At 38.2% G+C, this 72,089-nt stretch overlaps 1 protein-coding gene, 1 long non-coding RNA gene and 1 pseudogene across 4 annotated transcripts; 2 read left to right on the top strand and 1 right to left on the bottom strand.

Moving 5' to 3' along the window:
• Positions 1–24,048: 24,048 nt before the first annotated feature.
• LOC145161559 (protein EXORDIUM-like 3 pseudogene) lies at positions 24,049–25,338 on the top strand (annotated as a pseudogene).
• Positions 25,339–40,398: 15,060 nt separating this feature from the next.
• LOC145161558 (uncharacterized) lies at positions 40,399–41,883 on the bottom strand. The gene is made up of 2 exons (XR_013738531.1): positions 41,790–41,883; positions 40,399–41,097 (listed from the first exon to the last, which is right to left on the bottom strand). It is a non-coding gene; the product is annotated as an uncharacterized LOC145161558 (long non-coding RNA).
• Positions 40,683–46,004, top strand: LOC145161556 (putative serine/threonine protein kinase IRE). 3 transcript variants are annotated; one of them, XM_079081103.1, is made up of 17 exons: positions 40,683–41,115; positions 41,262–41,329; positions 41,468–41,644; positions 41,730–42,962; positions 43,070–43,242; positions 43,365–43,611; positions 43,730–43,822; positions 43,912–44,052; positions 44,127–44,219; positions 44,365–44,620; positions 44,708–44,793; positions 44,891–44,979; positions 45,101–45,152; positions 45,230–45,286; positions 45,406–45,573; positions 45,652–45,732; positions 45,821–46,004. In XM_079081103.1, exons 1-17 carry the CDS (start codon positions 40,683–40,685, stop codon positions 45,908–45,910), a joined length of 3,537 nt encoding a protein of 1,178 aa, XP_078937229.1. In that variant the 3' UTR covers positions 45,911–46,004. The 3 variants fall into 3 exon arrangements, with proteins under 3 accessions (XP_078937229.1, XP_078937228.1, XP_078937230.1); XM_079081102.1 differs by having other exon boundaries at positions 45,649–45,732; XM_079081104.1 differs by lacking the exons at positions 45,652–45,732; positions 45,821–46,004 and having other exon boundaries at positions 45,133–45,152; positions 45,406–45,548.
• Positions 46,005–72,089: the final 26,085 nt, after the last annotated feature.

Here is a 72,089-nt window from a genome sequence, read left to right as displayed (position 1 = left end):
TGCATTAATTCTCATACTTAGGGTTGAAAATGGAAATACCTCTACATCAAGATGTTACAATTCTCCCCCACTTGAACTAGACTTCGTCCCCAAAGTGCGCAGCTGTGAACAACTCAGGGTAATGCTCCCACATCTTTGACTCAGGTTCCCATGTCTTGTAACACCATAAATTTTCAAACAAAATTTTCATTTTTAAAACACATAATTCTCATTATCACATTACAAAAACCACAAGTATCAAATTGTCAAAACACAAATGTCAATAATCGTTTGATAAAATCCAGGATCCAGAAAATATAAACTCCATCTCAAGTGTGTGTGTGTACAATCAAGACGGCGCCTTCCCGTGATCCTGAGAAGTACCTGAAACATATATCACATAACACGGTAAGCACGAAGCTTAGTGAGTTCCCCAAAATACCACACATATCTCATTAGCCTCTCATGGCTATAACTCAAATAAGACCCTCCGATCAATGTGTCTCAGTGGGACCCTCTGGTCCCACAACTCGGGTGGACCCTCCGGTCCTGACTCGGTAAGCTTAGAATAATACACAACATAAATCACAAAGACATAATGCAGGATATCACAATACTCAATATAAACACATAAGACCCTCCGGTCACACTAACTACCACTCAAGGTAGGTATAGTGAGTAGACTCACCTCGTAAGCAAGCAAATGATTCTCGTACACGAAACACCGATCTAGCCTCCGCCTAACACATACGATAATTATCTCTAATTAACACTTCAATCACAACTCTAACTAAACTAAAGTCTATTCTCTCTCTCTAACTCTTGGAATGGGTAAAAGACCATTCTACCCCTCCATGGCCTCAAAATCCATGTCTTGACTAAACCCTAAAGTCAACAGAAGTCAACATTTGAGTCAATAGTCCATATTGACCCGACTCGTCGAGTGCACCTATGTGACTCGCTGAGTCCCCTTGTTCCTTCAAAAAGTCGTGAAAACCAACCCTAGCCGATTCGTCGGGTCAGCCGAGTTACTCATGTGCAGACTCATCGGGGAAAACCCTAGCCGATTCGTCGAGTCAGCCCATTGACTCGGCGAGTCCATTCAGTCTACATTCTCATTCAGAAGTTTTAACGCAGATCTACAACTCCAAACTCTAGATCTATCATCCCAAGGCTCGAATGTCACGTAAAGCTGCAAGCTTTACGTTCATGCATGGCATATTAGGCTCATAATGCCAATACAAGCTCCAACAAGGGTTAGATGCACAAGAGCTTGCCTCTAGCTCAATAAAGCTCGGGTCTTTGGACTCACAGGACCTCCTACAGTCCACATCTGAGGTTCCAACCTCAAACCATGCTCAAATAACTAAATGACACAAGATGGATAAGAGAAAACCCTAAAAACTCCCTAAACCAATATCTCATAAGGAAATGATCAAGTTAGCATCTTTTTACCTCCAACTGAAGCAAATCTCTAAAGAATCTCTGGATCCAAAAGCCTCCTCTTGATCCAAGCTTTGATGTTCCTCACTTCTCCTCCAAAAGTGCACTAAAACCACAAGATTAGCCTCTCTCTTTCTCTCTTAGCTCACTAACGCGATTAGGGTTTCACACAGGGGGATTGGGTGGCTGGTGAGGTGGAAATGAGGGCTTAAGGCCCTTTAAATAGGACACAAATCCGGAGATTTAGGGTTTCCTCACAACGCCAACTCGGTGAGTCGGCTCTCTGACTTGTCGAGTTGGTCATTAAACCCACGTGGCCAACCCGTCTCTACTCGACGAGTCGGGCATACAACTCGTCGAGTCACTCATTAAATCCCATATATATATATATATATATATATATATATATATATATAAATATTATACCTAAGATTCAGGATGTTACAGTCTATTCGGAACCCTTTTGATGTTGCTACTGAACCTTAACCAAAGACACCACCTTGTTGCGTAAGGCCTTCGTCTTCTGATCCAAAATCACCACTGGTCTCTCCACATAATTTAGGCGATCATCAACTTTAATATCCTCCAACAGAACAACCACTGAATCATCATCCACACACTTCCGGAGCTACGAAACATGGAAGGTGGTGTGGATCTGACTGAGCTCCTCAGGAAAATCCAGTGTATACGTTACCTTGCCAACCCTGACAATTAATTAAAATGGCCCAACATACAGCGGCCCCAACTTGCCCCTCTTCCTGAAGCGTATTACACCCTTCCAAGGTGATACCTTCAGCAAAACCATGTCGTCGACCTGGAACTCCAACTCATATCGATGCTTGTCGGCATAACTCTTCTGCTGACTCTGAGCTGTCTGTAGTCTCTGCCTAATATGTTGAATAATCTTTTTCGTCTAAAGGACTACCTAAGTCCTTCCCATGACCCTATGAACAACCTACCCCTAACAAACTGGGGTACGACACTTCCTTCCATATAGGTGCTCAAATGACGGCACACCAATACTGGAGTTGCTCCCTGGTCTTGGAATACACCAAGATATCATCAACAAAAAAATTACTAATCGATCAAGCCTCGGCTTGCATACCCCATTCATTAAATCCATAAATGCCACAGACGCGTTGGTGAGCCCAAATAGCATCACCACGAACTCATAATGACCATAACGAGTCCAAAACACGGTCTTCTCCACGTCTTCCTCTCTAACCCTCATCTGATGATACCCCAAACTTAAATCGATCTTGGAGAACCATGATGCACCATGCAAATGATTGAAGAGATCATCAATATGAAAAAGTGGGTCACGGTTCTTCACCGTTAACTTGTTCGACTCCCAGCAATCAATGCACATCTGGTGTGAACCATCCTTCTTCTTGACAAACAAAATTGGTGCTCCCCACGGAAAACTGCTCGGTCTAATGGACTGCTTGCCCAACAGCCCCTGAAGCTATGAGGAAAACTCCTGCATCTCGTGTGGTGCCAATCGGTACAACGCTTTAGCAATTGAGGCCACTCCTGGAACCAAATCGATCCTAAACTCTGGTTGCGTAAGGTTTAGTTCTTCGGATACCTCTTCAACCATAATGGGGTATTGGTCGATCCGGACAAGATTAAGGCAATAATGTAGTGGGAGGTTCCGACGATTCCCTCAGAGATCATGAGTTTTCTGGGTTTGGTCGGGTATTATCGAAGATTCATCCAGGATTTCTCCAAGATCGTTGTTCCTCTCATATGTCTGATTAAGAAGGGTGCGGATTTTGTTTGGGGGCCAGAGAAATAGACGACCTTTGAGACGTTACGACAAAAATTGTGTGAGGATCCAGTGTTGACCCTTACAGAGGGCGTAGAGGATATGGTGGTGTATTGTGATGCTTTCATCACTGGGATGGGCGCGGTACTTATGCAGCGGGGTAGAGTGATTACTTATGCATCACGCCAGTTGAAGCCTCATGAGGCTAACTACCCTACTCACGATTTGGAGTTGGGGTCAGTGGTTTCTTCCCTCAAGATTTAGAGACATTATCTGTATGGGGTCCATTGCACCATCTACACTTACCACAAGAGTTTGAGATACCTTATGGACCAACCGAACCTGAATATGAGACAGAGGAGGTGGCTTGATGTTGTCAAGGATTATGAATGTGAGATCCTGTACCACCCGGGTAAGTCCAATGTGGTGGCCAACGCACTGAGTCACAGGATGATGGGTGCACCCAGTGGAGGATTGTGTATGAGGATGCCGATTACCTCCCCAATCTTGGAGATGGTTAAGAGGCACAAATAGAGGGGATCAAGGAGGAGAACCGGAAGAAGGAGAAGACCAAGGGTCAGTTTGCTACCTTTGTCATGGATAGAAGAGGATTGTTGAAACAGTATGGTAGGGTTTGGATCCCGGATACCGGAGGCGTGAGATAGATTTTGATGGATGAGGCACACAACTCTTGACTTTCTATACATCCAGGTGCGACCAAGATATACCGAGACTTGAGACTTAGCTATTGGTGGCTATGCATGAAAAGAGAGATTGCAAGATATGTAGAGAGGTTCTTGACTTGCAGGAAAGTCAAGTCTGAGCATCAGATGCCTCACGACAAGCTACAACCTTTGGAGATTCCCGTTTGGAAATGGAAGCATATTTCTATGGACTTCATCATGAAATTACCCCAGACTCCTCGTGACTTTGATGCTATTTAAGTGATCGTTGATAGGTTGACCAAGAGTGCCCACTTCCTTGCTATTCAAGAGAGTTCTTCAGCTGAGAAATTAGCAGATATCTATGTTCGATAGGTGATCTCTCGTCATGGGGTGTCGGTTTCCATCATATCAGACAGGGATGTTCGCTTTACTTCCAGATTTTGGAAGAGGTTTAATGAGGAATTGGATACGAGATTGCACTTAAGCAGTGCTTATCACCTACATATTGACTGTCAGAGTGAGCATATGATTCAGACTCTGGAGGATATGTTGAGGGCTTGCGTCAATGATTTTGGTAGGAGTTGGGATGACTACCTTCCTTTGGCTGAGTTTTCGTACACAAAAATTACCACTCCAATATTGGTGCACCTCCCTTCGAGCTTCTCTACGAGAGGAAGTGTCACACCCCGATATGTGAGGGTGAGGTTCGACAGAGGATTATGGGGAGCACTGAGGTAGTGCTCTAAACTATAGAGATGATTTAGCAGGTCTGACAGAGACTGCAAATGGCTTAGAGCCGATAGAAGAGCTATGCAGACCGTCGATGTTCGAGCTCGAGTTCCAGGTTGCGGACAAGGTTTTGCTGAAGGTGTCACCCTGAAAAGGTGTGATACGCTTCAGGAAACAGGGAAAGTTGGGACCCCTATTCATTAGACCATTTCGTGTGATAGCCAGGGTGGGAAAGGTGGCTTACTGGTTGGATCTACCGGAGGAGCTCAGTCAGATTCATATCACTTTCCATGTTTCTCAGTTGTGGAAGTGGTTGGTTGATGATGCGACGGGGGTATCAGTAGATGACATTCAGGTCGACGAGCGCCTGAACTACATAGAGAAACCGATAACGACTCTTGATTAGAAGATGAAAGGTTTGCATAGCAAGGTGGTACCACTGGTCAAGGTTCAGTGACAACATCGGAAGGGCTCCGAGTGGACTTGGGAACTGGAGTCGAGATGAGGGAGCATTATCTGGAGTTGTTCACTTCGGCGAACTTCGAGGACAAAGTCTGATCTAATTGGGGGAGAATTGTTACACTCGATTCCTAGTAGATTTCCCTTTCTAGTCCTTTAATATACGAATTTGGCAACTTTGGCCCTTACACGGGGCGTACCTAGAGGGTACGCTGAGCGTAAGGGGATGTAAGTGGAACGACGCCATTTTGCGGAGTATGTTGGGTGTACTCTAAGTATGAAGGGCGTACTCCACCTGGACATAAACCCTAATCTTTAGGGTTTGGACCCTATATATTGAACTTGAAGTCCCATTTCCTCGTCCCATTTCCAGCCTCCATCACTTGAAACGTTGTCCCTTGCAAACCCTAGCCCTATTGTTGCATTTTGAAGCTTGAGAGTGTGTTTTTGTGTGTTTCAAAGGAACAAGAAGGTGGTGGTGAAGCTTAGAAGCTAGAAGCAAGTTTGGATCTGGAAGTCGTGCATCATCCTCAATCTTCATAAGGTATAAAGTTCATACCTTGGTGATTATCTTGTTAGATCTTGTGTATATGATGATATTATGAACTTTTGTCCCCAAATATGGCCTTCTTGTGCATGGCATTCTATATAGAAAATGGGTTGTCCTTTTGGATGTTTTTCTAGGCTTAGAGTGATAAAAATGTGTTCTTGACCCTTAGTTCTTTCCCATGCATGAGTTTGGTTGTATTAATGACTTAATATGTTGGGGTTTTTTAGTGTTAAGCACATTAGGGCCATGCACGACCATAAAGTTGGAAACTTTACGGTCAAGGACAACATTTGGGACTTGGATCTGTATTTTGGACGAAAAAGCATAAGTATTAAGAATTTAATGGGTTGAGAAGCATGCATCTACATATGATGGGCATACAAAATGGTACACCAGGCATACGCAGTTAGGTTCACGTCTGTTTGGTCGTTATCGAGCACGCCCCGCGTACAGGGCTGGGTCGACTCGGTTGGGTTGACTCGGATGGTTTGTTGAGTTTGACCAATTTGGACCTAAGGATCTTTTTGGGTAATTTGGTATAAATTAAGGTTGGGCAATGATTTTCATAATAGGCGACGGGTAGAGCCGGTATTCAGAGTCGAGACTTATTTTAGATTGTGTTCGGATCGAGAGGTGAATTCTCTCACTATGCCAATTGGTCTAAGGCACGAAGGTCGGCCCATTTATTGTGTTTATGTATTCTAAGATGTAGGATTGCGTTGATAGTTCTATGTGTGATTTGTTGTGTATATGTCGACATATGGATTGTTGGGTTGAGACCACGTGCCAACAAACCCGATATGGTTGGGTTGAGAGTGGAGGTCAACAAAACTAGTATGGTAAGGTTGAAGCCACATGTCAACAAACCTGGATTGTTGGGTTGAGGCCACGTGCCAAAAAACCCTGGATAGTTAGGTTGAGGTCTTACTGCTCCGTGCTGTAAACCAACAAACCCGGTATGGTTGGGTTGAGGTCAAGGAACAACAAGCCCTGTATGCATGCTTGTAATATATCTGTAATTGTTTGTATTATGGGGTATTTTGGGAAGCTCACTAAACTCTGGCTTATAGTTTGGATTTCAATGTTTTAGGTACTTCTGATGAGTGGGTAAAGGCGAAGGGTTGATTTTACATATCATCCCGCAGTTTATGTTGATTGATACTTTGATTAGATGTTTTGACTTAATATGATTTGTAAACAATGTTTTGGTAACTTTTGGGCTTATCTATTGAGGTTTTTTTTATGAAATATTTTACTCTGATTTTTGGGATGTCATAATCTCTCTTTAGTGTTATGATCTTCAAAGAACCAATACCATAATTGTTATCCACATTAAGAATGATGTGAACGACAATTTTAAGTTTTTCTCTGTCGCTTTGGGATATGTAATAAGATAGTTATAATATACCACTTGTTTGCTTGTGGTTACAATTTCATTAATATTGTTAATTGATGGTCCGATAATTTGTAGATTCATGCATTTCTAAGTTGCATGTTACCAATGATCATCATAGATAGCGCCCCATCCGAAAGGGAATGACGTACACCTAATGTTCATAGAAATTAACATGGAAAAAATCATCGTACCCTACCCTAGCGTTTATTTTGGGCTTAACGACAAGAATCCTAATATTTTTTGCAGGGGTCTTGATGGTGAATTCACTCCTTACACATATATAGGGATTCGAAGGAGGATGCAGGTGTGTGTAAATTGGTGGGTACAATACAACTCCAACTTCAACTTTGAAATAAAAGATGGTATGAACAATGGTTTTCTAACTCTAGATAATATGTATTTAGGAAATAGTGAAGTTGTGATATACCATGCGATCACGTAGTAGCGACAATGCAATCATTATAATTTCTAAATTATGACCATTTGGGTTATATTTATTTCACATCTGCAGTGTATTGAGTTGTATACCCTATGGAAATTATTCAACCTCTACTGCCTCCATATGAATGTGAAACACCCAAATAAAGCGATGATCATGTTATCCCTTTTGATACGCCAACGTTCATTCACCCGTTTAGTTTATGTATTTGTAATCAAATATTTTAATTTGGATTTGGCTTTCTTAAGAACAACTATTACATTTTACGCAATATAGTTTAATCTTTTGATATCAATTTTTATGTTCATATTATCATACTTCAAACATCATGCCAATCATTTTCAAGATACTAAAAACAATATAAATACATATGTAATAACATACTATCCGGACTACATACTATACATTCCAACATAAAGTGACTAGACATAAAGTGATTCGTAATGTGGACATAACATTATCCAGATTTTGATCATGACATTTTGAATTCAACAACAATATTTACTTTCCACCTACCAACTTATTCGAGTACTATATAAATTGTTTTTATCATATTAATTTCTTATTCACTTTGAAAATGAGCTTATATGAAGTTCGTAGTTTCAACTCGACACAAACATGACATGCCACTACACGTTTTCCACCCTAACTTACACCTTCAATCCATTTTTATGTTGCTTTAACTTGTTTCTCAGTAGATGTAACTCATTAGAGTTTCTCTTTCATCTTTGCTAAGATAGCGATAATACGTTCATTAAGTATCTAACTATTTTTAGTCCCTTTGGTTGTCATCTTTAGTTCCCTTCATTGATTTAAAAATATAATCGAACATATTAGCTGGATGTGGTTATTAAAAATAAATTCTGGACGATTTGGGCCGCCATCGAGAAATGGGTTTAGAGCAAAATAAATATAACAATCTTCCACTTCATAATGCTCACTTTTCAAATTTCAAGATCACATTTTCACAGCTTTTATATCTAGATTAACGATTTTAGATTTTTGCAATCTCACTATAGCAGTTCATAACTTATGATTTCAGAAATAGTATTTTCAATTTTAGAAAACATTATCATACAATCTAAAATCAAAAAGTGGAACGAGAGATCAGGGTCGAGAGCTAGGAAATGGGGATTTCGAGGGAGATGGTGGGGGAGGCTAACCCAATCTCGTTAGGTTATGTTGAGATATATAGATGCATAGATTTACGATCTTCTAGCAGAACGAGACCTTCTTGATGTAACATACCAAAAATTATAAGGTAAAAATTTCATTTTTAATTCAACAAGAAACACCAATTATCATTTTTCCAATCATTCTATAACGCCAGGTTCCTGGTATATATTTAAACTTATAATTTAATCAATTTTATAGAGCAACTCGACGAGTTGGTGGCCCCAAACTCGTCGTGTTGAAATATTATGGACCGTGTATTTTAAGTGACGAACTCGACGAGTTTAGAGGTCTCCACTCGGCGAATTGGCTGGAAGAAATGAAACCCTAATTCCGGTGTTTTGCACCCTATTTAAACTACTTAAACCCCACAAGCTGACCTCATTTCCAGCCTCCATTGTCCTAAACCCTAACCTCGAAACCCTAAGGCACTTTTGAGTGTTTGTGAGCTATTTTGAGTGTTTTTGTGTGTGTTTGAAGCCGTTGGAAGAAAGGTAAGCTTGGTGATTCAAGAAAGAGCTGCTAGATCTCGAATCCTTGCTTCATTTTCGTCACATTTCTGGTATAAAGTCTCAAACTTGCTTAGTTTATGCTTAGATCTCCTTCTTTGGATTATTTTGCATGTTTAACCGAGATTGAGTGTTTGATGGGAGTTGGTCGTCCCATTGAGATAACCGTTTCAGATCTATGGTTCTATGGAGCTCTTGTGCCATAAAGGTGCCAACTTTATGGTCTTAAGGGCTCCATGCATCCATTAAGCCCATATTATGGTCTCTTTTAAGCTTTTAAGTTCCCTCTAGCCTTGCATATGAGTAAAGTTGAAGACTTTACGTGACCATTTAGTCTTTAAGGTCCAGATCTGTGTTCATGAGCTTTATCTTGAAGATATGGTGGTTTTTGGATTAAGACATAATGTAACGCTTGGTTCCTGGTATGTATTTAATTTATTAATTATTCAATTAATAAGAGCAACTCCACGAGTTGGAAGCCTCAAACTCGTCGAGTAGAGATCATATGGGTCGCGCAATTTAGTAACCTACTCGACGAGTTGGGAGGCCTCAACTCGATGAGTAGGCTGGCAGATATGAAACCTTAATTTCCGGGTTTTGCACCCTATTTAAACGTCTTACACATTCCATGTTGGCCTCATTTCCAGTCTCCAAGTCCCAAACCCTAAATCTTGAAACCCTAATGCTATTGTGAGTGTTTGTGAGCTATTTCAACTGTTTTAGTGTGTATTTTGAATCCATTGGAAGTAGGAGAAGCTTGAGGACACAAGAAGGAGTTTGTAGATCCAAAACCCTTGCTTCATCCACAACATTTTGCTGGTATAAAGCTTGAACCTTGATTTGTAGTTGATTAGATCTCCTTTTTGGGGTTATTTTGCTTATTTTGGTTCAAATGGTATGATCCTTGGGACTTAGACGTCCCAAGTGAAGAACATATGAGATCTAGGGCCTTGAAGGGTTTTCATGGCATAAAGGTGCCAACTTTATGGCCATGGAAGCCCGATGCAACCTCTAGACCATCATTTTGGTCTTTTGAAGCTTTTATGGCCATGCATGTGGATAAAGTTTAAGACTTTACGTGATTATTTGGTCCCTAGTGTCCAGATCTATGACCTTATGGTCTATCTTGAAGTTTTGTTGGCTTTTGATTTCGGATCTATATCATTTTGAGTTAGGGTTTGAATTTTTTCCATGGGGAGAGGTTCTTAACGGGTAAAGTAGGAAACTTTACCCTTCTAGACGTATTTCCAGCTTAGATCCAGAAGATAGGGCCCTGGTTTGAGGAATGGTGACTTAATGCATTAAGAAGGGCTAACTGACTGAAGAACTCGACGAGTTCATAGAGGAACTCGACGAGTTGGGTCGAAATGTCCCGATTCTGTTAAAGGAAACAACTCGACGAGTTGGATTGCGATTTCACGTTTCTGTGATTCATGGGAACTCGACGATTTGAGTCAACTCGGAGCGTTGACTTTGACTTGACCTTGACTCTGACTTTGACCACAGTTGACCCATAAAAAGGTATGAGTAAAAATGGTATCTAAGGGGTTGTTTTGATTCAGGTAGTGTGTAGAGCTGATTCCGGGACAGAGACGTTTCAACTATCATTCGGCATTGGAGGTGAGTTTCCGCCTGTATGAACGGGTCGAAGGCACCAATGTCGGCCCGTATATATATGCTAGTATGTTTCGGACCAAGGTCCGATGCCGGTCAGTGCCCTATGTAGGTTTATATGTTTCCGGATTCCGATCTGATGTCGGGCAGTACCCGAGCAATGTTTGTATGCTTGATGTCTTCGTAATTCTTGCATGTGTCTGTTTTGTATGTTTCCGGACTTCGGTCCGATGCCGGGCAAATCCCGAGGAATGTTTGTATGCTTCCAGATTTCGGTCTGATGTCGGGTAGGGCCTGAGGAATGTTTATATGTTTATGTTATGTGATTATTTATGTGTATTTATTGATATGTTTATATGTATACCGAGCTTTGCTCGATGCCGGGCGGGGCCCTATGTCGGATTTCGGTCCGATGTCGGGCGGTGCCCGATGAAGCGGGCTAGGCCCATGTTATGTTATCATGTGATTATGTCATCATGTGTATGGTATGTGGTAGTTTGGGGAGACTCGCTTAGCTTCGTGCTTACAGTTTTCAGTTTTGGTTTCAGGTACTTCCGGTAGCAAGGGGAAGAGCTCGCGATGACTACATTGCACACACCATGATGTTTTAGCCTGGGATGTTTACTCACATATTTTGACATATGTTTTTGGATATGATGTTTTGAGATACTATGATTTACACTTTGGATGAGATGATTTGATAACGATGGTTTATTTAATAAATTAAAACGAAACTTTTTGGTCATGATTTTTTGGATGTTTCAAGTTGGTATCAGAACTTTGGTTTGAGGGATTCGGACATACTCTCGGATATGTATGAACTCAAATTGAGGACTTGGTATTAAATTTTTTTAAAGGAAAAACCATTTTTATAGAAAAAGGATTTTGAAAAGAGAAAAGGGTGTGCTGCATGAAATCAGCCGAGCTCAAGTAAGTTCTCCCAAATTACCCATACATGTTTGTTATGCTATGATATGATTATGAGAACTGCATGCTAGATTAGGGCTAAGGATCTAGGAAGGGTGCCTTGTATGCATGCTATATGTGTATGAGAACTGCATGCTACATTAGGGCTAAGGATCTAGGAAGGATGCCTTGTATGCCTACTGTATGAGCTTATGAACTGCATGCTAGTACTGATTAGTCAGTGATATGATGGCCGGGTTAGGATATGCTTGGTTTTGTTTACTCAATGCTCGAATGCTGATTGCTTTGTGCTTTTAGGAGTTCTAGTTATCTTTAACTAACTAGTAAACGAATATGTTAAGTTACATATTACGAGGACTAAATAATTTCAGAAGGTTAGGTTTAGCTCTATTTTGCAGCTCTCATTTAAGTCTAACCGTTGTAGGGTAGGACCTCTCATTTGAAGAATTATATGGTCTTAGTGATATGTAATGGTATTCGCGAGCTAGTTAGGGGAGATAACAGGGACTTCTTATGCAACTGATGGCGGAGAGTGGGTCAGAGGTTACCCTAGGGAAAGCCTAGGATGAGATTAGCATGAAGAGCAATAGTAGTAGAAGGGACTTGGGGGAGTTAAGGCAATTCTTGAGGAAAGTACGGATAAATGTGGAAGGAAGTATGGGCCCGTACTACTGAAAGCAGAGGATCCGTACTCGAGTCAAGGAGAGCTGAGATGAATCCAAGGAACTTGTAGTGTGTGTGATCCATCGAGTTATGATGAGTATTATGATGTTTGGTATGGTGTATTTTCAGTATGGTGACGCTACACACTAGACCAGTTGGCAGCTCTGGCGCTGGTGAGGGATCAGGCTCGGGCTCTGGAGCCGGGTAGCTCGATGATCAGATGAGGGAGTTCATTTCATCTAAGATCACGCGTAGTATATTGGACCATACTCCTGTGATCTTTAGTACGGTCAAGGAGGGCATCCTGGAGATTCTTGACGAGAGGTTGAGTGCTTTCCGCACCAAGATGGCGGCCATGTTAGGGGCATGCACGAATAAATTTAGGGAGTTCCGAGCTTGTGGAGCTCCAGACTATCATGGGGCTCGGGACCCCATAGCTAGCAACAGGTGGTTCGCTGATGTTGCCAATGCGTTTCGTACCAGCCGTTGTCCCGAGGCGGACAAGGTCTAACTTTCTTCATGCCTTCTGAAGGACAGGGCGCGTGATTGGTGGGAGGAGGTTAGACATGCTATTGGGGATGATGCTGCTCTTGATGCGATGACCTGGAGTAACTTTTCGGCCAGGTTCATGGCCGATTTTTCACCTGTGATTGAGGTGCAATAGCTTGCTAGGGAGTTCCAGGATCTTCAACAGACTACTGAGACGGTGACTGAGATCACCGCCATGTTCAAGGAGAGGGCCCTTCTTGTTCCGCAGTATGTGGCGGACGAGGAGATGAAAAAGGCCTGATACCATGAGATGCTGTGGAGTGATATCCACCAGCTTGTGAGTCGATCCAGCTGCAAGACGCTGGAGGACATGATTGCGAGGGCTCGGGAAAGGGAGCTGGATTTGGAGATGGAGAAGAAGAGGAAACTAGAGGGGGTTTAGTCAGGGAGTGCGGGCAAGAAGCCTAAGGTATCAGATCACCGATCGAGGAGCCAGCAGGGCCGCAGCCGCTGTGGCAAGTGTGGCAAGATGTACGAGGGGACGTGCAGGGCGGGTAGTTCAGGCAGCTTTAAGTGCGGTCGAACAGGTCATGTCAGCAGGGATTGTACTGCTACCACCACAGTATCAGATCTGATTTGCTTCAGTGCAATCAGAAGGGACACAAGCGGTCCCAGTGCCTGAGTTTAGCAGCAACAGGACAGGTGGCAGCACCCGCTCCTGGTACATTAAGGATTACGGATGGCCGACAGGGCCGGTTAGAGGTACCTGTGGCAAAGAGTAGAGCCTTTCAGCTGACGGCAGAGGAGGCACGTGCAGCTCCCGATGTGGTGACGGGTATGTATCTTCTCCTTATCTCTTTATTTATATTGATTATTGCTTATGTTTATGTGTTTCATTATAGGATCGTTCCTTGTGAACGGTATATCTGCTCTGCTATTATTTGATTCGGGGGCTACCTGATCTTTTGTGTCACCCGCGCTCAACAAGCGATTTGTGGGAGCTCCAAGAGAGCTAGACTGTCCACTTGATGTAGAGATAACAGATGATAGGACCGTTCGGGCTGCGAGGGTTCATCGGGGATGTACATTACAGTTGTTTGATGAGCAGTTTTTCGTCTATTTAGTCCCCATTCCCCTGTGAGGGAATAAGGTTATCGTGGGTATGGACTGGTTGAGCCGCAATGGGGCAGTGATCGACTGCGAACAACAGCTAGTGCGAGTTCGGACCCCAAGTGGGGGAGGGTTGGTGATTCAGGGCGAGAGGCCGCAGCATGGGCCGACTTTGTGTTCAGCAACGAGAGCTAGGCACTACCATCAGCAGGGTTGCGTAGGTTTAGTCGCCTATGTTATGGATACCCGGGATAAGGGTAAGGCGACCGTGAATGATGTACCGATCGTACGGGAGTGCCCGAACGTGTTTCCAGAGGATTTGCCTGGGGTACCTCCAGAGAGGCTGGTAGATTTCAGGATTGACCTAGTTCCTGGCGCGGCTCCGATAGCCAAGGCACCATATCGGCTGGTCCTCTCGAGATACAGGAGTTGTCTACACAGCTGCAGGAGCTGTTAGACAAGGGATTTATCAGTACGAGCAGTTCGCCATGAGGAGCCCCGATCTTGTTTGTGAAGAAGAAGGACGTGTCACATCGGATGTGTATAGATTACCGGGAGCTGAATAAGGTAACGGTGAAGAACCGTTATCCCCTCCCGAGGATTGATGATTTATTTGACCAGCTTCAGGGTGCATCTTGGTTCTCCAATATTGATCTGTAATCGGGTTATCACCAGATGCGAGTCAGGGACGGCAACGTGACGAAGACAGCCTTTCAGACTCGCTATGTTCACTATGAGTTCGTGGTAATGCCATTTTGTCTTACCAATGCTCCTGCCGCGTTCATGGATCTCATGAACCGCGTGTGCAGACCGATGTTGGACCGGTCTGTGATAGTCTTCATCGACGATATCTTGGTTTACTCCAAGACTCAGGAGCAGCATGAGGAGCACCTGAGGGAGGTCCTGGAGACACTAAGGAGGGAGAGACTTTTCGCAAAGTTCTCCAAGTGTGAGTTCTGGTTGCGCCAGGTGCAGTTTCTGGGGCACCTTGTCAACCAGAAGGGTATTCTGGTCGATCCGGCCAAGATAGAGGTTGTGATGCAGTGGGACGTTCCGAGGTCTCCATATGAGATTCGAAGTTTTCTTGGTATGGTGGGTTATTATCGGAGATTCATCCAGGATTTCTCCAAGATTGTTGTTCCCTTGACCCGACTGACCAAGAAGTCAGTGACATTCCGCTGGGGGCCTGAGCAACAAGCAACCTTCGAGACTCTCAGACAATGGTTGTGCGAGGCACCGATTCTGACCTTGCCGGAGGGCGTCGACGATTTAGTGGTTTACTGTGACGCTGCGATCACGGGTATGGGTGCAGTGCTGATGTAGCGGGGTCACGTGATAGCTTACACTTTGAGGCAGTTAAGGCCTCATGAGGCGAATTACCCGACGCATGATTTGGAGCTGGGGGATGTGGTTTTCGCCCTCAAGATTTGGCGACACTACCTCTATGGGGTTCTTTGTACCATTTACATGGACCACAAGAGCTTGAGGTACCTGATGGATCAGCCGAATCTGAACATGAGGCAACGTCGGTGGTTAGATGTGGTGAACGATTATGACTGTGAGATCCTTTATCACCCGGGGAAGGCCTATGTGGTGACCGATGCACTTAGCCGCAAGGCAGTGGCGGCTCCGATTCGAGACATATGTCTAAGGATGACAATGATTACTCCGTTTTTGGAACGGATTCGGAAGGCACATGTCAAAGGTATAAAGGAAGAGCGCCGGAAGTATGAGCAGATCGTAGGCCAGGTGGCCTCATTTGATTATGACAGTCGTGGGTTGTTGAACCTGCATCAGAGGGTCTAGGTTCCTTACTGTGGTGGTGTACGCCAGGTTCTGATCGATGAGGCTCACAAGTCAATATTCTCCATCCATCCCGGGGCGACGTAGATGTATCAGGATCTTCGCCCTAATTATTGGTGGCCCTGCATGAAACGGGACATAGCTTGGTATATGGAGCGGTGCTTGACTTGCAGGAAAGTCAAGGCCGACCACCAGCGACCTCACGACAAGATGCGATCAGATTTAGAGTTCCAGGTGGGAGATATGGTTCTCCTGAAGGTGTCACCTTGGAAAGGTGTCATCCAATTCAGGAAGCGGGGCAAGCTAGGTCCCAGGTACATCGACCCGTTCAGGGGTTTGGCTCGAGTGGGCCGTGTTGGTTATTGTTTGGATCTTCCAGCAGAGCTTAGTCAGATCCACAATACATTCCATGTCTCCCAGCTGCGGAAGTGCTTAGTGGATGATTCTGCAGTTGTGCCTTTAGAGGATATTCAAGTGGATGACCGCCTGAACTACATTGAGAGACCAGTGACGATCTTAGACTGAAAGACAAAGACCTTGAGGAACAAGGTTGTGCAGTTGGTGAAGGTGCAATGGATGCACCGCAAGGGGTCAAAGTGGACTTGGGAGCCTGTGGAGGAGATGAGAGATCATTACCCAGAGTTATTTGAGGCAGCAGACTTCAAGGACGAAGTCTAAGACAAGTGGGGGAGAATTGTAGATGTTGGTTCCTGGTATGTATTTAATTTATTAACTATTCAATTTATAAGAGCAACTCGACGAGTTGGAATCCCCAAACTCGTCGAGTAGAGATCATATGGGCCGCGTAATTTAAGTAACCTACTCGACGAGTTAGGAGGCCTCAACTCGACGAGTAGGCTAGCAGAGGTGAAACCCTAATTTCTGGGTTTTGCACCCTATTTAAACGTCTTAAACCTTCGATGTTGGCCTCATTTCCATCCTCTAAGTCCCAAACCCTAAATCTCGAAACCCTAATGCTATTGTGAGTGTTTGTGAGCTATTTCAAGTGTTTTAGTGTGTGTTTTGAAGACATTGGAAGAAGGAGAATCTTGAGGACATAAGAAGGAGTTTGTAGATCTAGAACCCTTGCTTCATCCACGACATTTTGCTGGTATAAAGCTTGAACCTTGATTTGTAGTTGATTATAGCTCCTTTTGGGGGTTAATTTGCTTGTTTTGGTTCAAATGGTATGATCCTTGGAACTTGGACGTACCAAGTGAAGAACATTTCAGATCTAGGGCCTTGAAGGGTTTTCATGGCATAAAGGTGCCAACTTTATGGCCATGGAAGCCCGATGCAACCTCTAGACCATCATTTTGGTCTTTTGAAGCTTTTATGGCCATGTATGTGGATAAAATTTAAGACTTTACGTGATTATTTGGTCCATAAAGTCCAGATCTATGACCTTATGGTCTATCTTGAAGTTTTTTTGGCTTTTGATTTCGGATCTATATCATTTTGAGTTAGGGTTTGAGTTTTTGCCTTGGGGAGAGGTTCTTAACGGGTAAAGTAGGAAACTTTACCCTTCTAGACGTATTTCCAGCTTAGATCCAGAAGATATGGCCCTGGTTTGAGGAATGGTAACTTAATGCATTAAGAAGAGTTAACTGACTGAAGAACTCGATGAGTTCATAGAGGAACTCGACGATTTGGGTCGAACTGTCCCGATTCTGTTAAAGGGAAGAACTTGGCGAGTTGAAGGAAAACTCGACGAGTTGGATCGCGATTTCACGTTTTTGTGATTCATGGGAACTCAATGAGTTGAAGAGAAAACTCGACGAGTTGAGTCAACTCGGAGCGTTGACTTTGACTTGACCTTGAATTTGACTTTGACCACAGTTGACCCATAAAGAGGTATGAGTAAAAATGGTATCTAAGGGGTTGTTTTGATTCAGGTAGTGTGTAGAGCTGATTCCGGGACAGAGACGTTTCGGCTATTATTCGGCATTGGAGGTGAGTTTCCTCTTGTATGAACGGGTTGAAGGCACCAATGTCGGCCCGTATATGTTTGCTAGTATGTTCCGGACCAAGGTCCGATGTCGGGCAGTGCCCGATGTAGGTTTATATGTTTTCGGATTCCGATTCGATGTCGGGCAGTGCCCAAGGAATGTTTGTATGCTTGATGTCTTTGTGATTCTTGCATGTGTCTGTTTTGTATGTTTCCAGACTTCGGTCCGATATCGGACAAAGCCTGAGGAATATTTGTATGCTTCCGGATTTCGGTCCGACGCCGGGCGGGGCCCGAGGAATGTTTATATGTTTATGTTATGTGATTATTTATGTGTATTTTTTGATATGTTTATATGTATACCGAGCTTTGCTCGATGCCGAGTGGGGTCCGATGCCGGATTTCGACCCGATGCCGGGCGGGGCCCGATGTCAGACATTGTTCGATGCCGGGCGGGGCCCGATGAAGCGGTCTAGGCCCATGTTATGTTATTATGTGATTATGTGATCATGTGTATTGTATGTGGTAGTTTGGGGAGACTCGCTAAGCTTCATGCTTACAGTTTTCAATTTTGGTTTTAGGTACTTTCGGTAGCAAGGGGAAGAGCTCGGGATGACTGCATTGCACACACCACAATGTTGTAGCCTGGGATGTTTACTCTGATATTTTAACATATGTTTTTGGATATGATGTTTTGAGATTCTATGATTTACACTTTGGATGAGATGATTTCATAACGATGGTTTATTTAATAATTTAAAATGAAACTTTTTGGTCATGATTTTTAGGATGTTTCACATAAGCCTTTTCAGATTAGGGTTTGAGCTTAATGCCTTTGGGGTGGTTCTTAATGGGTAAAGTTGGAAACTTTACCCTTCTAGACGTATTATCAGTCTAGATCTGGAAGATAAGGCTTCGGTTTGAAGAATAGTGGCTTAATGCATTAAGTGGGTTTGTTTATCGAAGAACTCAGCGAGTTCTTAAGGGAACTCGACGAGTTGGGTTGGGTTTGTCCCGATTCTATTGAAAAAGGAGGAACTCGACGAGTTAAAGGGAAACTCGACGAGTTGGATCGAAATATCGCGATTTTGTGCTTAATGGAAACTTGGCGAGTTGTGGGATAACTCAATGAGTTGAGTCAACTCGGAGCGTTGACTTTGACCTTGGCCAAGTTTGACCTTTAAGGGGTTTTGTAATATTGATTAGTATCTAAGGGATTGTTTATGTTTAGGGGTTGAGTAGAGCTGCTTCCGGGGCCGGGGATTTATCTAGTTATCTTTCAGCATTCGAGGTGAGTTTCCTTACTGGGTTTTGCGGGTCGAAGGCACCAAGGCCGGCCCATGTTTATGTTATGCTGATATAATGCTAGTTGTCTTCGTGACTCTTGCATGAACCTATGTTTTTATGCTAGTGGACTAAGGTCCGATGTCGGGCGGAGCCCGATGACTATCTGTATGCTATGTATATTATCTGTGTATGTGTTTATATGCTTTCCGAGCTCAACACGATGATCGGACGGGGCTCGATGACCGGACGGGGTCCGATGACAGGGCGGGGCCCGATGACTGGGCAGGGCCCACTATATGTTTGTTGTATATTTGGTATGTTGTATTTTGGGGGAACTCACTAAGCTTTGTGCTTATGGTTTTCAGTTTATGTTTCAGGTACCTCTGGTTCCAAGGGGAAGAGCTCGGGATGACTGCATCGCACACACCATTGGGATTTTGTTATGATGTTTTACTCTGATTTATGACAATTGATACACTGGTTTATTTCAAATGTTTGGATGATACGGAAAATTACTATTTTATCTAATATTTAATCGAATTTTTTTAGGACCATATTTTTGGATGTTTCACATTCAAAAGTATTTCAGAATAAAAAAAGTTATCAAAGTACAATCCAAAATCATATAGTTGCGGAAACATGGGTGGATGTGCTGCGATCAAGCTGGGCCCTTCCCTTTCGAACCAGAAGTACCTCAAACCATAACCATAAACTGTAAGCATAAAGCTTAGTGAGTTCCCCAAAATACCACATACCATACATACCACTGGGCTTAGCCCTCACATTGGGCGTAACCCACCATAATGGGCCTAACCTTCATACAATGGGCCCAACCCGACATACCAGACAAGAGTCACAAAGACAGCTAGTATCCTACATAACATACATTGGGCCTAGCCCTTCCTGATCCATGGGCCCAACCCAACATACGAATGTGCCTAGCCCGTTATACAATGGGCCTAGCCCAACATACCATGCAAGAGTCACAAATTCAACTATCATAACAGATCCTAGTGGGCCGACATTGGTGCCTTCGACCCACGGGTACAGCGAGGAGACTCACCTAAATCCAAGATAACTGAAACAGACGCGCTGCTGCAACCGAGATCCTCACACTGAACACTACCAAATTACCCCGATCAATAATTAAGACAATTCCAAAAATCTAAGGTCCAAATCCATATCCTATCCTTCCAATGGGTAAAAGACCATTTTACCCTTCCCATATCTGACCCAACATCTCATGGCGCAACTCCCAAAAAGAGGGTTTCATGAGTACGCCCCGCGTACTACACGCTGATGCTTAACGTAGAATCCGCCATGGCATGATATCAGGGAAAACATTCATTACGCTAAGCCTACGCATACGTATGCCCAACGTACTCCCTAGGCAACCAAATCCCACTTTAAGCACTTAGTGGTTAAGACCAAAGAGTCCAAACTTAGGTCTAATATCTAAAGGATGTCTTAAGTCATAAAGTTCCTAACTTTATGACTTTGCATGGCTTAATGGGGTCCAAACCAAAATCCAAGCTTCATAACTTCATCAAAAGACCACCAACTAATGCATGGAAGGAAAATAAGGACCAAGATCACATTTTTACGGTTCCAAGTAACTCCATGATGGATAAAGTTTCCAACTTTATCCATTAGAATGGTCCAAACTATCAAGATCTAGTTTTTATGTCTTAAAAGGTACCAAAAGTGCATATTTTCCAACTTAATCCATTAAGACCAAGTCTCAAGCCTTTAGATCTGAATCAATATGATGTTTAGATGGATAAAATTTCCAAATTTATCCATAACAAGGTCACAAAATTTCAAGATCTAAACTTTATGCACTAAAGTGACCAAAAGCTCATAACACCCACGACTAGCTAGATCTATCAAATACATCATCAAGATTCAAACTTTATACATTTAGAAGAATGATCAAGGTGAAAAAGTTTGGATCTACAAGCTCCAATGCAACCAACACTTCTCCAAAGAGCTCATTCTTCACCAAGATGCACCAAGAACACTCCAAAGCAATCAAGCACACGTTCTTTTGCTCAAAAGGCTCAAACTAGGGTTATAGTTTTCAAGGGAGGGTGTTGGGGAGGTGGAGGCTGAGAATGGAATGGGTTTGGGAGCTTAAATAAGGCTCAAACCATAAAAATAAGGTTTAGGCACTGATCGTGTACGCCCATCGTACTCCTGGTATGCCCAACGTACTCAGGGATGCCCTAGTACGCCCATCGTACTTCCTGTACTCCCAACGTACTAGACTAAGTCCAAAATCTTCCTAATTTCTAACGGTCATAACTTCTTCGCTCCAATTCCGTTTTTGATGATCTTTATATCCACGAAAAGGTATCGAGGACCTCTATAACCCTATTTAATTAATTTTGACTTAAAACACATCGAACTAAAATCCTTAATTCATAAAGAAGTCTAAAACACCGTTTTTCCCATTTTACCCTTGGGCTCCAAAGCACAAACTGAACTCTTGGATCACATAATCTACATTACCCTTATCCAAATGGGTCTAAAACCTCTCTTTCCCTAAAGGCCGAAGCCTTATGATACTTGATCTTCGGGTCACGGTCCCGAATTATGAAACGAATCGAAATAGGGTGTTACAACTCTCCCCCACTTAAATTAGATTTCGACCTCGAAATCACTCCTTGCTACTCTCCAGGCAATCAGGCAATCTGACCAACTTTTCCAGATCCCTGATGAAAGTCGACCCCAACATACGATGACCTTCCAATAATCGAACCCATCATTAGCAGAACTCGCATACTGACGGCGAACGTATGCCTGCTCCCACTAACCTTAATAAATGAAGGACATCATCACTACTCAGCTCAAATCTAGGAATACAATACCTTATCCGACTTCCTGACATGCAAAACCATTCCAAAATACTATCAATCGGACCTATCTCTGCAATTCGAACCAAAATAAATCCTTCCGGTCCTAAATCATCAAGCCGACACTTTTGGCTGACAGAATCCTAACCATACCTTGTTGTTGAAAAGATCTTTCATATAAACAAAGGCGACTCCTAACGCTAGTCTCAACCCCTTGTGTCAACTGGGAACATAACTCACATCCCGAAATCCAAAGATTTAAACTTGCATTCTTTCCGAAATCTTCCGATTCCACGACGACCTTCCACTAAACCGAGATATAAAATCCCCAATCCACCACGGAGACTGACAGTCTCATACCTGGTCCCACCATAAGGCTCCGACTAAGATTCTAACTAATAAGGGCTACCCTAGCCTAACCACCACGCGATTACCAACCACTGACCACAGATTCATCCCACCCTAAACGTGCTCCAATACCTTGCTCAAGCCAATTTCCACCGGGTCTCACCCACTCTATCACAACCAAACAGGCCTCGCCCACGGGTCTCACCCAATCTGCATAATCGAACAAGCCTCGCCTATGGGTCTCACCCAATCGAGTGCTATACATGTCCCACATTGCCTCAGATCCGACGATCCTCATACTAATCAAGGAGTGGTTCCCCCTCAATATTGTCTGCCTCAACCTAGGCATGTGTTGATCCTCCTTCAGCCTAATGACCACTCCTACAATGGCCTACCTCATTCTGGTGAATGCTACGACTACATCGCAGACTTACAACACTTCCCCGACAGCCTATTATCCTTGTGAATGCTACAACTACCCCGTAGTCTTACACCACTTCCACAACTGCCTATCAACCTTGTGAATGCTACGACTGCCCCGTAGTCTTACAATATTCCCATACTGCCATGAACCCACATCCGAATATACCCTAATCAGGTGTTTGGGTCATGCTTCGAACCCCAAAGCCTTCATCAGACAAGAACAGGAAGAGAGGCTCTAACACAACCCTCAACCTGGATCCAATCACACATTTGCTATGCGTTACTACGAATGCTCCAACTTATCGTTGAAAGTTCCTGAACTCCCAACCTCGTGCAACCACTATCCTGACTGCCACTTGAGCTGGCTTCCCTCCCGACTAGGGTGTAAAACTCTCCCTGGTTCCGCACCTGATTCTATCCCCGGACATCCAAACGGTTCTCCCCCACTTGGATACGACTACACCTTGCCAACCTTACTAAAATAACGAACAACAGATCCCCTTGCCGGAACTGACGGATCACCAATCCAACATCCCACTTACCGAAGGATCCATGCATTCTAACCCTCATCCAAATGAGTCTAAAACCTCTCTTTCCCCAAAACCCGAAGCCTTATGATATTTGATTTTCGGGTCATGGTCCCGAATTATGAAACGACTCAAAACAGAGTGTTATACTTGAAGATGTTAGAATTAGATGATATTTTTTTTACCACTAATCGACAAGGTATTCGTTATAATGTCCCTCTTTGTGGCATGAATATTAAGTTTGTTATGACCATGTAATAGATTTGTAATGTTCTTCTATCATTTTGTATCACTTTAATTTAAATAATGGAAATCAAAAGTACAATCATTAATGAAAATCATAATAAGTTACATATTAGTGTTCAAAATCACATTATATATTTTCTTCTATGTAACACATATATACTTGTGACTCTAGTAAGGTGAAACCAAACAGTCTCGATGTGAACTTAAAAATATTCAAAGTAATTTTCAATTAACTCTGTGACAATACCAATTATTGCAACTCTCTCTGGAACTGTTGCACCCGTCCTAAGTGTTTCTTAGATTCATTCTATTAAGTTGATGAAGTTTTGTATATCTTTAGACATTAAAATCATGAGCATCTACACATTACAAAGCGCTAGCTAAATCCGTATAACATAGCTAGCTATTTTGCGACATAGTGAATAGTGATGCTATTTTTGAAAAATAACAGAAAATCCATGATTTAATAAAATAAAATTATACAAGCTCGGTAGATAAGGCCTTTTCTAAAAGAGAAATTTGGAAATTTATTTTTATAGTATTAGTGATTACTTTGTAAAATTAATGATTATTTTATGATAGTGCTTAACCCGTGAAAGAACTATTTAACAAATAAGAAGGACGATATTTTAGAATATTTAAGGTTAAGGGCGGTCATTTGTAATTTACCCATTTTTAGTACGCACATTGCCACATTCAAATAAACTGTCCTCCATGTATATATGCAAACACCGCCTCACCATCCATGTATCCGTGCCACTTTTCATCAACCACTCTACTAAAATGCGCTGCCGCTCAGACGGCAGTCGCCGGTCAATGGCGCCACCGCTTCACACCCTATACCTACTCTTCTTCTTCTTCCTTCGTCTTTCTACGGCATGGCGCCCCTTGCCCCATATGAAAAACAACCTCACGGAGCTCGAATTCGGAGGCTATAAAAAGTACGAAGGGTCGTCGGAGTTCGTCAAATTAAAATATCACATGGGACCAGTTCTTACATCTAACATCACCGTACACATTATCTGGTACGGAACCTGGCCAAGCGCCCAGAAACGAATCATCCGCGAGTTCATCAACTCAATATCATCCGCCGACGACCACCGCTCGCCGTCTGTTTCTGGTTGGTGGAAAACCGTCCAGCTCTACACAGACCAAACCGGTTCCAACATCACCCGGTCGGTCCGGCTTGGGCAAGAGAAAAACGACCGGTTGTTATCTCATGGTAAAACCCTAACCCGTTTATCCATACAATCGGTGATAAAATCCGCCGTCACGGCGAAAACAAAACCCTTACCGATACATCCGAAAGGCGGTGTGTACCTTTTACTCACCGCCGATGACGTATACGTCGAGGATTTCTGCCAAAACGTCTGTGGGTTCCACTACTTTACATTCCCTTCGATTGTTGGGTACACGCTGCCGTACGCGTGGGTCGGAAATTCTGCAAAATTATGCCCAGGTATGTGTGCATACCCTTTCTCTGTACCTGATTATATTCCTGGTTTGAAACCTCTGAAATCTCCCAATGGTGAGGCGGCGATCGACGGGATGATTAGTGTGATAGCTCACGAGATTGCGGAGGTAGCTTCGAACCCGTTGGCGAACGCCTGGTACGCCGGTGAAGACCCGTCGTTTCCGGTGGAGATCGCCGATCTATGTGAGGGTATTTACGGGACCGGCGGTGGTGGGTCCTACACTGGGCAGATGTTGAACGATGAAGATGGTGCCACGTATAATATGCATGGGATCCGACGGAGGTTCTTGGTTCAGTGGGTGTGGAATCATGTGGTAAATTACTGTACTGGCCCGAATGCGCTTGATTGATTAAAGGAAAGAGGACGAAACCATGTTTCGCTGTTTATGGTGTACGGGGGCTTTTTAGACTTTTTGTACTTTTCTTCTTTGTTTTTTTATTTTATTTAAGTGCTTGTTAATCATTATTATTATCATTAATATATTATTAATGAAGTTAATTATAGTTTATGCTCTTTCTTGTCGCATTTGGTTTTCCCGCCATAACGTCAGAGGTAACGGTTTAAAGATACTAGTAGTTTATATTGTGTTTGGGGCTAGCTAAAAAAATTAGCTTTAAACTTTATAAACTAGTTTATTATAAAGCTAATTTATAAATTATTTTTGTTATCTTATCTAATATTAAATTACAATAAACTTAAAAAATAAATCAGTTTATATGTCCTATTATCTAAAAGTAATATTTGAAAGACATCAACATCGTAGCCTTTTTTATTTTTATAGAAAATGTGATATCGTTCTTTTCATAATTTAAATTATGTTTAATTTACTTATTTGTCTTGTTGTGCTAACACACCTTTCTTCACAAACCCTAGCCCTTGACTTGAGGCCTCGAATCCAATGTTGCCATCGTTCCCCTTGTTTAATGTGTTTCTTTAAGTTTAAAGTTTTATATTTTAACAGAAAAAAGTTTATGTTATTATTTTTTCATCACCACTCAAAGTTTATATTTTTATGTTTTCATCAAATTGAATGCTGAGTGACATATATACTTCAGAGTTCTTACAAAATTATGAGGTATCCCTAAATATTATCCATTGGGATAATGTCACATTATGGCAACCACCTATCATAATTTTAGATTTTAAATCCATAATTTAAATATAAGAATATATCATTTTTTTTTTCAGTTACACCATTTTAGACTTGGCCAATTAAATAGTTTTTCTGTCGTACGGCATCTTGGTGGAGCTAACATTATAAACCTAAACCTACACCAGATGTTAAAGTGTTGTCTGTTTTTCAAAAGGTAAAACGTCTATAGTTTGTGGATTAAATCTGCAGAAAAAAGTTATTGACTAAACGTATGTAGTTTGTAAGAAAAAATTGTTTGTTTTTTTAAGTCTAGGACTACATAAAAATTGAAACGTGAAAATTAAAGTAAAACATCATTTCGATAATTTCTTAGATAAATAATGACATTATCAAATTGAAAAAAATTTCATTCTTTCATTTACACAGTAAACACAAGTAAACACAAAGATTATCAAACACGATTAATGAATTATTATATTTGTAAACAAATTTGGGAAATATCACATTCCTTTTACACTTTGAACATTATGATTTAGCTTCCCATGTTGCTTTTGGGATTACTTTTTTTTTTTTACATAAAACAAAAAGAAACCAATGGCTTTTAGATTAAAGTAAACCAAATATTAGAGAAATCATATTTCTAATTTAAAATAGAGAAATGCTTCATAGGACCATATATATCTACTCATATATAATCCTTCACATTTATTTTCTTACTCCTATATATAATATATTATATGATGCCTCACCTGCATCACCAATATCCATATATAAATCAAAATTTACCAATCCCATGTACGCATATCATCTATAAAAACAAGCATACATAATGCTTCACAACACCATATACCATGTTCTTCAACATGTCAATGGAAACAAAATGCAAAAAACAGACTAATCAAACCAAAATACACCATAACTCCAAAAAAAAAAAAAAATGCAAGTATAAACTAATCAAACCAAATTACACCATAACTCCAAAAAATAATAAAATGCAAGCATAAACCAATCAAATCAAAATGCCCCTGAAGCCATTGCTATTTGTAGTGTTATGGTGCATTTTGGTTTGATTGGTCTATGTTTGCATTTTGTTGCCATTGGCGTATATGGTGTTGTGAAGCATTATGTAGGTTTGTTTTTATAGAAGTTATGCATACACGAGATTGGCAAATCTATTCTAATAAATGAAAGTTTTTTTGTCATATGTCACACTCTCATTCAATTTGCCAAATGTCATTTTGTGGTTATTTTGAATTTTTTTTTCACATGTCATTTTATGAGTTTTTCTATTTTATTAAATTCAACATAATATTTTAATGTAATAATTGCAATAAATGTAATAATAAATGGATATCAATTTCATTAATGAACGTACTTTTTAATTTCAAAATTCCCAAATTAATGCTCATTAGTTTTTTTGTTTATTTATTTAAATTATTTGTTTAAATTTAAAAGATAAAAAACATTTCAATTATAATAATTCATTATTTTTTTTATTTTCTTATAAATTCAAAGTTCTCAAACATTTTGACATTTATATTCATTTTTTTTAAAATTTTAAATTAACCCATGTATTAAATGGGTCTCACAACCAGTTTTGATTTATATATGGATGTTGGTGTTGTAGATGAGGCACCATATAATATATTTATATATAGGATTTAAAAAATAAATGTGAAGGATTGTATACGAATAGATAGATATGGTTTATTTGAGTGTGACTTGCCTCTCGATTTATTGAATCTTTCATGTAGATGGTGGAATTTTTTTGATGCCTATCTTTTTTTTTTCAAGATTCGATTGACACGGTTGATTCGTTGCACTTGACTTACGTCTGTAAGGAGTTTTTGGAGGCGGTTTCTACACTTTGTGGTGGTCTATTTGATGTTTTCAAAATTCTTTTCATTTTGGTAAAGTTAAGCCAAAAAAATATTTGTTGTTTGATAAAGTGACTTCTCAAAGTTATGGGTTAATAGTAGATGTCGAAAACTAGTGTCAATTAGATTGTCTAGTTACAAGATTCTATTTTGTCTATTTCTTCATATAATTATTTCTTTTGTCTAGCTTATTGCTAGCTTTCAATGATATCCCTTAACTTCTAAAAAAAAAAAAGATAGATAGATATCGTCATATGAAGTCTTTCTCTAGTTTTAAAAAAGAAATATGTTTTCTTTAATATGTGGTTTACTTTAATGTAAAAGCAATTGGTTTCTTTTTGTTTTATGTAAAAAAGGTAAACCCACGAGCAACATGGAAGCTAAATCATAATGTTAAAAGTGTTAAAGGAATTGGATATTTCTGAAATTTGTTTACAAATATAATAATTTATCAATAGTATTTGATAATCTTTGTGTTTACTGCGTAAATGAAAGTAAAATATATAATTTTTTTCCAATTTAACTATGTCATTGTTTATCTAAAAAATAACTGAAACGTGGTTATACTTTAGTTTTCATGTTACAATCATATTTTAGTTTTTAGTATGTAGACTTTGTAAAAACAAACAATTTTTTCTCTTGCAGGTTGCAGACATTTGGTCAGTCTCATCTTATGTAGATGTTCTTCGCAAACTGAAAGACGTTTTACCTTTTCAAAGGTGGTGTTTGTTTTTTCTGCAAATTTTATTGGCCTCTTTTGTGAGCACTACGCAGACCATGTATAAACATTAACTTTCGTAGATTGTTTGATTTTCTTAAGACTACAGACCTAAAAAGGTCTACGCGTCATCATCTTGGTGTAGATGTGGACCAGAGTCTTCCAACATCTTCATACATCTTATAGCCTAAAAAACACATATCTTTATTTTTTTTAAATAAAATTTAGATTTATTCCAACTTTATCTATGATAAACAAATTGGAAAAAAGAAGTTACAATACTTCAATAAAAAAGGTTCGACAACACAATCATGACTTTTGTTGACAAACTTATAAATAAAGATTTAATTACGATAATAGTCGTTAGAACTATTTATATAGATATGAAAAACAATCTTAATATTGTCTTATATTTTTTGTGCCAAATTTATAAAACATTATTTAATGCAACATCATCTCTTTATGGAACAAAAATTTATTGTCAGTTTTTAATTGATTTAATTAAAAAAAGGCAAAATAAAAATTTAGAAAATTTTCATTTTAAAATCTAAGTTTATTTTCATCCATTTTATGTGTTAAATTATTTGATCCCTAATTACAATCTTTAGGCATAACTTTGCAACCAAAACTTATTGGTTTTTATCAATATATACGTTAATTCGCACCATTTTATTTTCTTTTTTATACAATAATACATAGAATTTGATATAGATTTGTTAATTATTTATAATAAAGTCATAAAATATTGAAAAACTCTTTTAAATTAGTTCATTTAGATTTTAGTTTATTTTAGCAGCTTGCAGATGTTAAAAAAACAAACATTCTCATTCTTTTAGACTGCATACGTTTGGTCCAACTCTTCAGTTGCAGATATCTGCAGATGTGGTCTGCATGCTGCATACCTTTTGCCTTAGAAAAAACAAACAACACCTTATTATAAAAAGTCCATGTGGCGCCCATGGACTAACTATGGAATTTTTTCCTAATTCCAACTTGAATGAGCATGCAACTAGGTCAATTGCAAGTTGCAAGTTGCGAAATTCCAAAATTAGTGGTCGGTATTATTTAAGCTCAACCTTTACAAATTCCACGCAACTTGATTATGAATTCTATGTACTTCTCACAACATTACTTGTAACACTCATGTCAGGTATGAATCATTTTTGTGTATGGTTTAAGTTTATTTTGGGTTTTCCCCCTCTGCGAAGTGGTGGTTGTAGCATCACGGCACGGTGTTGCCAAGTCACCACGATCTAGTGGTCATTTAAGAACCGCATCGCGGCGCCGCAATGCACATAAAACCCTAGGTTTCGGGCCTCCACCCTTAGACTCCATCACCCCATAAAGTCCCTAGCTAAACCCTAACCCCTTCTCCTTTGCTTTTTAGCCATTGTTTGGTTGTTTCACTTTTAAAGGAAGAAGACAGAGCCTTAGAAATCAAAGAAGCATCAAGCAAATCCACCTCAACATTTTGTGCATTATTTGGATTCTTGTAAGTCTCTAGAGTCAAATATTTGGGATTCTTTTCTTTGATAAACTGGAGTTCTAAGCAAGTTTAGCCATTTTGTGAGTTTTAAATGAGAGTTGGGAATAAAGTTTGCGACTTTATTAATCTATGGGGTCCTTAGAGCTTTATGTTTCAGATATGGACTTATAACTTCATTGGGTGTTATGCATGGGGTTTTGACCCCATTTCCTCTTCATTTAACCTAACTTGGTGTATGACATGTATTAGACATGCATGTCCATAAATTCAAGATTTTTATGGACCATTAAGGTGTCATGAGGCCTTCTGGAAAATATTTGAATCGATATTATAGTATTAAGAGCTTAATAAGGATTTTGATTTTCCATCCAGACCATAAAGCAGTGGACAGATCCATCGGGATCCTCTGTTCGAACCGGACCAAGGTCTGGTTGCGGCACGATGGTTCGAGAGGGTTGACCATTGACTCTTTTACTAGGTTGACCTTTGGTCAACTTTGAGGTTTTAGGTTGTAATATGAGGTGTGACCTTTGTTTTTAATAGGTAGTCTGTGTGGTTGACTCTAAATGATTTAGAGTATCGGTATTCAACTTTTGATTCATGTGAGTCTTCTCATTATACTATGTTTAGACATGTGGGTGTCATAGTATGCTTGTTGTCTTTGTGACTTCTTGCTAGTATGTTTTTATACTTGTTGGGCGGGGCCCGTTATCTGGACGGGGTCCAACTACTCTAGGCGGGGCCTATTATCTTGACGGGGTCCATTCTTCAGGGAATAATCCTTTATTCTGTGTTGTATGTGGTATTTTTGGGAACTCACTAAGCCTTATGCTTACACTTTTATGTTTAATTAGTTTCAGGTACTTTTGGTAGCAAAGGAAAGAGCTCGGCATTATTGCATTGCATTCACTGGAGAGCCCGCACCATCTATTTTATGATTCCTTTGATGTTTTGTTTAAGACTACATTTTATACTCTGATGATCTTTTGATGAAATATTATTTTAGGATGTTGTTTCCCTTAGAGTATAGATGAGACTAGAGTATGAAGTGTGATCGTTAGGTCTAGATGAGAAATAAATGTTGAGGCATTATAGTTGAGAATAAAGAGAAATAAGAGTAAGTAGAGCATGTGAAGACATGATAAGAGTTAGAGCATAGAGAAGAGATATAGAAGAGTAGACAAGAGATATAACAGAGAAGAGACATAGTAGAGAGGAGACAGATATAGAGTATGTGTAGAGCATGAGAAGAGCCTAAGAAGAGGCTAAGAAAGAGTATGAGATGAAAAGAGAAGAGTATGAGAGACAACGTAGATGACATAGAAAGAGATATATGAGATGAGAAAGAGTAGAGAAGAAAGATAGAAGAGTTAAATGAAATAGAAAAGAATAACATTGTATCCTATTAAGAGAAAGAATTAGATGATAAAGCATGAGAAAAAGAAGGAAATATAGATAAGAAAGGATAGAAAAATAACTTACCAGACACATTGTGTCTGATGCTGCAGATGTTTATGTTTTGCAGGCTCAGGTAGTAGCAGTTGTGGTACTAGAAGAGAAGACAGGAGCACAAGTACAAGACTAGATAGTAGGATGTTATTTATGTATTTCCTTGTTGTTCTAATTTGTATGTAGATTTTATTGTAAACCGATGATTTGTTCTGGGAAGTAAAAGTTTTAATTTGTTTAGAATTCTGCATTGTAGATAAAACTCTAATAATTCCCATATATTAGATGTATAGAAATCCAAGTTCTTACAGATTTGCATCCAAGACATGCAATTCTTTAGACATAGCTTCTTCCCACTCGGGAATGCCTTTGGCTTCATGATAAAAATATAGTTCCTTTGGATGAACAGTAGCAAAAAAAATCATAAGAAGGGGATGAGAAACAGGCTTTATGTATTGTTAACATTGTCACAAATACAAAGATTGGTGAGAGTGTGCTGGCAGGAAAAAATTGACTCCTCAGACATTACATTTTGACAAATGTAATCATTGAGTCTCATAAGAGGATGCCTATATATGGTGGTTCTTCTGAATGGATGAACATTAATAGGAGGATTTAGAAGTGGTTCAGAAGGATGTTCAGTTGGAATTTTAGTAGAATTAGGTGAATTCATGCTAGGGGTAAAATGGGCAAACTCAGAAGATTCATATGTACGGATATCTGGAACAATATTTGGGATATATGAAATATTCTAAAAAGTGATTGAATGAAGGGAATATAAAGGAAATATGTATTCAACAAATTTGACATCCCTTGAAATGGAAATTTGTTTAGTAACCAAGTTGAGAACTTTATATGCTTTTTGACCAAAAGGGTAACCAATAAAAACACATGGATGTGCTCTTGGCATGAATTTATCATGTACAACTAGAATTGAAGGCACACTTCATCAGTTAAAATTATGAAAGTGCAAAGTTGAGACATGAGTTTTGGAACAAAAACTAAATTGTATGTGAACTATGGAACATATAGGACTCCTTGTAAAATAATAGAATCAAGAAATTAGATACTTCTAACAAATAAAACTAATGTATCATGACCATTTGGTAAATAATTGGAATGAGGTTTAGACATAGGAGTTAGATGCATGGAAAACTCTTTGTTGGAGCACATATGATCAGTTGCTCCTGTATCTATAATCCAAGAGTGATATTTATGTAACATAAAAGAGGATTTATAGACATTAGCTGAAAAACTCTTAAATAAAAAACAATTACCATTCAGATCCATGGAATTATGAGTGATAGATGCATTAGCTTGACTGATTAATGAGGAATTCAATGTAGCATTGTTTTGAATCGTCTGAAGAAGGTTGTTGTAGTGTTCTTAAGAAATACCAATGGAAGAATAAGAAGTTACTTTGTGAACAATGGATTTAGCTTCATCTTTATTTGTCTTGGTGAATTTTAAGGTAGATGGAAATCCAACAAGACGATAAGATTGAGATTTTGAATGTCTTGGTTTCTTGCAATGTGAGTAGACAATAAATTTATTAGAAGCATTGACAAACATGCGTAGAAATTACATTGTGATCAATTGAAGAAGAATTAGTGATGCTTCTTTGTATTTCCTCATGAATGATAATGGAAGCATTAAATATTGTAGGAAGAGGTTGCATCATTAAGATATGACCTCAAAGGATCTTGTAAGATTCATTTAATCCCACAAGAAGTTGGATTAAATGTTTATCTTGAAGATATTTGTGGATCCTAGCAATCACACCACAAAAACACGGTGGGATATCTTGAACACTCTTCAATTCATCCCAAATTTTAGTGAGTGAAGTAAGTAGAAAAATTATCTGTGTTTTGAGAAATTAGATATAACCGCTGTTGAATTTGGTAGATCAAAGCACTATTAGACTGGTCATACCTTTGATGAAGTTCTTTCCAAATTTAGGAAGCAGTTTGTAGAAATAAGACACTATCAACAATGTCTTTATTAAGAGAGTTCAACAACCAACTAATAACCATTGAATTGACTCATAACCAAGTAGAATATGTTGGTGACTTTAGTGTTATCAACATATTTTAGTGTAGTTATTATTATTAATATTAAGATAGACTGAGCTCCATTAATTATCTGGGACATGAGGTGCGGGGTGCACACTCGGAGTGACAAATATAAACTCGGGAATACGGGGTTCGGGGGGAGAGCCCCTGGGTGCAGAGTTCCAAGGGGCTACGCCCCTTGCGGGGTCCAAGGGGAAAAGCACCTGGCGGTGGTGATATAATAATGATGATGTAGTGATATATGGAAAGGGTCCAACCATACAAATTCCCGCCAAAACTAGTAGTGATATCATGATAATGTCATAAGTTAGTTATGTCATAATAACCAACTCATTTTGGTGCCAAATGCATGCAAACTTCGTCAAACCAACTTTCAATCGATTTTCTATCATCTATTTAAGGATGATTGATGTTCTAAAATTCGGTTGGAACATAGATACTCTGAAATCATTCTTCTGATTTTATTTATCTCTTCAAGAACACAAAACAACAAGGTATTTTTCTGTGTTTCAGATTTAGAAGTGGCTTGACTTCTAAATTGTCATTTTTTGAGTTATCCCAAATCCGATTTCATGATACCTCAAGCTATAGGGTCGAAATCACAGATTTTGGAAAGTGATTGCAATCACGATCCTAGAAATATCCAAGTAAATTGATATTCTTAAGACCCCAAAATCTAACAGAATTGGTAGCCATTAGTTGTTGGTTGAGAAATGGAACCATCGACAAATGATAACTTGTTCTTGGCTGAAAGATAAAGAACCATGAACCGCTTCTAAGTAGAAAATCCAACGCCATTAAAGACATTGGAAAGAAGTACAATGCTTAGATTATCAGAGGATTCGACAAAATATGGACTAGAAATGTCAATTAGGGATTCAATGATTTTATGGACATGAATTCAACTCGATTCAACCATAAACGAAATTGAAAAGAGATTGTGGCAATTGAGCAGTAATCGATTTGCTCTAATGCCATGTAAGAACTAGAGAGAAAGAAAGATGATTTGAAAAAGAATTTCTCTCAATGATTATGAAAACATAAAATATAATAGGACATATACAGTAACAGTTAACTAACCTCAACTAATTTCTAACCAACTGGAAATAATGAACTTGTAACAAACTAATGATAAATTACAAAATACCCTTATGTACAAATAAATAACATTTCGATCATTCTTCTTGCTGACATAATCAGTGGCGAATCTAGAATAAAAAACCACGTGGTTCCCAAATTAAGTGAAGATGATAAAAAAAATCAACAACACTTGTGGGGAGGTTGGGTCGGGTCGTGTACCTAAAAAAAACTTGACCAACCAGTTCAACCTATTAAAACTGATCAGACACCACCGATTAAATTTTTTAAAAAACCAACTGAAATATAACTAAAAAACGTATGACTTAATGAAAACCTAGTTGATTATTAGTGCATTGATATCTTATTATTTGATAAAAATTGTATATTATATTTAACCATATATGTTTGACAACACATAAGAAGCAAATGTCCCCTAGTAACTTATTTTTTTCTCATTTCAAAATGGTTTTTTAAGACACTTTTTAGAAAACAAACTCAAGGCTGGTTCTCTACTTTTTCTAAGCTAGTTTCTCTCTCTCTCTCTCTCTCTCTCTCTATATATATATATATATATATATATATATATATATATATATATATATATATATTTTAAATAGAACTGAAAATTTAAGTATGTCCTAGGACCTACCTTCTTCCTTAGTAGATACGCCTCTACCGACATTGATATATGTATGCTAACACCTATGATTCCTTGTTGATTCAGCATGTTAATATCATAGTTAATTATAAACTATCAAAATCTTTCATCGTGTTAATATCATAGTTAATTCTAAACTATCAAATTCTTTTATCTAACAATTCTAAATGAGTTTTTTCAAAGAAACCCCCCCCCCCTTTTTTTTTTAGTTTTTCAAAAATAACTACTTTCTACAAAATGCATTCGTTCTAGAGTATTGTTCATATTTCGAAGTTTTTTTTAATTGTTTTTCAAAGAAATGTTTTTATTTTTTTTGGGATTTCGAATGCTACATTTCAAAGTGTTTAATGTAACCGTTTTTTTAATAAAATGTTTAATTTTATGCACTAATATCGTATATAGTTCACATTAGTATATTTATTTAACTTTTTGTTAGTTTTAAGTAAAAAAATGATTTTTTTCTTGAATTTCCAGAATTGTTCATCGAATTTCGGACTTGTTCTTGAAATTCTAAAGTTTTTTTTTTTTCCGAAATTCGAAATTTCAATTCAGAATCCGAAATGTCGGTTCGGAATCCGGAATGTTGGTCCAGAATCAATCCAAAATGTATTTTTTGTCAGAAAAAATGTTTTTATTGGTCCGGAATGACCATTCCGGACCAAATGGTTACTTTTGTTAAAAATATTTTTTTTGTTATTTTTTTAAATACACATTGTAGTCAGATTACTTAATTTACCTAAAATAAACTATGAAATTAAAATGACGTGTCAAATATGGGGCCATTTAAGCGTCTAAGTTGGGTACCATATAGAACTCGACGAATCCAATTTATGCATATGATCGATTACATAAAGAGGGTGATTGAGTGATGGTGAATTCTATAATCTAGTGTTGGGATGAAGTTGTGTAGAAACCCCACCAACCCATTTCGGCCCTCGTTAAGCTAAGGAAAAAAGGTTGTTGGTCTAGTAGGTGTTGCCAGTTTAAATAAATTCATAAAAAAAGCACATCAAAGTACTTCCAATTAAGTCATGTCTATTCTAGACTCTTTAAACATCGATCTCTTTGTATGTATTTATCTAATCATCCATGTGCTTTGGTAGTTCATCACTCCCCACTTCTACTGGACCACTTGTTTTGTTCATAATAATAATATTATTATTATTTTTGTGAAGTTGCTGATAATTGATTGACAAAATGTTGGTGTATAGTGGTATGGGGGCCTAATAATCGTGTCCTTATAATAGGGGCAGACTGCATCTATTCAAGAAAAGGTACCTGAAAAGTTGACAACACCCTAAAGCCAATGTATTTTAAGCGAAATTAAGAACATTGTTGAATAGGTTTTGTCGCTTGTAGAAGTCCCATATATGCTCTTGCGACATAAGGTTTTAACTTTTACATGCATAAAAGAGAAAATAATTAATGTGCGTGGTAACATGTTCTAAAACTAGAGAAGCAAATGTCAATAATGGCACTTTAGTTGCTAACATGTAAACATGTTGGTGTGTATCAACTTGGATAAATATAAAATAGCTTAATGAACATGCTTTAATCTTAGAAACTAAGAAAAAGTGAAAGTTAAATGCTATGAAATTGGGACGAAAGTTGAAACAAGAAACAAGGTTGTTGGACAAAAAGAGTTTGTCTATGTTTTTTTATTTTATTTTTTATTTATTTATTTATTTATTTTTTTAAAGCATATCATCAAAAGCCAAAGAACGTAGGACCCAAAATGCATAACCTTGGCAAAGGTGCAAAATACTTTACCCTTAGAAATATTGAAAAAATATTAAAAAACGAACATTAGAAACCAATAAAAATTAATCTAAGCATTTGATTAGTTAATTTTTTTTTTAATTTATTATTATTATTATTATTTTTTATCAATGGACAAAAATAAACAAGGCATGATGGTAAATTATAGAAAAATCCCTTGGCATCAAAACTCTAACGTTAGACAAAAAAAAATCAAATATGATGGTTCTTTCTCTTCTCTCACCAATATCCAAGAGCTCAAACATAATCCCTAAGGTTTGGAGGAGTGATTCGCTAAACACTTGCCATCATCCTCGCTAAAGAGTCGCTACACCACCTCCATGAAGTGCTACCAGTCGTGCTAGGAAGAACTCACTAAGGAGCTAGCGAAAGGAAAGAGGAGAGATAAAGTGGATAGCTGAATTCCTATTGGATGTATCATTTTTTTATTTATAAAATAAACCTTATTAAAATAACACACCCTTACTCCTTACCTTTTTACAACTTGGATGCTACCGTTTCCTTTAGCCTACATGGCTTCAAAAAATCCTATGTGGCTTCAAAAAAATACTATGTTAAAGGTGTTACCAGTCCCTCCAGCCTAACACCATCATCGCCAACTACCACTGCCGCTACAACTATCGATGTCGTCCCCACTACTGCATCCTTCCCCCTTGTTGCTGCCTCCGACCAATGACGAAACCACCGCCTCCTTCCTCCAATGTGATGGCTCCAAAACTGATAGTTTGATGCACTTTCACAATGCTTTTGTTGTCTCCTAATCCTAACACCACACCACCGTTGACGTCACAAGGGTACTTTGTAGTTCTTCGATGGATTTTTCTTCAGTGTTCTTTGATTCTTTAATTGACACCACAACATACATGTACTTCTCGGTTAGAGTTATGAGGATCTTCTCCACGATCTTGACGTCTGCCATCACTTCTCCATTGCTTCTCATTTGATTTGAGATTGTGAGAACTCTACCGAAGTATTCAGGGATAGTCTCTTCTGCCTTCATCTCGAGAACTTTGAAATCCCTTCAAAGTTTCTGCAACATGGACTTCTTCACTCGATCATTCCCTGCAAATCTGTTTTGCATGGAATCCCACACTGCCTTGGAGGTCTGTCTATCCAGGATTTGCTCAAAAGTAACCATATCGATTGTCTGGTATAGATAGTGTTTGACCTGCACATCTTTCATTCACAACTCTTCCAACCTTCTCTGCGTCACTTTGGGCAACACCAACAGTAAGTTCTCTAATTCCTGGATCGATCAGGTTCCATACCTGCTTTGCTTGCAACAAATTCTCCATCATCTCGCTCCAATGCTCATAATGACTGGCGAAGATCTGCATCTTCACTTTATCGTCATTCATGGTTTCGCTTCTCTGTGTTTGTGATCGAAATTCGCTCCGATACTACAATGATAGAGAGATTATCACATGGTATTTCTCCCTTAATTCGATGCCTTAATCAATTGCCAAAGTGGCTTTAAATACAAGATGAAATACAACAGAATAAATGAAAGAGCTAAATAAATGGAAGACTACTAAAAATTCGGAAAAAGCTTATGACCTGGTATATCACGTGCACTACACTTCAATTGACCTGATCAACTTTATTTTAAATTCTTTTATTTGCTTGAAGAGCACTCCAACATTTTGTCTAAACTTCATGTCATAGCGGGTAAAACTAAAAGTAAAAGTGACTTTTCGGGTAAATCTGAACGTAAACCGATAAGTTCGATTTTTGGATGGGTTCGGTTTTCAGTTTCGTGGGTCATTTTTTCGGTTCAAACCATGAGTTTATGGGTTTCGGGTTTAAACATGTGGGTTTTGGGTTTCAACCAGTTTTTCAACAATTCTAAATAATACTAAAACAAATTCAGCCAAATTTAATACCATACAAAAACACTAGATTCAATCAACTAGTTTAAGGAAACAAAGAAAAAGAAAAGCCAACTAATTTAAAGAAACTAAGAAAGATTAAAAATTAAAACTAGCTGATAGGTTTTGGGTTAAAACCGTGAGTTTGGTCGGTGTCTGTTCGATTTTAAAACCAATGGGTTGGGTTTTAATGTGCAAATCAAACCCAAATCGGATTTTTCGGTTTTAAAAATCTAAACCCAAAACCGACGGTTTGTGTTCAATTTTGGTTTTATCGGTTTTCGGTTTCAGTTTTGCGGGCACTAAACTACATGATTTTCTTTTTCTTAATAAAATTTGAATAGTGATGAGTTTTATAGGTTTGAAGGCAACGTAAAAGGACTTTGCTAATAATTCAAGATTATACTAATTTAGTTATTGACTTAGACACCTAATCCAACATATAGTACATCAAACTGTGCCTAGGGTCATATCTCCAAAGGGATGAAAATTTCTGTCTTATGTAGAGTAGAGCAGTACTAATTGTAATGATGTATTGTAGCTCCATTTTACGAAAATTATATAAAAATCTTCCAGGGGCCCAAAAATATGTTATATGTACGTGAGAGGTGCTGGCCGCTGACTGAGGCGGGAGTGATCATCGATCTCATGAATCATGAATCATGAAACACCGTTGATTTGCATTTCCGTGCATCCAAACTCGAAACTCGAAAATGAAAATAGAAAAAGAGGGCGGGAGCGAGCCTAAAAGGAGGGTATATTTTTTGAAAAAAAGGGTATATTGAAGAAGCACCGGATGGTTGATCAGGTTCGGGTTGTCTAACATTCTAACGACCAACCCCAACTCTAACACCGACCTTCCAACATGTTTTGAAGCCATGGTTAATCACCTTCAAAATTTTCACCTCCCAGTTTCAATCGGGTAAAAGTTATGAAATTCGATTGTATAATTTTCACTTATTTGATCATTTGGAATTTGGTAACTGTGTTATAAAATTAGGAATTATATCCGACTTTTGGAAATTTGGATTGAATATGAAAACGTGATCTGTGTATTTTGTAATTTGTCATTTGTATTTGTTTAAGAGATTTTCAATCTATTGAAAGATGGCCCAGCAAGCACACTACAAAACAACCTTAACACACCAACAATTTATCTGTTTGTCTTTGTTGCTTGTAGTTATTTCATCAAGTCATTTGTACTGTCATTTCTTTGCAGTTTCTCAATTCTCAATTTTGTAGGTTGTGACAGTTAATAATGACTGGGTTTTTGAATTGTAATTTATTATTTGTATTTGAATAACTTTATTATTTTTATGTGTGTTCTAATTTGTTGCGTACTTTATCTACCACTATAAATAAAAAAAGTTGGTCTTAGGCTTAAGCTTTCAAAAAGATTAGTTTAATATTTTATCTAACTATCTGGAAAATTTTGAACGACAAGTCATCTGGTTTTCTTGGAAAAATGTCAAACTCTAAAGTATAATCCATAATTTGAATAAGGCATTATATAATTTTCAAAACATGTGAATAAACCCCTATTTTTATTTTATTATACAAAATTCATTCTATGCTATGCTTCCCGCGGAAATCTCCCCCTTTTGTTAGTTTGTATCTTCTAAAACCTTTCCCCCAAATCGAACGAAATTTGATCCAATAAAACCTAGAAATCATCATCATCATCATCATGTTTTTCGACAAATTATTCTCTCTCTCTTTATGCTAAAATCTACACTCACATTGATAAAGGGGTGAATAACAGGATTCTCTCCGTCTGATGTCACATCCACAACCTTCATCAGAATTTGAACGAACCTCGAATAATCCCGTTGTTGATGATGCTGATGGAAACTTACATCCTAATCATCAAAGATCAGGTCCACTCCTCAGATTGACGAAAATACCTCCAATCTCGATTCGTCGGATCCACACCATGGATGAAATGAGAGATAACAACGTTGGAGGTGGATGCGACGACGGCATCAAATCTTACAAAGATTGTGATCGCCGAACAGACGAAGCTGATATACTCGATGCTTCATCTCTTGGCCTAAATCGTATTCGCAGTCGCTCCTCTTCTTTGCATCGTAGGGTGGTTGATTCTACTGCTGGCACAGCCTCAAAATCGGATGCCTATGATGTAGATAAGATCGCAAATCCTCCGGGAGGCAAACTGGACACAGCGAAACAGCCTGCAAAAGCTGATCCAGGTTACATGATCAATCTTCCGAGATAACATATACTTACGATCGATCTTATATGCTTATTAGATTTTTGTTTGGGCTTAAAGTACATTTCAACTTGCTTAAATTAGATGCAACTCATGATTAATTATGTATTGCATTTTTTTCTCTAGGCAAGAAGGTGTCCTGGGGCCAATCTAAATCCTTACAAGTTCAACTACAATCTAATGCTGGAATGGAGGTAATATCGTGTTAGTGGACAGGAAAATAAATTTAAATCCTGAAGTTTGTTTTGCTTGTATAAATTCTTAATTTTTCTAGGTTTATACTTAGTTAAAGGAATTGGTGGTTGATACTGATTCTGAAGTGCTGATTCTAGGGCTCTAACACAGCGTTTGCCAAGGAAATGCAGTCTCCAAGGTTCCAGGCCATAATGCGTGTCACAAGTGGTCGCAAAAAGAAAGTTCCTGATATAAAAAGCTTCTCTCATGAACTCAATTCCGAAGGAGTCAGACCTCTGCCACTGTGGAAACCTCGTGCATATGGACATGTGGAGGTAGCTGCTTGTTTCAATAATGAATAGTTAATCTCATGCTCTTTCAACTCCATCCTTATAACTCTCTTCATTTATTCAACTTCAGGAGATCATGGTAATGCTGAGGGGAAAGTTTGAAAAGTTGAAGGAAGAAGTGAATGCTGACCTGGGCATCTTTGCTGGAGATTTGGTTGGAATACTTGAAGAAACTCCAGAATCTCATCCAGAATGGAAAGAGATGTTGGAGGACTTGTTAATTATAGCTAGCAAGTGTGCAAAAATGACATCCAATGAATTCTGGTTGAAGTGTGAAAGCATTGTTCAGAGTCTTGATGATCGTCGTCAGGAGTTACCCATGGGTATACTCAAACAAGTCCATACCCGTCTCTTGTTCATACTCACCCGATGCACTCGACTTGTGCAATTCCATAAAGAGTGTGGATATGAAGATAGCCACCACATTTTGGGGCTTCATCAGCTAAGTGATATTGGTGCCTATACAGAGTCTACATACAACTTTAACAACTCATTAGTAAAAGATCAAGCTACTGAGTCTCAAGCTGGCAGCTCACATGAAGGGGATCAGGAGCTAGATCAAACAAAAGGTGCTACTTCATCTACTGGTAAAAGGATTTCATCTTGGAAGAAGCTTCCATCTCCTGCAGATAAGGTTGTAAAAGACCATAATGACCTTGACATCCCATCAAAGGAGTTATCCGATTCCTCCGACCATTTGGAACTTAAAGATGAGCATGAGCATAGCCCCCCGGTGTGCCCTTCTGAGAATTTTGAGATAACCTCAAAAGTAAGGAGAGTTACATTTGGATTTTCAGAAGAGCAACATCATTATGAGAGCTCATTAATATGCCGTATATGTGAAGTTGAAATACCAACTGTACACGTAGAGCAGCACTCTAGAATATGTACTATTGCTGATAGATGTGATTTAAAAGGCGTGAGTGTGAATGAAAGACTCGAAAGAGTTGCAGAAACTCTTGAAAGGATCATTGATGAATGGACACCAAAAGGTGCTGACATGGCAATTGGAAGTCAAGAAAGTGCAAGAACATCTCTATCAAGTATATCTGAAGATCTGGACAAGTCCTGTCAATTCTCTGAAGACCTAGATAGCATCCAGGAAACAGACACAGAAGATTTCCACAGTTTACCTGACACGAATTGCAGCACACGTGGCACTATGATACCTATTGTGGGTCCAAAAGCCTTATCGGCTGGATGCATGACTCCTAGATCACCTCTACTCACACCAAGAGCGAACCAGATCGATGTATTCCTGAGTGGAAGGAAAACCATATCTGAGTATGAAGACTGGCAGCAGGTATCGCGATCTATATTATGTGTTAAATTAAAGAAAGCTAAAGGGTAATATCAATTTTCTTTTTCTATTAAGGTGCTAAAACATCCCAATTCCCAATCGAATGACAGATACACAAGCTACTGGAAATCGCTCGATCTCTGGCCCACATAAACACAAACGATTACAGTGCATTGGATTCCATGCTTGATCGTTTAAAAGACCTCAAGTATGCTATCCAGGATCGAAAGGTGGATGCCCTTATTGTTGAGACATTTGGGAGACGAATTGAGAAACTATTACAGTGAGTGGATCTATGCACGTAACCTAACCTACCTAGTTGATATTATATGTGTATGTCTGTTATTATATATATATATATATATATATATATATATATATAATACTTGTTGAATTTGATGACAGGGAGAAGTATGTACTTCTATGTGGGCAGATAGAGGACGAGAAAACAGAGAGTCACATGTCGTATGAAGATAGTCTATCAGGAGAGGAGATGGGGCGTAATGTACGTGCTAGCCCTGCTACAAGTGCATACTCCAAGGATCGAACATCAATTGAAGATTTTGAAATAATAAAACCAATTAGCAGAGGTGCATTTGGACGGGTTTTCTTGGCCAGGAAGAGGGCAACAGGCGATGTTTTTGCAATAAAGGTAAGGCGTTTATAAAGTTATTTCATACATGTCTGGGCAGATATTTGATCTTAAAAAACGAAAATGCAAATATGCAATACTTGAGATCTGAAATAACTTATTTATTAAAGTGTTGCAGGTTTTAAAGAAGGCTGATATGATTCGTAAAAATGCAGTTCAAAGCATTTTGGCAGAACGTGATATCTTGATATCAGCTCGCAATCCTTTTGTGGTGAGAACTGAGAACTGACAACTGAGAATGTTGAAGATATAATTGTAAAGTGGAAGTTTGGTAAGTTGTTTAGCATTTGACGTGGACAGGTACGGTTTTTCTACTCTTTCACATGTAGAGAAAATCTATATCTGGTGATGGAGTATTTAAACGGAGGAGATCTTTTCTCTTTGCTGAGAAATCTTGGTTGCTTAGAAGAAGGCATGGCACGTGTATATATTGCAGAACTTGTGAGTTGTTTCTTTGCGTTTATTTCTTTCTATTCTAGGAGTAGGAGTGGTTTGTGAGTGATGATTTGTTTCAGGTTCTTGCGTTGGAGTATTTGCATTCTTTGAATGTGATTCATAGAGATTTGAAGCCTGACAACTTGCTGATTGGTCCAGATGGCCACATCAAGGTCAATGTTTTCTTTGGTTTATGATTAAATGATTAGATTGTGTATGTTAGAAGAGATATGTATATGTATGTATGAATAAATGAAGGAATGAATGAATCGTGTTGGTCTCATTCTCATCTTACAATTCTAATTCGTAATTTTACAGCTGACAGATTTTGGGCTATCGAAGGTTGGTCTGATAAACAACACGGAGGAAATATCAGGGACCGGATCATCAACCATCAGGACTGCTATCTTTCAAGACAATAATAATAATAATAATAATGAAGTCAAGACAGAATCGCCATCACCATCACCATCACCATCACCGGTCAACAGCAACAGAGAAGAACGCCAAAAGCTCTCTGTTGTTGGCACTCCTGACTATCTCGCACCCGAAATACTTCTCGGCATGGGACATGGTTCGATTTTTCACTTTCTACCATAATTATAAATTTTAAATTATATATATTTAATATATATAAATATCCCTACTTCGCGCATCGCAGCCGCAACAGCTGATTGGTGGTCTGTTGGTGTTATCCTGTTTGAGCTACTTGTAGGGATTCCACCCTTTAATGCAGGATCTCCACAGGTATGTATGTATGTATGTTCTGTCCAATATATTTTTTTTATTATTATTTGGATTTTGACGTTTGAAGTTTGAAGTTGTTGTGTAAATATTTGTGCAGCAAATTTTTGCCAACATTATGAATAGAGACATACCATGGCCTGAGGTACCCGAGGACATGAGCTTGGAAGCATATGATCTGATAAACAAGTGAGACATTTTTATTAACGGATCATAAAATTAAAATTGACTTATGGTTCTAGCGCCTTTCCCTGTAACACAGTTCTTTAATTTATTATTATTATTATTATTTTGTTTGGTGTGTTGTCAGCTTGCTTATTGATAATCCGATTCAACGTTTAGGTGCAACCGGGGCTGGAGAGGTAAAAGATTATATCTCTACATAAGATGATGATAAATTTTGATGAATTACAATTACTTACTAACTGTTGTATAACAGGTGAAGAGACACCCTTTCTTTCAGAATATCAACTGGGACACACTTGCAAGGCAGAAGGTTATTTATTTCATCAATTTTCTCATTCAATTCAATTATATAAAGTATAGTCGAGAGATATTTGGCAAACATCCATCTGAAAAGTAAAGTAAATAGTTTGTGTTTGTATTTTCATGAAGGCAACATTTATACCATCAGCTGAAGCTCTTGATACGAGCTATTTTATGAGTCGATATATCTGGAATCCAGACGACCAACATCTGGATGGTGGTAGTGATTTCGATGATATGTCTGAAGCTGACACATCTTGTGGTCATAGTTCTCTCAGCAACATGGTCGATGAAGAGGTAAATAACTACAACCTCCTCTGTCTCATAATCTCATTCTCTACTCTTACTCTGTGTTGTGTTTTTACTTGACAGCAGAGCGAGGGATACAGTCACATGGCCGACTTTGGTGGTCCACATCCTAATGTCAATTATTCTTTCAGTAATTTCTCATATAAGGTCAGTTTCATCTCATATACCTAATTCCAAATTCCAAATTCATACTTACAATAATACATATTTGTAATATCTTTTTTTTTATTATCAGAATTTGTCCCAGTTGGCTTCCATCAACTACGATTTACTTATAAAAAGTGCTCAAGATTCCATACAAGATTCAAAACCAGATACCCCATGACACAAATTTCACCAATCAAAATATTTATTTTTTCTTGTAAATATAATATAAAATTGCAATCCATTTCTATTAAGAAATTCATCAGTTTCTGTTATTTGTTTGTTTGAAAACTCTCCAACCCTGGCGTAAAGGGGACACCGGTTCCATTAAGCCAAAGGTTACCTGACAAGAATTTAGCAAGCGTGTAATGCTGAGCGATCTTTACATCTTTTATTGCATGGTGACCACGCCATTTGACTCATTCACCAGTAGACGAACCCGGTCCATAATTCTTGTACTCACCACAATCACCACAATAACAATAACTGGTCCGATTAAAACCCCAACTATCAACCCACCCTTTCGGATCCACCAAATCCTCTAAAAAACACTCCATATAAACAGCCAACCATACGGAAACCCATGGTCTTCCTAAAAAGGCTCTAAACTCACTGACTGCTCATTGGTTGTTTAAGATCGGCTGCAGCTTTTATCTTCCACCCTTGTAATGAATATCCGGTGGATTCGTTATGGTATTTCCGCCCGTGTGCCGGGGCGTGGTTTTCTCAGGAAGATTTCACAATCTTGGAAGACGGCTAGAGCATCGCCGAAGATGAAATCTACTGTTCCGAAGACGTGGCATTCTTTGTAGAATTGTTTACCGAAAAAAGTAAAAAGTGTGTCTTGGTATCCCTCGATGCTGCACCGGTAGAAGGCTGATTGGTCGCTGCTGGAGAGGAGGGACACCGCTTGCCCGCCTTTTGGCCCAGCCGTATTCCGGAACGTCATGTCTCGGGCGATAAATCCACCGCCCCAGATTTCTGCAATCCACAAAAATCTATATTACTAAATTAATTTTGTTTTTACAAACTATTTAAGGATAAAATTACATAAATAGGCGTTGAAGAAAACTACTCCTTGTTCATTGTTCTTACCACAATTCTTTGACACGGAACGATCTGCGAAGTCCTTAAACGTTGCAACCTAAATTCTTTTAGACTGTATGGTATGAGCAACGGGGAGGCCCTGCACGTTATTAGGCGTTATGACATGAGCCGTTATCGTGGCAACGATCCCATCAAAGTACTCAACGCCAGCTACCCCACAAGCTTTTTCCTGGAACATTTGGGTACTTTGACTCGATCCCTTGGGCTCGTTTCAGAGCCACACGTACGCTTCATCTATGGCTGCTTGTACAGTCATCCAGGAACCGGTTTGTATATATGGTGGGGTTGTGGAGGGCAACATAGTGATTGCAGGATTCATAGTGTGGGGTTTGGGTTTATGGTGCCGGATGTGGTGGTTTGCGATGGTGAAGAGAAGATGAAGGTAATCATGATGCATATGAAGAGTGCATGCTTAGTAGCCATGTTTGAAATTACTGATTTATGCTCTTCTTGAAATGCTTTTTATAATACTAATTAATCACAGATAGTGATAAAGTAGTCACCCATGTATTATATTATTAATTAGTTAAAAAAAAAAAAGTTAAATATAAACTAAAAACTTTGAGTTTATAAGAAAATAAGAAAAATAATGAATTATTAAAATTGAAATGTTTTTTTAAATAAATTTAAACAAATAATTTAAATAAATAAACAAAAAAAAACTTTAATTTGAAAAATTTGAAATTAGAAGGTAAATCCATTAATAAATTTGATATCAATTTATTTCTAAATTTATTGTAATTATTAAATTAATGTATTATGTGCAATTTAATAAAATAAGAAAACCAATAAAATGACATGTGAAAAAAAAATATAAATTAAAGTAATAACAAAATGACATTTGACAAATTGAATGAGGATGTGACATGTGTCAAAAAAATCTTTATTTATTAAAATAGATTGCGTTTGTTATTGATCTTTAATATAAGATTTGAGTCCACCATACCGAAAGCCACAGTTGTCAGACAATTATATTAAATTTTTCAGACAATTATATTAAACTTTTCAGATTAAAGAAAAAACATTTTTTATCAAGTAATTAGAATCTTGTTTTAGTTAAATATAAATTCAGGAGTTGGTATTGTAATTGGTGCGGTTATATTTCCAAATTTCCTTGTAAGTTTGCAAGCTTCTAGCTACATGTAATTTCTATTAAAAAAAAGAGTTAAATATTCAAAGGTCATTTGATAACACATTTATAATGTCACATATGTAGTAAATTTCTTCCTTGTGGAAATTACATTATATTTATTGTCATTTAAGATACACATACAATATTAGATTTTCATTACATATTACGTATCATAAATAATTTATATCTGAAAACTTTAGAAAAAATTGTGAATGTATTTTTTAAACAGTATTTTGCACTTTCATTCTAAAAGCGTGTTTGGTTCATGAATTTTGAACGAAAATAATGAAATATAAATGTAAATTTTATTAAAAACTATGTTTGGTTGAAAAAATCAAAGTATTAAAGTATGCATTTTAATGAATTAATCATTATTTCGCTAAAGACAAATATTTTAGATTTAAATTTTAATGTTTATTAAAAAAAAAAAGAAATCCTTCAATAGTCTTTTTATTTTAGTCATGCTTCATCAAATCAAAACATGCTTCATCAAATCAAAAGATGTCATTATCTCTGGATGTTCCAAAAAAACATATCATTATCTCTCACTATCTTATTTTTAGATTCAATTCCTAATGTATTAACAATACATGTTCTATAACAAAATGCCCTTGAAAAAATTATTATTTTCTTGAAAATAGTGATGTCATATCAACGAACTCATTTACGACATGTTTGTTTCTAAATCCTTATCCAATCCACATTCCATGGACGTAGTTCTACGCGGGTTTATGAAAACACATACATCATCCACTGTTACTATAAACAACGAATGTAACATCTTGAAAATAGAATAACATATTAGAAAATTTATATCTTAATTATGTAAATGTTAACGTATTTACATATGATAGCAGAAGATAGAATACTTTCGAGTTTCTTGTTCGTCATAAGCTCATTAATCACGTCTAACTAAATATCCACTTTAATCGTTCCAACTCCAAAGATCCTCGGTTTGCTTTCAACATTAATTAATCGGAAATTCAATTTTGTAGGTCATAAATCTTTTATACAATATAACTTGATCTCTAGCAGGGATGACAATGGGTTGGGTTGAGTCATAAATAGGTTGACATGTTTAATTAATTGGGTTGAAAATATCTACCTAATCCAACATGTTTAAATAAACGGGTTGAGAATTTCCAACCCAACCCAACATTTTTAGTAAATGGCTTGAAATCGGGTTGACTTGTTTATTATATTTCCAATCCAACCTATTTACTAAATTCGGGTTGATCCGTTACAATTTTTACAAAAAAACCCTTAAAAATCAAATAATCCATCAAATAAAATTATATAGAATTTAAAAAGCCATAATAATTGTTAAAGTTTGAAAATTATACAAGAACCTTATAGGCCAATAAAACAAACACAAATAAGTGCTTACAACCATAAAACATTATAAATGTTTAATTTTTGAAATCTACACAACTCAACTATCATTTTTACCAACTTGAATTCCAGTACCAGTTACTGATCCATGACTTTTGATAAATAAAAAATAATCAAAATATAATGATCAATTAAATAATAATAATTAATAAATTTAAATTAAAAAATATTTAAAAACTTTAAATGAGTTGGTGGGTTGTAAACGGGTTAGAAATTTTAACCATAACACAATCTATTTAATTAAACGGGTTAGATAGGTTGACCCATTTAATTAAGTGGGTTCAAAATCTCAACCAAACCTGCTATTTATTGGGTTGGGTTCGAGTTGGATTTGCAGGTTCAGATTAAGATTGCCACCCCTAATCTCCAGCCTCCAATTTAGTTCTTTTGGCGGTCACCCCTAATCTCCAGCCTCCAATTTAGTTCTTTTGGCGGTCATGTACTTTTTTTTACGACACCTTCTTTAAGAAGCTATATGATTCTTAATATGGTTTATGGACTAACAACAAGTCTGAGTTAATACTTGATAATCAAGATTAACACCCTGTTCCCATGTCGAAATTAACGAGGGAAACAGAGAGAAAAGAAGAGAAAGAATGAGTCAAGAGTGTTCCCAAATTTATTTTTTGGAGTGATTTGGGAAGAAAGGAAAGGAAATCACAACATTCTTTTCTCTCCTAATCTTCCTCCCAAATTGGAGAGATTTGGAGAGAAGAGAATCACTGATAAAAAAAATCCCTATGATTACCAAATTACCCCCTATATTCACGTACAACATCACAGGAAAAAAAATCGCTGCTTCTCTTACAAGGGTATAATTGTCCACTTTTAGTTTTATTTTTTTTCTTTCCAACTCACGAACATAAAGAAATTTTTTTTCTTTCCTTTCTCTCGAACTCGGGAACAGAAAAATACACTTTACTTTCTTTTCTCTCCATATTTCTCTTCTTTTCTTTTCTTTCTTTTAAATGAAACTCAGGAACAGAGTGTAAGGACAAACTTTGGGCAGTGCAAGAATGATTCTTCAAAGTTGTTTTGATAATTAATTAACTATACCATGGCATTAAAACCTTGATATGTATTATTCTAAAAGAATGAAAGTAAAAAAAATATTTTTATTCTGAACCTTGAAAATAATTAATATTAAAAGGATTTAAGGACATTTATAATGTATTGAACTCCTATTTCATCGAGTTCAATAGATTGTCGCATCATCATATTCTATTCCATACAAATCTATTGATTTTTTTATAACAATGTATTGAACTCTGTAAAACTCAATTGAACATATTTTAATATTTAAAAACACTTCGAAGGGTTCTATGCCCATTGAATATAAATTCATTAAATACGAAATATGACATATTTCAATGATAAAAATTCATCTATTACATAACAACTAAGTTCGTCATCTCTTTCAAATCTCCAATTTTGGCTTTGCATTGGGAACTAAACATTATAGTAAAATATAATTTTTTTTCTTTAGATCACCTGAAAATGAATATTGCACATTGGATTATTAATTAATCAAACATCATTCAATGAATATGTACAACACTAATTTCTTTTTTTACAGAATTATTATCGATCCCCGTCTTTATATATATATATATATATATATATATATATATAAATAATGACAAGGTTCAATAATAATTCTGTAAAGAAGGATATTACTTATCGTTACATTTATATATATAGATATAAGCTTGTCATCTCTTTTAAATCGACATGTCGCCGCAAAAGGCTTTTGCGGCGACATACCTACCTTTTAGCAGCGACATCTATCGCTGCTAATGCTTGTGTTTCTTGTATTGTATATGTGTATAATATAGAAAGTAATTTATTTCTCAATATATAACTCAAAAAGTGTTTTTTTTTTCGAAAATTATGTGTGCTTGATTGTAAAATTAATAATGATATACTTGATTAAATACTTGATTAAGTAATACTAATATTAACATGTTAATCTCAATTTAAGATTTTTTTGAACTTGTAGATGTATTAAAGAAAAGCTAGCATTAGTGTAAAGACATGGTTACAAAATCTAGTGAAAAAGAATGTACAACTAAGAAGTCAAATATCCTTTCAAGTTCAACTTTGAGCTTCTTGTCGTTAATTATACGCCTTATATTAATTACTATCGCGGAATCTCCATAAGTACCAGAACGTTACATCTAGAAACTTAATTTGTTTTTTGTTAAGTTGCTGGACTGCTAGAGAAGAAGATACAATGTGGTTTATGAAATCATGAGCAAAAATTTTCAGATTTTTTTTTTCGCTTAGCAAATTATCTTATCCTGGGGTGTACGTACAAGCCAAAATAATTTAACTAATATTAATTACAACCGACGAAGATGAGTCAAACGGGCGAGTCGACTGGTACAGAAGTTCTGCACATTGGACAACTCGAATTGGCAATCAACCACTTGTCGATACACTCACAGTGATAACAATGACAGCAACTCAGCAATACCTTCACTTTCTCCCCTTCTTTGATAACCTCGAGGCAGATAGTGCATTCCAGGGACTCCTCATTCGTCTCTGTCGGAGTCCGATGGTAGATGGTGATCATGGCGGCGGCATCTAGGGGTGGTGGCGTAGATGAAGGCGGCAAGGAGGAGGCATCGTTGGAGTCACGGGTGCGGCAAGCACAGCAATAATAAATAACGATGAACGATATTACTATAAGGTAGGCAAGCGTATAGTCTTCCGGAGCCATTGCTTGACTATGAACGGATTTAATTAGGTGACAACCTTTTGGAGAGGATGACCTGACATCTATATATGAACTAGCGTGTAATTAAAAAGGGAAGATATTTTTTAATTGTAAAAATAAGGAATGAAATATATCTCGAAGAATAATAGAGAATCATTTGCTTATGTAATCTAATTGATTTTCATAGATATCAATTCTATTCTTAAACCTAAATTCCGTTGTATTACTTATTTCTGTATATTCGCACCATGCAAACCCTCACATTTTATTTATATATGTTTACTTACTAAATAGTTAGAATTTAGCCTTCGAACTCTAAATTCTAACTACTAGTTGGAATTATCCTACATAAATGATCAACAATATCCGTTAAGTGACTTGACTAAGATATTACTATTTCATAGAAATCAACTCTAAAATCACTATACACACCATTGTTTCCGGTTACCATAATTATATACAAAGTAAGTCTCAATTTTTTTTCTTTCAAATGACAAACTTTATATTCTCTGTATATAATTTTTAAATAGAAAAGTGGAATTGGCGAATTGCCAAAGATTTAGAAAACTTAAGTATACATACTAAAAGGTTGAGATTGGATCAGAGATCCTACTCAAGATCCTAGCTAAGATCTCAATACATATCTTATTTCAGAATCAACCATGGTAGGATTCGAAATACTTTTTTTGCTTGTAGAATTTTATGAAAATTGAGATCTTCACGACTATTCTTGAAACAAATCGATAAAACTATATATATATTTTTTCTTTTTCAACCTGTATATGATAAATCGAACAACGGCATACAAGAGGAATTCAAACAAGGAAGGAATCTGTACTTTGCTATTTACTTTTTCATATCTACTTCTGCAAATTAAATCCCTCTATCGTTAAATCATTTTTGGACCTTTTCCTTTCAAAACCAATTCTTGCTTCCTTGAGATTTAGGGTTTGAATTTTGATAAAATCTTATATAACATTTATATTTGGAAAATTTTCAAAACAACCTCCTTACATATTAATATCAACTAAATTCTCAATTATTTTTTGAACAACTAAATTATCAATTAATAAATGAACTTAAACTCCTAACTAAAATGAGGATTGAACCCTTTGATCGTCTCATGGGATGAGAGTCTAATAGTTGGGAAGTATTGAAATTTCACATAAGAGGTTTAAGGTTTAAATAATGCATGTCACAACCAAAATATTACAATTATTCCGCGATTAACCTCTACGTGGGCCTTCTGGCGAGTTGATGTGGACCGGTCAAGTGGTGCGGTTTACCATTTTTAAATCGAGGATTGAATTGAAGAATTACCAAAACTTTGATCCTTTCATAAAGTCAGGTTTCGATATGATCCTCATGTTGGAAATTATAAGGGAATAATGCAAGTTGACTATTTTCATTTATCCCATATTGGTGGGGGAAGACACATTTTGTAGGTTTATAAGACATTTCTCTTGATAGGCCTTCAAAGGTTTAAGTGGACCAAGAGATGGGCCAAACCCACACACGCACCTAGCCTAGATGATGATGCGAGTGCGCGAAATGACGTGATTTAGGCGCACTTGGCACTTTGGAACCTTCTAGAATCCTCTAGAAAGATCGGATAGACTTCAGTTTTGAATTCGGATAAGAGCAGATAACGATATCCGATTCGAATTTAAACTGCCACGTGTCAGCCTTTGAGAGGCTTAACTTAGTTAACAGTTCCGATTGTTGGGGTCTCTTTCTCTCCCTCTCTCTATCTATCTTTTCTCTCTTTTGGCGATTTCTTCTTGATTTCTGAGTATTCACTTTGTGTTTATCGTTTTACATGGCTGTTGGAAAACCGACAAGTCTTCATTAAACACATGGGTTTTACTTTGTTGCTTGTAACCGATAGAAACAAAGTAAAAACTTTTAAGGATAGGAGTCAGATCTGTGTATGTTTTTACAATCAAGATCACTACAAACATGTCCGTTTTATTTTATTGTCTCGTATTTATATTCGTCCAATAACAGGACAATCTGTTTCTACTTATTTCTTATAATTAGATCTGATCATGAATGATCATTATAATTTCTGGACGAAACTTGGTAACAATAATAATAATAATTGAATTTATTATCCTGCGACATCTCAACGTTTAATACTCAATATTAATCGTTGGTTGTTTGTGAAAGCGTTTTGGATATATAATCATAAATATTATCTATCCATTTGTTTGTTTGTCAATTCTAAATAATTCGTGATTAGTTCATAATACTAATTATCAGATTGTTTGAATATCTACTCTGTCTTTTAACAATCTTAAAGGTTTTTATCGTGTTATAAATTTTCAGACTTGTGGACATCAAAATCTTATCTGTTAATTTTTGCCTCATGAACCAAGATTTTTTGCGACTTGACCGTTTCGATTGTCAGAAGTTCTCACGCTGGGCTGACAAGGTCAAGTTCATGCTTCATATGCTGAAACTTGCCTATGTGTTGGACCCAAACTTGTCCCCCAATTCCTTCTGATCCAATTCCCAAAGAAGTGAATACTGTGGACCCAAATGTCATATATGATCTGAAAAATCAAAGGGCTATGTGTAGAGAGTCTGAGGAACTGTGTATGGGTCACATCAAGAACTCGTTGTCTGATCGACTCTATGATCTTTACACGCCGATCAAAGATCCGAGAGAGATATGGAAGGCCTTAGAATTGAATTACAAGGAACATGAGGAAGACACTAATAAGTACATTGTATCCAAGTCCCTAGAGTTCCAAATTACTGATGACAAATCTATCATGGAGCAAGTGCACGAACTCCAAGTCATGGTCAATAAGTTGAACTCGTTTTTCATATCTCTGCCATAACTCTTCCAGGTTAGTGCAATTATCACAAATCTACCACTCTCATGAAAATACTTCTCAAAGAGAATGATACACAAATCTGAGGACTACTCCTTAGACGATCTGATGAAGCACCTCTACATTGAGGAGGAAACTTGCACCATGGACAAGTGTGGTAAATTCTGATCGAGTGTGCATCGCTTGTCAGCTGGGGGTTCTAGTCACAAGGGTAAGTCTGGGGTACAAAACAAAAGAAACTTGGGACCTAAGAAACAAAGCTTCAAGAAAACTGGGTTATCAACAACAAAAGAACCCTAACTCAAAGCCTAAGAGGGTTGAACCTTGTGTCACACATCCAACCGACGGCAGAAACGTCGGAAGGTGAGACGACATCATGGATCACAGTCATTTGCATACATAGAACAATACAATAATAGAACATAAAGTAGGCACTTTTATTACTACAGTGAAAATTACATAGTCCCTATTTTAGGGTTACAGAAAAGTTTAAGAATATAGAACATCCCTCAACAGTAGGCAAATATGAAAATATTAGGTAGACTGAAATCCCATGATTATTCTGAGAGTATGACTTCCAGCTTCTTAATTTGTAATGTCCCAAAAATTACAAAGAGATTCTCGTTTAAAAATTTGATTAACCAAATAAAAACCTATAACTTAAAAGCAATAAGCGACATTCATTTGCTGAAACCATAGTGTTATTAGAGTCAATTTATGAAAGTAGCGGAAATCAATATCTTCGATGCGTGTGTACAGTCCTGTCGAGCTCTACTCACAAACAACCTGCAAAACATTTTATCCACAACTATAAGCATAAAGCTTAGTGAGTTCCCAAGTATACCAAATATTCCTTCATATATACAATGCATCCACACAAAGTCCTCGGCTCTAAGTTGACCTACTTGCTCTCCTAATCACATACATACACTAAACATAACGAGCCTAGCCCAAAAAGTATAACGAGCCTAACCCAACGTACATAACATGTCACTGCTAGGGGCTAGATCCTAGTCTTCCATACAATCCATAAAGTCAGATGTAGTCAGGGATCAGATAGACAGTCGAACAGGTGGTCCACCTGAAAGCAATAAATTAGACAAGAACTATGTAATTAGGCATTGGACCAAGAGTTCTCAGACTATCTAACTTGGACTACATATGACCCTAATTATATCCATTTCAATTATCATCCATAACTAACATTATCCTATCCACTCAAAACTATGCAAGTGTTGTGATTCGATCACATTCTTTCATACATGTGCTGTGATCCAACCACAGTCTTTCGTACATGTGCTATGGTCCAACCACAATCTTTCATACATGTGTTGTGATTCAACCACAGTCTTTCAAAGAGGTGTTGTGATATAATCACAATCTTTCATACAGGAGTCACAAAGACAAACTAGCATAACATGACACCTAGTGTCCCATACTGCACATACATATCAAGGAATTATCCAAATCAAGTAGCAAGCTCGTACTATAACAGTACTTCTATAATAACATACAATGATATATAATGTCATACATGTCATAGTGTGAATACTCACCTGAACTAAAGAACCAGAGAAGCACTACAACGCTCTCGCTCCTTGCACTGATCAGAACCGCGAACCGACTAACACCAAACATAGAACAAATCCTCATCAAACAACCAAAATCCTTCAAGTTTGACCCAAGGTCAAACTGGTAAAAAGTCAACGGTAAAAAAAGTCAACAAAAAACTTAGTCAACAGCCACCATGACGTGGTGACCTCTTGGCTACGTCGTGGGCATTTCCAGAAAAAGTAGTCGTGATGCTGAATCCCACCATGACGTGGTGACCTATTGGCTATGTCATGGTTATAGCTAGAAGTCATTTTTCTTATTAAGGACTTAATCTGTTAAGTTGTAACGACGTAATTTTTAAAAACAATTTTTCATTTTTCCGCATAATAAAAACTCATATAATATTCTCAAAATCTCATGTATCAAATGTCATCATAATAAGACATATCCCAGAATCTCAAAACATAATCCTCTGCCAGTGTGTACAAATCATGCCGGTGCCTTCCCGCGATCCTCGCTGGTACCTGAAACACATATCACATAACACGGTAAGCATAAATGCTTAGTGAGTTCCCCAAAATACTACATACAGCACATAAGCCACTCAAGGCTATAGTTCTACGAGACCTTCCGGTCAATGTGTCTCAGGGGCCTTCCGGTCCCACAATCTAAGTAGACCTTCTGGTTCTACTTTGTCGACCTTCCGGTCTATACCATATTGACCTTCCGGTCCATCAACTGCTGACCTTCCGGTCCATACCTTGTTGACCTTCTGGTCCATATCATGTTGACCTTCCGGTCCATACCATGCTACTCATAACATACACAATATATACATATCACATAGCAACATATATCCCATACTCGTCATAGCACATAAGACCTTCCGGTCACACATAATTACCACTCTAGGTAAGGTATAATGAGAAAACTCACCTCGATGATGTCTAGTAAACTCTCGTGCTCGATATCCCCGATCTAGCCTCCGCCTATCAAAATGATAATATATCTAATCAATGCTCTCTTTGTATCCTCATCTCTAAAGAATGGGTAGAAGACCATTCTACCCCTCCATAACCTCTCTTGAATCAGTTTGACCAAACCTTAAGGTCAACTGAAATCAACTCCAGTCAACGGTCTAACTTTGACCAGACTCGCCGAGTGCACTCAGGTGACTCGGCGAGTCCATGCGTGTCCTCATACTCCTCCTAAGGCCCCACTCGACTCGTCGAGTTAACCTCTCACTCGACGAGTTTCCACTGATCATGAATCGCGGGGCAACACGATCCGACTCGTCGAGTCCTCTCATGGACTCGGTGAGTTTCCTCCATGGTAACACTCATTTGACCTTCTGAGGTCAGATCTGTTTCTCTAACTTATAGATCTGGCCCTCAAGCACCCAAAAGTCACGTAAAGGTCCGATCTTGATGTCCATACATGGAATATTTCTCTCAATATGCCATTTAGACTCCCTTAAAGCTTCCTAACCTCCAAACCCCATGGTTGCACAACAATGGCTTTCTACTTTCTGACTTTCTGGACCTTATAAGGTCCAGATCTATGCTACCAGCTCACAAGAGGGGTTTGATGCAATCAAAACCCCACCAATAAGATAATACAAGCCCTAATCCTCAAAAGGAAGATATACACAATTAGGGAAGAAAAGGGGTCCGAATTGATACCTCCAACTGATGCTCCTAGGTTATAAATCGTGGATCTACAACCTCCTCTGCCTCCTTTAGCTTGAAACCGCCTTCTTCCTTGAAAACCATCCACCAAGAAGCTCAAAATGGCTCTCTCTCTTGCCCAAAATACTAAGGACTCGTTTAGGGTTCTCTCTTCTGAAAGGTAGCCGCAATAGGAGGCCTTAAAAGCCTTTAAATAGGCCCAGGCCCGAGAGAATTAGGGTTTCTGTCAACAGTGCTGACTCGGCGAGTCCATTCATTAACCACGTTACCAAGTCGCGACCCTACTCGACGAGTTGAGGCACCGACTCGTCGAGTCCCTCCAAAGTGCTTGAATTAAATACTCAAAACAATATACCTGGTAAACCGGATGTTACATAAGTCCTTTGCTCCAACATTCCAGAAGGCCTCCTTGCCTTTAAATGAACCATAAAAATCCTTACTTTATGGATATGCATGTCCAATGGATCTCTCTTTCAAGACTAGGTAAAAAAGGGGTAAGAAATGGAGTCAAAGCTCCATTCATGGCACCAATTAACATTAAAGACTATATTTGAACCATAAAATGACCAAGTGACCCCAAGGACCGATAAAGTTGCTGAATTTATCATAACCATCCATTCATATCAACATATCATGAAGGAAATGAGATCAAAACCTAGATCTACAAAGATGAACAAAAAAAGGGGAACTTAGAGGCTTACAAGATTCCAGAACATGCACCAAGAGATGAAGATGAGCTTGCTAGCTGATCCTTATCTCAATAAAGCCTTTCTTCAACCTTCAAGTGGACAAAACACCATCAAAGAGCTCACAAGACAAGATGAGAGGCTAGGGTTCTGAAAAGGAGGAATGGAGGTTGAAGAGGATGCCCTAATCTTGGGGTCAGAGGCTTTAAATACGAGAGAAACCCTAAAAGTCTTGGGCTTGGGCTGCAGTAGCCACCACGTCGTGTCATACTACTTGCCACATCGTGGTGTTCATTAGAACACACAATCTATTATGCTATGCCATGTCGTAGTCTTCCATACACAACGTCGTGGCATAAAGTTTTCTCCAAAAACCTTATATTTGACCCATGCAAGTCTTCGACTGATCCATCAGGAAAACGAGTGTTACATAATTTTTTGAGAATACATGCATTTTGAAAGAGCATCAATGTAATGTTGGTGAGTTCACAGGTTTGTAATGTTTGACTCAAATGTACTTTTTAACCAAAAAGTATGTTTTCACTGTATATAAATGGTTTTCCAGCTTATATATATATATATATATATATATATATATATATATATATATATATATATATATATATATATATATATATAAACCAAATAGTATGTTTTCGCTATATATAAATGGTTTCCCATCTTATATATAAATGTACTTTTAAACCAAAAAGTATGCTTTCAAAGTATATAAATGATTTCTCATCTTATATATAACTGTACTTTTATACCAAAACGTAATGTTTTCACTGTATATAATTGGTTACCCAACTTGTATATAATTGTACTTTTATACCGAAAAGTAATGACTTTGTTGTATATAAATGGTTTCCCATCTTATATATAAATGCATTTAGAATGCTCTCAACGTTACAAAGAGTCCCTATAACTGAGCTGCTGACTGCTATGCCCCTCCTGACGCTTCATCAGACATCATAATGTTTAGACATCTATCACGTGGTGTGACTCTTCCGTCAAAGTTTTAGCTAGCAACGATAGGTGGGTGTATCAACCTGTATAGATCTATACATAACTCTTACGCTCACTTAAGATTTAATGGTTATAGGTCTGGGGTCTACTCAGTATTACACTTGTTATGAAATGTCTCATGTAAACCATTGAGTGAACAGATCTAAAAGTGTGTATGCCTTATCTTTAAATTTCAAAGTTTTTAGGCAAAAGTTTGACATTGTATAACTACTGTATATGTTTAATAGTAGAGTTTTGATTGTACATAACTACTATAAGTTATGTGATCAGTGTTTCAACAGTGCATAACTATTGTATAATTTATGTGAATGGAGTTTCGACAGTGTAAATATCAAATTATATAAATGTGAGTTTAAATAACGGATAAATAATAGTTTAAGTTTATATAAACAATAAATAGCCGTTTAAGTTTATATCAACAATAAATAGCAGTTTTAAGCATGTATTCTCCGCCGAGAATTGTAAAAGGTTTTAAAATGGGGCCGTGAAACTCATTTTGAGGTTAACATAACTTTAAAATCGGTTTAGGAGTTAAATCCAAAAATGTGTTTGAAAATTAGTTGATCAGAACTTCGTCCGTAGGTCGATTAATGTTCTACCGGAAGTAGCAGCGCCTCGTTAAGAATACTCAAGGAACTCAAAAATTCAGATCTTGGAGGTTAGAGAGGAAGTTAGGAGGAAGATGTGAGAAAAAATGAAGAAATAATGGCCATATATATAGATTTTTGAAAAGTGCATTGCGCCCATTGCTACGGGTCGAAATTATTTGGTGCCACGTCACTCTTCGGTTGGAAAGAGAATTGGTCTCCTGATCTTCCACGTGGTGTACTTCTGGTGGTGCCACGTGTCACCTTCCGAGTGGTACCACGTCACATCTCACATGTATGTTTTCGCAGTCTTTGAAAAATTATAACTTTCACTTACGAGCTCCGTTTGTGATGTTCTTTATATCCACCGATTCGTATTTCCATGTACTACAACTTTCCTTTAGATCTCAATAGGTAATTTTTATTCTATTTTCACTTTATATTTTATAAAGGTTGCACTGCGAAAGCTTTTGCAAAACTCATAACTACTCCATACAAGTTCCGTTCTCGACGTTCTTTATATACATGGTTTCATAATTTCATAAACATCAACTCTTTTTTACATTACTTTGAATAACGAGTAATCTATTTTTGTTTCGTATTTTACGACATATACTAACGTACTTTGTCGTACGTGTAACTTTGGAAAATCATAACTTCTTTATATGACATCAAAATTTGGCGTTCTTTATATATAAGGTTTCGTAACTATGTGTACTCTTATTTTAGCATATAATCTATGCATAATAAGACTTAATACATATATCTATATCAATCGTATGTATTAAATCATTACTTATGTATAATGAAAAATGTTTTTCTCATCAACGATCTACATCAATCAAAGATTTAGATGTTATTTCGAATGCATTTCGAAGTATAAAACTTTATTTGCATTAAAATGAGTGGAATGTGTTGCATTAGGTCTATTATATGAGTGTTCATAGAGATTATGTAACACCCGCATCACGGAGGTATTTAATTTCTTGAATTTTAGCTTTGGAAGAAGGTCACGACGTGAGACATGGTGGTCACATCGTGAGTGATCATTGACTAGTTGACCCGTGTTTTTGAGTCTCACGACGTGATACTTTGCATGCTCACAACCTGAGAATGGCCTGATGACCAAAACCCTAATATTTCGGGTATTTAATGGAATGAGAGGGCTAGGGTTGCCCATCCTTAGCCCGCTTCACTCATTTGCCTCCTGAAAACCCTAATCTCGACCTACTTGAGGTCCTTATCCATTTTTAGTGACTTTGAAGCACTTATTTGGTGGTATTTGGCTCATTGAAGTGGAAGAAGACTTTTGTGGATCATTCTCTAGGCAAACCAACTTCTACCTCACCTTCTTGCAGAGCTTTTAGACCATTGTAAGTCATAAAGTTTTGGCCCTTTTACCTCTTGCATGCTAGATCTAGATTTTAAGCTCCTTTTTGCATGGTTGTGTGGGATTGCATGCATGGGATCCATAAAGTTGGCAAATTTATGGATCATTGAGACATCTTCTGTATTATAATATTTGGATATGAGTTTTGGAGTAGTTTTAGACTCCAAGCATGAGTCTTGATCTCATTTTCCCTCTTTTGACCTAGTGAGTGTTTGAGTCATGCATTGGACATACATGACTAAAAATCTATGATTTTTATCATCCCTTGGCTGAGGGAAGACCATCTAGAAAGTCCCAAGTAGTGGCTGAAAGGAATAAGAGCTTAATGCTCAAAGTTGGCCAAGGCAGTTCTCACGACGTGAGGAATGAGCCTGTCATGTCATGAGAATGCATGTCGTCCTGACTGTTTTGTCCGGATTGGGTCACGACGTGAGGAATGAGCCTGTCACATCATGAGAATGCATGTCATCCCGGTTGTTTTGTCCGGATTGGGTCCCGACGTGACCAGGAGTGGCCACGACTGGAATCGATATTAGGCAATTTGATGGGATGAGTTGACCCGTTAAGTTGGGATCGGGTCGAGTTGATACTCACAACGTGACCATGAGCTGCTCACGACGTGAGGGTCAACTGTTGGATCTTGGACTCCCTTTAGACTTTGGGCCTTGTATCTATTGGGTCATAGGTCGACCTTAGTTTTATGGTTTGGGCCATTATTGGGCCTTGGACCACTGTAGGGTCATTGGGACAAGCTAGTTGGGCCCAATAAGGGAAAAGGTGGAATAGTCTTTACCCAGAGACCGAAGGTGTTGGGTCGGGGACCCCGGTTATGAATTTTGATCTAATTATTAATTAAGGTATAGTTTGATTGATTAGCGCGAGGATTTTTCAGGATCAACAGTCCGAGCATTTATCTGATTTTCAACAGCCTGAGGTGAGTCTCCTCACTGTGCTTGACGGGTCGAAGGCATCAATGCCGACCCATGATTTATTATGATTAGGATGCTGGTTGTCTGTGTGTAACACCGTAAATTTTCAGACAAACTTTTCATTTTTAAAACACATAATTCTCAATATCACATTTCAAAAACCACAATTGTCAAATTGTCAAAACACAAATTCATAATTTTTTTGATAAAATCCAGGATCCACAAAACATAAACTCCATCTAATGTGTATGTACAATCAAGCCGACGCCTTCCCGCGATCCTAAGAAATACTTGAAACACATATCACATAACACGGTAAGCATGAAGCTTAGTGAGTTCCCCAAAATACTAAAGGGTTTTGAGCATTCTAACACTCCTAAGGTGTACATGCAACCCTAGAAACCTTGGATCTATGTTTTACTAAGATACATGCAAAATTGATTTTCCAAGGTTCTTATCCTATCTAGCATAACATGGGGAACTTTTAAACATAAATGCTAGAAGAAGAACATACCTTTTGTGGTTTGGATTCCTTGAGAACCTTGTGAGCCTAGCACCTCAAGTGTGATGCCTCAAATGTCTCACACAACACCACACCACTTGGAATAACCTTGAGAGAAGTTCACTAACACCTCAAAATCGGATTGCCCTCTATCTTGTACAAGTAGTAGTCGATTTTGCTTGCATAGGGTTCTTTATATAGTTGTGGCACAAGTAGGGTTACACCATGTAAACACTAATTGTCATGGCTTTCTATATTCCATGATCCATGGGTTTGTAACCTCCATGGATTATCCATGGAGCACCTTATGGGTTTTAACCCAATCCATACAAACCATGGATCATTAGCCCACTATACAAGAATAGATGATTTACACAATCAAACCCATATATTTAATTAGTCTCTTTTTGATCACTTAATTAATTCTAAATTAATTCTTTGATCAGTACTAATTAAATATTATTATTAATATATTAGAACTTATAATATATTAATAAACCTTAAGTGTCATTTCTCTCAATTTGGTCTATCCAAGTCTTGCAATGCCATGCAACCCAAATGGACCATGCTAATCGGGTCAAGTACATTCCAGAAATAGTTATGAACTTAGACACATAATCCAACAGTCTCCCACTTGGATAAGTCTAATAACTATAACTGCAAGAATGACTTCAGGAACCGATCAGCAATCGTAGCTCTTTCAAGGTCTCGCGGAACTGAGATGATGATGATACGCCATTTAAGATAAGTGATCATATAATCCTCTGTTCTAAATATCAGCCGGACAAATACATGGAACAATGTCTTACTTATTGTCCAACAATTTGTTTCCCGATTTCCGATTTGTTTGACATAGAACTTAATTGAACACATCAACTTAGTTCTGACCGGGCCCGATACATGGGTCAACACAAAATCATCGAGGGGCCCAGATATCGCTTCTAATCCAAGAAGGAACAGATAAACTTCGACTCATATGCTTGTTCTACTACTTGTTGAATCATACACAAAGGCACGTTTTATAACATCGAGTTACCAATGCGTTTCGTACAATCAATGTATAACCAACTCATAGGCAACAAGTCATATCTCTAGGTTTGAAGACTTATATGATATTACCGTCTCGCGATCACTCGAGATAAATTCCATGAAGTGATACCAGCGAGCATGGGTTGAATCCAATACTCAGAACTTATGAGCACTCATGAGTGTTGTAGCAACACTTTGCTATGTCCAATACCTTGGACATCTACAAGCCAACTCATGACAGCCTTGATTCATATTTACTTCCTACATATGACCGACTGTGGAGAATTTGAATAATATGAGATACAATAACATAATTATTCTGGAAGTCAAAACATGCAAAATGAAACGATAGTAAACGATTGACAAAAGATAGCAACACTTTACTCATAAATAAACACAACTTTTATTCATCATCAAATGTCAATTACACTTTACACATTTCAAAGCTATCTAACTACTAAAACTAATATCATCCTTCAGCCCTATGCGCCTCGCATGCTGGAGATGCTTAACCCTGCTCAGTCCCTTCGTGAGGGGATCTGTCGGGTTCTCATCTGATGACACCCTCTTTGCCACGAGGAGTCCTTCTTCTATTCGATGTCTGATGAAATGGTATTTTCTGTCGATGTGTCTGTATCTCCCGTGATCCCTTGGTTCCTTGGCTAAGGCAACTGCACTTTCACTATCACATAAAATCTCTATAGGCTCCTTTATAGCTGGTACAACTCCAAGGTCTCCAATGAAGTTCTTTAGCCATATAGCCTCCTTTGCTGCCTCGGTTGCCGCTATACACTCTGATTCGCAAGTTGAATCAGCCACTGTCTCCTGCTTGGAACTTTTCCAAGAAATTGCTCCTCTGTTTAAGGTAAAGACCCAGCCTGACTGAGAGCAGAAATTATCCCTATCAGTCTGGAAGCTAGCATCACTATACCCTAATACCCTCAAGTCATCACTCCCACCGAGGGTAAGGACCAAGTCCTTAGTCCTTCGTAAGTACTTGAGAATGTTCTTTATTGCAGTCCAATGAGCCTTGCCAGGGTTCCCCTGATATCTGCTGACCATGCTCAATGCAAAGGCTACATCAGGACGAGTACAAGTCATAGCATACATGATCGAGCCTACAGCGGAAGCATAAGGTACTCGAATCATCTCAACTATCTCAGCCTCTGTACTCGGGTTCTGAGTCTTACTCAAACTGGCGTTACTCTGGATCGGTAACTCTCCTTTCTTGGAATTCTGCATGCTGAACCTATTCAACAACTTATCCAAGTAGGTACTCTGACTAAGTCCAATTAGTCTTTTACTCCTGTCTCTCAAAATTCTTATCCCTAGGATATAGGCAGCTTCTCCAAGGTCCTTCATAGCGAAACACTTCCCAAGCCAGGACTTCACTTCCTGCAGAGTTGGGATGTCATTTCCTATGAGTAGTATGTCATCCACATACAACACCAAAAAGCTAACTATACTCCCACTAGCCTTGACATATACACAAGATTCATCTTCACTCCTCGAAAAGCCAAACTCATTGACTTTCTCATCGAAACAAAGATTCCATCTACGAGGTGCTTGTTTCAATCCATAGATGGATTTCTCAAGCTTACACACTCTATTAGGGTACTCTGTACTGACAAAACCCTCTGGCTGACTCATGTAAACATCCTCAGCCAACTTCCCATTAAGGAAAGCGGTTTTGACATCCATTTGCCATATTTCATAGTTATGAAATGCAGCAATGGCTAGCATAACCCTAATAGACTTAATCTTAGCTACTGGTGAAAAGGTCTCATCTTAATCAACTCCCGGAGTTTGAGAAAATCCGTTTGCAACCGGTCGCGCCTTATAAGTGTGCACATTACCATCCATGTCGGTCTTCTTCTTGAAGATCCATTTGCACCCAACTGTCTTACGACCTGGTACATTGTCAACCAAGTTCCAAACTTGATTGTCATACATGGACTGTATCTCGCTGTCCATAGCCTCTTTCCATTTAGCAGCCTCAGGGCCTGCCATGGCTTCCGTATAGCTGTTAGGTTCATCCAGACTTACTAGTGTGCTATCACTGATAAGTGTATCACCTTCTGTAGTAATATGGAAACCATAGTAATGCTCAGGTGCATTCCTAACTCTCGTGGAGCGCCTCAGAGGTACAGACTCTTCTGTCGGATCAATAGGAGTTTCCTCCTAAGGTTGATTGCTAGGGTTTGAGGTTCCTTCACCACTTGACTCTTGAATTTCTTCAAGATGAATTTGCCTCCTACTATTTCCTTGGCTTATAAATTCTCTCTCGCGAAAGACTCCTCTCCTTGCTACAAAGACCACATTATCACTGGGTCTGTAGAAGAGGTAACCAAAGGATCTCTGTGGGTAGCCGATGAAAATACACCTCTCACTTCGAGATTCGAGCTTATCGTGAGACTGACGCCTCATAAAAGCCTCGCAACCCCAAATCTTGATGTGGTCTAGATTGGGAACTTTTCCATTCCACATCTCGTGAGGTGTTTTGGCAACCTTCTTTGTAGGGACTAGATTAAGGATATGGGCGACAGTCTCTAAGGCATACCTCCAAAATGAGATTGGTAGCGAAGCTCGACTCATCATGGAACGAACCATATCCAACAAGGTTCGATTGCGCCTCTTAGCCACACCATTAAGCTGTGGTGTCCTGGGAGGTTTCAATTGTGAGATAATCCCACATTCCTTAAGATAGTCAAGGAACTTTGTACTAAGATACTCACCACCTTGATCGGATCGAAGCATCTTAATGTTCCTGCCCAACTGATTCTCCACTTCCTGTTTAAACTCTTTGAATCTTTCAAAGGTCTCTGACTTATGCTTGATTAAGTAAACATATCCATATCTACTAAAATCATCAGTAAAAGTCACATAGAAGCGGTTATCATCTCTTGTGGTGGTTCTGAAGGGTCCACACACATCAATATGTATGAGATCCAACAAACCCTCACCCCTAGCACAGGTACCAGTGAAGGGTGACTTTGTCATTTTCCCAAGCAAACAAGATTCACAACTATCATCTGATTTTAGGTAAAATGACTCCAAGACTCCATCCTTTTGGAGTTGGCCTATGCGTTTCTTGCTTACATGTCCAAGACGACAATGCCATAATGATGCTTTATCCAAACTAGTGGAAGAATCGATACACACCACATTATTTCCTAGGTTATCTACAACCGACACAGTTTCATACACACCATCACAAGGTAATGCTTTAAAATAAAGAATATTATTAAAGAAAGCATGAATACCACCACTATCATTATCAAATGAAAAGGTAAAACCTTGTTTGTACAGAAATAATATTTCTTGCCATTTCAGGCGAATAACAACATTTATTCAAATCTAATGTTAACCCACTACTTAGCAATAAAGAATAAACTCCAATCTTGGTGACAAGTGTAACTTTCCTATTTACCATGATCAAGTTTATCTTCCCATGCTCCACATTCTCACTTCTTCTTAGTCCCTGCAAATCACAACATATGTGAATACCACAACCTATATCAAGGACCCAAGAATTAGAATAGAGTGAGTTATTAGACAATATAGTGTAAATACCTGCATGGTTGGGTTTTACTTTCCCATCCTTAACATCTTGCTGGTACTTTGGGCAGTTTCGCTTCCAGTGCGAATTTTCATGGCAATAGAAGCATTCAACCTCTTTAGGGTTAGCAGAAGGAGTGACGAAACCTTTCTTGGTTCCACTTGAAGAGGAGCCATCAAGGGACTTTCCCTTGGTACCCTTCGAAGGGCTCTTCCTCTTCTTTCCTTTGCCTTGCCCGATTGCCAAGACAGGGGCCGCGGTAGGAGTAGGAGTAGTAACAACCGACTTACCTTTAAGACCACTTTCTGCGGTCGTCAAAAGTCCTTGAAGTTTGCTGAGTGTAACTTCCTCCTTGTTCATGCGGTATGTCATGCGGAATTGATCATAACACGAAGGTAGGGAGTGCAAAATGATATCAATTGCCAACTCCTCTGGGAAGTTCACATTCAGTTTCAGCAAACGGTCCACATACCTTTACATTTTCTACATGTGGCCCGTGATGGGTTCACCATCCTTCATCCTGGTTGTTATCACGGAGGAGATGATTTCATACCGCTCTTGATGAGCACTCTGATGGTAGCGGTCCATCAAGTCCTGGTACATCTCAAAAGGGTAGAAGTCCTCATAGGACTTTTGAAGCTCGACTGTCATTGTGGCCAACATGATACATGCCACTTTGGTAGCATCTCTCTCATGTGCCTGGTATTCAATGATCTCCTCAGGAGTAGCGGATGGCTCATCAAGTTCCTTAAGCTCCTTGTCGAGGACATATTCCTTGTCCTCATACCGAGTGACCATCCTGATGTTCCTGATCCAATCCATAAAGTTGGATCCATCAAAGATGACTCTCCCACAAAGGTTCATGAGAGAGAAGGAGCCGGTAGGGTTTGAGCCAGAAGCATCATTTTTGAAAGACATATGAAAAGAATAAAGACAAGTTTAGATTAGATATAAAGATAGTCCTTAATAAGACACCTGAATGTAATATTAAGGCTAGGACCCAACACAATATTTTATAACTTAGAAGAGGGATGCCGTAATCCAAGCTATAAAATATTTGAAGGTAGGTGAATGACGATTCACCAATTTCCACCATGAAAAACGAAATAAATTATTAGGTTTTAATTGGTTTTGAAACTCCTAGATTCTTTGAGATTCATTGAACTTTTCAATGGCATGTTTCAATCTCGAGTGTGCCCTTCAGGTTTTGTGACTGGGATGCCGAGGATCACAAAACAAGGTGTGAAGTAACCATGCAAATTACTTGGTACCCTTAGTATTTACCCCTCAATCGATGTGCCGGTTAACCACACGCGCTCCATCGATACTATGATAAACATTAAGTTACCCTTTTCCTACCTTGTTAAGTCCAGGTTAGTGTGCCGGTTAACCACACACGCTTCACTAACGACTTAATCAAAGTGCAAAGTGTAATTCCATGGGTTAGCACCTTATTCACATTTTCCTAAAGTAACTAAGATTGGGAATTTTATAAAACATTTAATTACTTTATATTCGTCATACTTTTAATGAGAATTTAAAGTCCTTGTCTTACCCGTTCGGCTAACGACCCTCCACCAGTCAAGGAAGCAGTGGGTGAGAGTGGACACCCATTAAGCTGCCATTTTATAGGCAACAACCTTATACCCCCCTTATAGACCGGCTTCGTGAATGAGGCCTACTAACGGTAAAACGACTTGTTGTTATACATATATAATTATTATTAAACTTATAATATTATAAAGTATAAGGGTTAAATTTTAACTTTTAAAATTCTAAGGGTTGGAACTAAAGTTTTTAAAGTGACTTTACATGTTCCAAAACTTGAGGGCAAGTTTTGTAACTTTAAAAACTTTTCAACTTTCATAACTTATGAGTTAAGGTTTATTAAAATGAGAGACTTTTCATTTTATGTAACCTATGTGTTTCTTTAATGGACTTTTAAAAGAATGACTTTTGGTAATCCATAACTTGAGGACAAATTATGGATTCCATTAAAACACATAATGATCAAGAATTAAACTAACAAGCAAGTTACATATAATTCCTATGATCTTCCATAAGTTCATGAATGTTTATATCAAAGAATCATAAATAAACCATATAATACTTGAAATTTTGATAATAGCTATTGAAAATGGATTAGCATAACCATTACACCATCTAAAACAAGTTTTATAACACCAAAAAAATTTAGGGTAATGTTTCTAGTCCATTTCCAGCAGCAAAGCTCCGAAAACTGCTCACTGGATGACAAACTCGTCGAGTTCATCAAGGAACTCGTCGAGTTCATGTAATAACTCATGAACTTGGTGAGTTTTTGGCCATAACTCGTCGAGTTTTTCTTGTCTGGTCAGTTTTTGGCTTTCGAAAAACAAGTTTGCATCAAGTATCAAGTAAACAAGCCTAGGCTCTGATACCACTGAAGGGATTTGAGCATTCTAACACTCCTAAGGTGTACATGCAACCCTAGAAACCTTGGATCTATGTTTTACTAAGATACATGCAAAATTGATTTTCCAAGGTTCTTATCCTATCTAGCATAACATGGGGAACTTTTAAACATAAATGCTATAAGAAGAACATACCTTTTGTGGTTTGGATTCCTTGAGAACCTTGTGAGCCTAGCACCTCAAGTGTGATGCCTCAAATGTCTCACACAACACCACAACACTTGGAATAACCTTGAGAGAAGTTCACTAACACCTCAAAATCGGATTGCCCTCTATCTTGTACAAGTAGTCGTCGATTTTGCTTGCATAGGGTTCTTTATATAGTTGTGGCACAAGTAGGGTTACACCATGTAAACACTAATTGTCATGGCTTTCTATATTCCATGATCCATGGGTTTGTAACCTCCATGGATTATCCATGGAGCACCTTATGGGTTTTAACCCAATCCATACAAACCATGGATCATTAGCCCACTATACAAGAATAGATGATTTACACAATCAACCCCATATATTTAATTAGTCTCTTTTTGATCACTTAATTAATTCCAAATTAATTCTGTGATAAATACTAATTAAATAATATTATTAATATATTAGAACTTATATTATATTAATAAACCTTAAGTGTCCTTTCTCTGAATTTGGTCTATCCAAGTATTGTAATGCCATGCAACCCAAATGGACCATGCTAATCGGGTCAAGTACATTCCAGAAATAGTTATGAACTTAGACACCTAATCCAACAGATAGGTCATAAGCCCAAACTATCGGTCTCAAACTCAGGGATCTACCCAATCACTCGCTCTCTCTTACAGTTCTCTGGTCTCACGGCCTCCACCTGGGCCTCTCGGATGATATCTAAGACTGGAGTCATCACCGTCATCCTCATACACACGTCTCGGATCGGAGCACTATCTGCTCTACGGCTCAAGGCGTCGGCTACCACGTTAGCCTTGCCTGAGTGATATAAGATCTCATAGTCGTAGTCTTTCACTACATCCAACCATCTCCTCTGTCTCATATTCAGGTTGGGCTGATCCATAAGGTACTTCAGGCTCTTATGGTCCGTGTATATGGTACACCGAACACCGTACAGATAGTGGCGCCAAATCTTGAGGGCGAACACCACCGCCCCCAACTCCAAATCATGGGTGGGATACCTCGTCTCATGAGGCTTCAACTGCCTCGATGCATATGCAATCATGTGTCCCTTCTGCATTAACACAGCTCCCATCCCTGATATAGATGCATCACAGTAAACTACGAAGTCCTCCACTCCCTCGGGAAGGGCTAACACTGGAGCTTCGCACAATCTCTGGCGAAGAGTCTCGAATGAGGCCAGCTGCTCGGGCCCCCAGGAAAAAGTAACACCCTTCCTAGTCAATCTCGTGAGAGGAATGACAATCTTGGAGAAATCCCTGATAAATCTCCGGTAGTAACCTGCCAGGCCAAGAAAACTCCTGATCTCAGATGGGGATCTCGACACCTCCCATCGCATAACTGCCTCAATCTTGGCCGGGTCGACCAAAATCCCATTTTGATTAATGAGGTGTCCTAGGAACTGGACCTCTCGTAACCAAAAATCACACTTGGAGAATTTGGCGTAAAGCCTCTCCGTCCTCAGTACTCCAAGAATCTCCCGAAGATGCTCCTCGTGCTGCTCTCTGGACCTCGAGTATACCAAAATATTGTCGATGAACACGATCACCGAACGATCCAACATGGGCCTGCACACCCGGTTCATGAGATCCATGAACACTG

Source organism: Lactuca virosa, chromosome 2, assembly GCF_052849685.1.
Source record: "Lactuca virosa cultivar CGN04683 chromosome 2, Lactuca_virosa_CGN04683_v6, whole genome shotgun sequence".
NCBI classification, from domain to species: Eukaryota; Viridiplantae; Streptophyta; class Magnoliopsida; order Asterales; family Asteraceae; genus Lactuca; species Lactuca virosa.
Note: the sequence above shows the minus strand (reverse complement) of the source record. Positions and strands in the feature narration are given on the sequence as shown.

What these genes read in the sequence shown, in the direction of transcription:
- LOC145161556 (XM_079081102.1), top strand. Translation starts at nt 40,683, where the DNA reads ATGTCACATCCACAACCTTCATCAGAATTTGAACGAACCTCGAATAAT. An exon ending in ACTTCTCGGCATGGGACATG is followed by an intron (nt 44,621 to 44,707) that starts GTTCGATTTTTC and finishes CGCGCATCGCAG; the next exon opens with CCGCAACAGCTGATTGGTGG. An exon ending in TTAATGCAGGATCTCCACAG is followed by an intron (nt 44,794 to 44,890) that starts GTATGTATGTAT and finishes ATATTTGTGCAG; the next exon opens with CAAATTTTTGCCAACATTAT.